Source organism: Vidua macroura, chromosome Z, assembly GCF_024509145.1.
Source record: "Vidua macroura isolate BioBank_ID:100142 chromosome Z, ASM2450914v1, whole genome shotgun sequence".
NCBI classification, from domain to species: Eukaryota; Metazoa; Chordata; class Aves; order Passeriformes; family Viduidae; genus Vidua; species Vidua macroura.
This window is the reverse complement of record NC_071611.1, coordinates 28,281,559-28,353,647: the sequence shown is the minus strand read 5'-3', so window position 1 is coordinate 28,353,647 and position 72,089 is coordinate 28,281,559. Positions and strand designations below refer to the sequence as shown.

At 41.9% G+C, this 72,089-nt stretch overlaps 2 long non-coding RNA genes across 5 annotated transcripts in view; both read right to left on the bottom strand.

The window, feature by feature from the left end:
* LOC128822609 (uncharacterized) overlaps nt 1–7,151 on the bottom strand; it is a 24,102-nt gene extending 16,951 nt beyond the window's left edge. The window contains exons 1-2 of the long non-coding RNA XR_008441514.1: nt 6,458–7,151; nt 4,483–4,733 (exon numbers count right to left, since the gene is read on the bottom strand). This is a non-coding gene — a long non-coding RNA (uncharacterized LOC128822609). The remainder of the gene's footprint in view (nt 1–4,482; nt 4,734–6,457) is intronic.
* A 48,928-nt stretch (nt 7,152–56,079) lies between these two features.
* LOC128822608 (uncharacterized) lies at nt 56,080–65,508 on the bottom strand. 4 transcript variants are annotated; one of them, XR_008441513.1, is made up of 4 exons: nt 65,400–65,508; nt 65,129–65,215; nt 64,935–65,013; nt 56,080–56,343 (listed from the first exon to the last, which is right to left on the bottom strand). It is a non-coding gene; the product is annotated as an uncharacterized LOC128822608 (long non-coding RNA). The 4 variants fall into 4 exon arrangements; XR_008441510.1 differs by having other exon boundaries at nt 64,935–65,215; XR_008441511.1 differs by having other exon boundaries at nt 64,949–65,215.
* Nucleotides 65,509–72,089: the final 6,581 nt, after the last annotated feature.

The following is a 72,089-nucleotide window of genomic DNA, read 5'->3' as shown; positions in this document are numbered from 1 at the left end:
CAGGCATCTTTTTACTTGATTCTTACTTAATAATCTGTCCAAGGTCACCAGTCCCTTTCTTAAGAAAAGCATCTTCTCCCCTTCTAGCTTTTTCCTGGTATAGCAGTTTAATCACAAGTAGTATTAAGGATTCAAGGTTTAGCTGCTTTGAGAGACCTGTGTACATCTACAAATGACTATCAGGTTTTAAAAGACATAGTTCATGCATGTCTTCCCTTAAATGTCACTACCATCTGCACTTTTACTGTACAGGTACAAGAAACTGTCTTATTTTTTCTCTTCTTCCTTATAAATGTTGCTGCCTGTTTTGATGAAGTTGTCCTTGCTTACTGCTGGTGTGGCAGCAGAGCTGGGCATGCTGCCCTGCTCCCAGTTTCAGTCCTGCCCTGCTCTGGGTAAGGCCACTGAGCCCCACACAGCCCAGCCAGGAGGGATGAGCTTCTGGAATGCAGCTACTGCTATCAACCACCAAACTCCAGGCTGCCATCATGGCCCAGCCTTCAAGCCATGCTGTGTATTTTAGAGATAAAGGCTAAGTAGTTCAATGCATTCCCCTAGTTTTAGTCTTTCTGCTTGGAGGATTTGCAGTAAAGCCACCACTTACTGCCAATATTGACTGACTGTTTTGATACTGATACTCACTTAAGATATGCTGTTGCATAAACATAAACTGTCACAAAGCACCAAGGAGTGTCAGTCACCATCAGCCTGGGCTAGCTGGTAAACAGTAAACTAAATGAAGAAAATTGTGCATCCTTACTACTCAGTCTGTGTGCTACCCAGTTCTTCAAATAGCATTTAAATGTCCTGGATATGTAAAAATAAAGTATTTCACTTGAGTGTTCAACTGGGCAAGCTGATTTGTGCCAGTTAATTTAGACACTTGTTTAAAAAATCTCATGCAACTTCTAAACAGAAATTGAGGAGGTGAAAAGGGGGAAGCCAATCAAAGACACAGGACTGGCAGCCTTATCATGCCATTCCACTGCCCTGAGGCCAGTAGACATGTCAGAGGTCTGTTCTTGCAGTCATCACAAGTTGAATGTCCTGAGAAGGCAATGAAGGAAGACAAGCACGAGTCTTGACTTTCTCTGTTTAACAGAAGGTTTTACTGGTACAGATCAGAGGTGAATTTACAGTGTCTTTCCAGGCTAACTGCCTGTCATAGATGGCCTCACGAATTCACCACTATCATTGTTCAGCTTCTGAACAATGTTCTGAACAATGTTCTGGAGTGAGGTTTCCAAAAGTATTCAGTCATGAATCCATTCAGTCACGACTCCACATCCCACTGGCTTTTAACTATTGTGAGAGTGTAGTGAGAAAAGAAAGCTAAGAGTCCACTGAGGTTCTTTAAATTCCCAAACAAAATAAACCCTATTGACCAAAAAACATTTATTGCTAAACAGACTGTACTGGGAAACTTATCACCACTTTTAAAGAGATTTCTTCCATCTCTCAGCAGAATTTGAAGGGACACTGATTTTAACTACCTTTGGCAAGGTTGCATTTTTAGCAGAGTACCTTCCTTAACGTGAATACACATTACAAAGAAAGGCTGGACCTCAAGACATCTCTTAGTCAAAATAGGAGCCACTGAGGAAATCAAGTGGATGAAACACTCAGATAAAGCTCTTTTAATACATTTTACAGTGTTTGGATTGCACTATGTTGTATGTTAGTCATAGTATTTCCCTCCACTCCAAGTAAGTGTAATCTTAAGAGGAAAATAAACACCAGCATTTTCGCATATGTCTATTGCTGTACAAAAATGAAAACAGAATATATATTGGATTAAGTTAGCTGAGTTTCAAAGCATTCCACTCTAAATCTTAGTCAGATCTTTGCTGTGTGTCTTAAATTCCTTATTAGTTCATTCTTCTGCATGCTTTTAGATTATCATTTGAAGGGATTTAGAAGCCATCCCTAATAACATACCTGTGTTCCCAAAGGAGTTTTATCCTGGTACCTTCAGTATTAATAGCCATGTACACATTTTGCATTGGGCAGGAGCAACTGTGCAACCAAATGAGTTTTTTGGAAATTTACAATAATACTAGGCAACGGTATTAAATCTACTGTTATATTTATGGTTTGTAAAAAACTTAGAAGTAGAAACTACTATACAAAAGAGCATTTTCATAAGCTTAACTGGAACAGCAAACCCAGCTTACACAGAAGTTTTGAAAGTAGTTAATATGGTCCCACATTCACATAGCTGTTGTCTGTTGAAGCCTTCCCCCAGCAAAAAGAAAAATAAAATTGCTAGCTCTGTTGTCTTTAAAGAGCATTTTGCATTATTATTATATTATAGTTTGGAATTAACAGGACTCTTAAATCCCTAGGTAAAATACAGGGTAATTGCACTTTCATGACCTTCCCTTGCAATGCCAATTATCTAAGCTCACAAATCCTACATGGGAAGATTGTAAGTTCAGACCCCTGCTGTGCTTATGAAAATGAGTATGTCCTCATTGTATGCTGCACAGAGAAAACATTTATGTTTTGTACTAGCATCAACAGAAAATCTCTGCATCCTGCTGCACACAGAGACCTTCAGGAATGGTTAATTAAATGTGCTGTTCTTGAGCTGCATTAAATTTCAGCTTAGCTCTGTCTCCTTCAAGGTACTGCACATCTCTCTTACTCCTCTGTCACCTATACAATTTCTTTCTTTATGTACAATTCTCTCTTTGCACATTCTAACCCATGTGGCCTTTGGCTGTAGCATAAGAGAACCTTCCTGGCTACCTAGAAATTTAATCTTATCAGCCTTTTTCTGAACCAAGAGAAAGTTTCTTTCTCTCAAGCCAGGTTAGATTAAATAGTGCTTTTTTGCACTTGCCAGTTCAAGTTCTCTGCTTCTGTTATTGTTGACTACACTAAGCACAACCAGGCAGGAGGCTCTGTCAAATTTAAGATGTTTTGATTTATGTTGTGAGCAGTAGACAAAAGAGCTTAACATTTTTGACTAAATCACCCAAGGCATCTTCTTGTATCTTCTTCTGACCATGCTGCACAGAATTAGAAAAAACTCTGCAAGAGGAGAAGTAACTCCTTTTGATGACACAGAAATAATATTGCTCTTCACTGGCACATATGTGGGTATAAAGATGAAAAATCTCCAGCCTGATTTCTAATAATACATGTAGGTGAGGGGAAAAATTCACAGAACTATGATGCCAGACACATTGAATTGGATGATATAAGAGAGAATATTACGACACATTACATCTGTGCCATGTGGCTGTGTTGAGAGTAGTGCTGGGTTCTACCTTTTTGACTCCTGAGCTGCAGTTACCACTACAGCTTCTTCACCTCACAGCTGTAGATGTTTGAATTTAACACAGGGGAGGGCTGTCAGGGTTGTATGATGTTTGACAGACTGCACAATTCATGTTAGGATTTTCTTTTTCCGTACAGTAGTTGCTAACAGGAACATAACAACCTCCTACTGGTTTTGTGCATGTTTAGTCTCTGAACAGCAGGAAGACATTGACGAGTGATGCGTCAGAGTGATTCTATCACTCTGAAACTCCACCACTGTATCCGGACTTTAAATTATAGGACAGCATTCTCCCTAGCTCGTACCCCATGCTTGATGGACCTGCATATGGGTACAATGTAAATGGAAGAAGTTGGACAGGAGATAGAAATAAGCATTTCCCATGCTATGAGTTCATTAGCAATGTTAAAAATGTCTGACATGACATAAAAATGTCTGACATGATTGTACCTTGATTTTCAGCACCACCACTCTCAAAGACGTCTGTCACTGAAAAATGAGGGGATGGGTATATTTGCCTACCTAGGGAGCCTCAGTAGCAGAAAATCTGTCCAATTCTGGTGCCTGTGCAGGAATCATGAGGCTGCTTCAGGACACAGTGGCAAAGCATCTCTTTAGAAAAGACAGAAGATTTCTGCCATTAGGAATGGGGCATTCAGTAACAATCAAGAGATTGTGTATAGCCACTTTTGGAAAGGAAAAAAATGCACATACAAAATTGGCCAAGGTAAATCCAACCAGTTGCAATAGCTTGGGTTTGGATTAAGTTCATTTCATTTAGGGTTTGGGGTGTGGGCTTATGGGAGAGTTTTTGCCACCCCAAGCAACTTAGTTCTGATATTCAGATTGAAGAAATTCATTATTTGCCCCATGCTCTGAATTAATCAAATTGAAGGAAAGCAAAATTCTTAATTTTTGTCGTTTTTTTCCCACTACAGAACTTAACATAAGGTACTGGTTTCAATTTTTATATAATTTTAAGGGTAGTTTGCCAATAACAATTATAGGCTCACTAAAAAAGAGCAGTGTCTGAATATTACCTGTCGAGTCTAAAAGTCTCTTTAAGAATACTCAACAATCTTTTAATTTGTGCATCAAAATTTTGCCAGAGTTTTATGAAATAAGATGATAATATGGAGTTTGGAACCTTTGGATTTCTTTGGTGACTGCAACGAGTGCTAATAACAGATCAGTACCTCTGAAGGCTGCTCTGAAGTTCCTTCAAATCCCTAGGAATATGGAGTCTATAGGTCTTGGCAGTGGTGTTAGCTGCTCGCAGTGGTGCACAACAAGAACGCAGAGTCAGAAGAGCTGGACCAAGAGAGACCCTCACACAAAACTTCTCATCTGTAGCGCTGAGGGTAAGAGGATTTCTTTCTATGTCCAGGCCAGAACTAAGCAGGAAAATGTAGCACCGTTTTATGACATGGGTATTTTTCAGCTTTCTCTACAAGAAAATAAGAGGAAAAATATTTTGCTTTACTAGTGAAACTTTAATGATTTCCAGCAGTTAGTTGAATGAAAGGAAAAATATGCAAACAGAGGTGCATCCCCTTTGTTTTACAATGGCAGTTGGAAATTTGGGGTTTAAGCATTGAAACCTAAAGGGAGATCATCAAAAGTTCCTATTCTGGAAAAGAAAGATAAAAGAAATCTCTGCATCTAATCATTTTTCTTCATCAGTCTTGTCTGTGACTGAGATGACATTTTGAGTATGACAGAAATACATTCTACTCTTGTTACAAGACTCTCTGCTGTAATAGACTTTGATATAAATCTGTGCTATCATGCTTTCTTGTGCCATTAGAACTCATGACACCCTTGTTATGACAACATTATTTACAATATTCCAAATTAAACTTCAGATATTGCTGTAAAGGGATGTTCACTCTTGTTTTCAAGTTTTCCCAGACTGCATACATTATGATTCTAGGTTTTAGATATTTAACTTTGAAAAACAGGTTTCCATTTTAAATGATTGAACATTACTTATTTTTTCAAGTCAGTTTCTTTTGCACAATTCCAAGGGTCTACAGTATGATTTATATAACTCTTGAGAGTGAGTGGCATGAACAGCCTTATCCATGTCAGAATTTATCAAGCTCAGACATTTGAATCTGGATTGCACCATATATACATGTCCTACATACAAGTAACTTAATCTGCAGCACTGCATCTACTTCCAGGATCATATGGAGGTGTCAGGGCCCTACCTCCATTTCCTTTGAATTACCATTTGAAAATCAAGCTCTTGCAGTATCTCCCACTTATATGCTTCTCCTTCAGGTACAAACCCTAAAGTCTTATTAGCCCTCTTTTGCACCTTCTTTATACTTAGCTCAAATAAGATCAAAATGCAAAAAAAAGATAAATCGGTACAAGATCTAGTAGAAAGAAGAGGAAATCAATATATTTTTGTCTATTTTAAAAACATTTCCCTAAAAAATTTGTTGGAGTGAAAAATCCTTTTTTTTATAAATGCAACCTTTTAAGAATTTAAGGATTTATTATGAGTAGGAAAGAAAACTGGTACCCCCCAAACCATTGTGCCTGAAGGGAGAAACAATAGTTTTAAAAGTTGGGAGGAAATCTGTTTTTATTACTCATGCCTTTTCTTCTTGGGGACAAAATGGGGAAATATTTCTTCTACTTCTCCATTTTCACTTCCCTTTCTTTAATTGGACACTGAAAAAAATGTGAGGAGCAGGGAGCAGAATTTCACATGAAAACAAAACCTAGTTCTTTAAGTTGAACATCTTGTGGAACGTCTCCTTGTTCCAAAGAGTTAAGGATAGGCAGGCTGCAGCACAGGTGTGTGAAACAAGCTAGGGAAGAAGCACAGTCACTCTGCATCATTTCCCAGCCCTTTGGGAGCCCAAATAAATAAAAATAAGAGTGAAAGTGGAAATAAACCACTGGCCACCTTGTTGGACATTGCCACATTGAGTTTCCTTTGCAATTAAATGCAAATTAATTTTGCATGTTGAATGCTACCACATTCCTCTTTGATTGTCCCCTCTGTTTTAGAGAGAGAGGAACATCTCTGGATTGATTTGGAGGTTTTTTTTTTTCCTTTTTGCAATGGTTTTATGAACAACTTTTCAAACACAGATGTGACAGATGAGGCATGGCCACCCTTCAGAAGTGCCTCTGCTATTTAACCCAGCTTACCTTCAACAGGGGTTTGGAGGCATCTGAAGCTCCACTCCACAGAGAAGGAGGCCACCCTTGTTTTTCCTTCTAGGAGTACCAAGCCAGCTTCTCACAGAGCAGCCCTGTTTCCCATCTTTCTCAGCTGGCTATGACTTTCAGTTAGGGGATTAATGTAGTTGTGCAGGACTTCACCCAGGTCCCAAGCAAGCTCCATGAATTTCTACTGATTTGGAGAAGGGTAGAGAAATCTATTTTAATCAAAATTTGGAGAGAGAGAATGCAGTGCTGCTCAGGGCAGATTAAGGGCAGTACCCATGCCAGTTGGTCCCATCAATTTGCAGGCATGCTGTGACCTCTATGCATCATTCACCTCAGCCAGACCTGTGTGGTAATGCTGTGCAAGGCAATACAATACGGAGGTGAATAACACCTTCTACCTGACCTCATCATTTTGCTCAGATTGAGGTGGTCTTAGAAAATGTAGGATCTCACAGATGCTTTCCATAATCTGAGTCCAGTGACTGATCAAGTCAAAAACACAGCCAAGCTGTGAACCTCCTTCAGTTTTGGAGGGAATTAATGGAGGGCAAAACTGCAAAACCCTGTCTTCAGTGCATTTCTTCAGTGTTCAGCTGCAGAAGAGAGGCTTTGGGGTAAAAAAGTGTCTCCAGCTGGCTGCAGTCTGGCAGGCACTGTGACTGGCCAGCACAACCCATACTAGCCTTCATTGCTGAAGTCTCCTGTGAAAACACAAGGTGGGCAGTGAGCACTACAGAAGAACTGACATCACTGAACTAGTTTAAAAGATGCTGCAAATGTTTGTTGAAATATCCAAAGGGAGATTTATGCTCACCATCCATTCCAAAGCATGTATAACAATTCATTCAATGTCATAGACTAGAAACTAGCACTTCTTTTTCCAAGCAAATTGGTCTGCATTCACTCAAAATACGTGCACTGCTTATAATCACACAGTATCTCATAAACAACTCATTCCAATGTGAGTCCTGTATTTTGAAAATTATGTATTAAACCTAATTCACAGGTTTTTGTGATACAGACAGAGACATTTTTTGAGTTTTCTGGCTGATTTTTCAGTTTAGTGGGAATGAGTCTGCTAAGACACATATGCATATATCATACATATGTATATACAATCTTGAAATGTTTAGGAAAAGACCCAAAAGATTGATGGTTCACTTCCAAATCTGCATAATTTTCTTTTTCATTTAAAGGTCATGTTCTAGATCATTCCCAATCATAATCTGTCAACATAAGCCCCAGATAAGGACTGTCTGACAGCTGGATATTAGAAGAAAGCTCCTCTTCATGCATGTTTTAAAATCTTTACCATTAATCTTGCCAAGAAATCTCAGTTAAATGATTGTGGAATATTACATCAAAGCTATCCAGTGATCAACAATATGACTTATTTTCTGACAAGTACAACTTTGTCATTTTTATCTGATGGTCATCACATCTTCACACAAAAATAGCTCTCCTTTTTTTTCTCTCCCCTCTTTTTCCCCCAGCTTGACTACAGTGCAGATTTGTATTCTTGACACTCTCATCCCTGTTTGATGAGTTTTAGGAAAGTCCAACTGTCATATTGTCCCCAGAAGCAAAGCAAACACTGCCTTAAACTGATAGCAACACAATTTAGCTGCCCCATAAACAGTAATTTTAACTCCATGGTATGCGGCTGCTCCTTCAACATTCAAGCAATGGAAATGACATCATTATCAGTCAACTCTAGATGATGAAAAATGGCCTACATTAGGGAACACTGTGAACACGAAAAATCTTCAGCTATCAGCCATCGCCATTGTAATGTACTTGCCTCTATCTGCAGATTTAGACCTATGATGAGGTTGAACTTGCAAGAGAAAAAAAACACACTTTGCAGAGTATGTTTGTATAATTAAGCAGAAACATCTCTGCAGTTCTGAGGGCGATAGTTGTGCAGAGGCCAACAAAAGCCTGAAGACTAAGATATTTCAGCCACACCGTAAATGTAAGGATCCTCAAGGAGTATGGTCTTGTAGACACTGTTGCTGTTAGAAATAGAAATCTAGGGTGATTCTTTCTCAGGATTAAATTTACTATTATGTATCCAAATTCTCCTGCAGGTTTTTTGCCTACTGTAAGCACACCATTACTTTGCAGAGTTCCTGCAGAAACATATTCTCTGCAGTATCTTTCACTCCAAAGGTAACACCACAGCCTTGCCTGGTATGAGCCTCTCAAAACCAGACCTGTAAAGACGAGGGCTGCCAAAGGTAGGGGCAGTGGAGGTGCCTGCATGAGTCATACTGAGAGGGCACAACAGGGACTGACCTCTCAAAGAGTTACCATGCAATGGGGAGAAGAGTTAAGCAAGGATTTCAAACTGAACCCAAGAGCTGACTCATCAGCCAACTGTTTTGGGGACAGAGGGTTGATTTCTGAGTAGCAGGAGCTGAGAGATAACAGAAAGCAACACTCTGAGATTCACAAACCTGTCCAAAGCTGCTGTGGCACTGCCTATGGTGAGAGCCTGTAGCTTCCCAGCTGTGACTAGGTGGGGCAGAGGGAGAGAAACAGTGAGAAGCAAAGGGAAGGTTGTTCTCAGAGCACCTTCCTGCCCAATGCAGGGAGCCCTGGAAAGACAGCCTTTTCCCTGGAGTATTAATGTTAGTATCCCCAGGTTGGTAAGGATGCACTGAGACCTTGAGACACTCTGGGTCACTCAAGCTTCCTTGGGCATTACAGAAATTCCTGAGTGGTTTAGGGCACAGCAGAGTAAAGGATCATGGTATCTGGTAGAGCACTAATGGAATATCAAGAGTTTCCTTCACCTTGTCTCTCACTGAGAGGCTTCATTTTACATCCATCTGTCCTGTTTCAGCTCTCCTTGCTCTATTAATTGCATGGGAATGGGATTAAGTCTCCAAAGCGTACTTTTCTATGACATACAGTGTCCTACACAGAACAAGGATATTTGAACACTCTTGTCCTGTAAGTGTAACCTTCTGTAATGGGAGGTTGTGTTAACTCTTTTCTCCTTTTCGCTACCTTTTACATTACAACAAACAAAGTTAAGATGTCCAACGCTGCAGCTCTGCAGCACCTAGAAGTTGTACTGTAAGTAAAAATTAGGAAGTCTTCTTCAACTGCTCTGCGGCTATCTGTGAAGGCACATAGTGAAAACTGGATAATATAGTTTTGGAAGACCAAAACTATAGGAACTCTGGACACAGTTTTTCAAACTGGAAGGGTTCTTAAGTCAAGTGATCACCTTCTTTCAAAATGAAAAGGGAAGAAAGATACCTTTTCCTTTTCACAAAGATTAAGTGAAATATTTTGTCAATATTCTGTGCTGTATAAATATGAAGACACTACCAGCTTTCCTAGCAACTTGTTTAGGTGCCAGAATAAAAGGTTTTCAACCTTAGAAATGTGTTAGCAACATCTTCATAAAAAAAGATGAAATTATGAAAGTTTCAAACCAAGTTTACTTTCAGGTGTTTTCTTACAGAAACAACATAGAAATTTCAAAATGTTTCTCCCTCCTGAGTTCCTAATGGCTTGAATGGGACTGCTCTGTACTTACAAAGCTCAAGCAAAACATAATTTCTTTGCCATCTTCAGCTTCCAGAATCTTAGCACATTTTCCTATGCTTTATGTTCTTGGAGTCTGTCTAACCAAAGCAGGAAATTACAAGAGAATTGCAATTGTCATTTGGATTTTGCTTTGTTTAGTCTTTTCAAGAAATTTCAAGAATGGTTTTTATCCCTGTGTTTATTACAAAAAGCTTGAGAATGTGACTCATAGAGGCTCAGAAGGTAGCACTTGAATAAAAAAAATATAAATTTACAGCTCTGTAATTTCAAAGATGGTGCTACATGTGGTGAAATGGGACAAGAAGAGGTTGATACAGGATTTTTGCATGCAGAGGCTCTAGCTGGGATATTGCTTCACAGTCCAGGTCAAGGACAAGTATGTCCTGAGATTTTTGCTTAGGGCCAGCCCCAGGGCTTGGGCTCCCAAAGCTGAGAGGGACCACAGCTGAGCAAAGCACTTCCAAAGAAACCCTTTTTTATTTCTTTCTCCATACTACATTTTTCAGTGCCATAAACAAGCAGAAAATTCTGTTCTGTGCTCAGAAAAGCAAAAACTTGTTTCTGCAGTCTTTACACACTGAGCTTTAAAACTGACTTTTTCTGCTTTTCATTACCACTGCCCTCAGCCATGCTGTAGTCTCACCACTGCAAAGTGAAGACACCTCAGGGAGGGAGCCTCAGGTGCTCAGCCACGTGTCTGGCCAGGGGTAACTCAGGGCTCCTAGGTATTACTGAGTGTTCCTTGTTTCTACCTTTTGGCTGCAAAGGAGACCTCAAGGAAAGACAGACTTTCTTCTCTACTTAAAACTCTGAGCTCCTAGTTGAGACACTGCTTGAGAGAAAGATTAAAGGGGTGACTCATTGCAAGCCCAGGAAAGTTTTTTCCAGGTACTTGTATCAATCTCAGCCACAGGGCAGAAGTACCACCTCTTTAGGCAAGGAGGTGAGAAATTCTCTGATGGTTATGGTTTTCAGCAAAGATGAGTAAGTGAAAGAAAACTAGACTCTAACAAACACCAGAGTTCAGAAGCAAGGAGATACAGAGCAGTGAGTGTAAACAAGAACTGTCTGTTTAGCAAAAATAATGAGACAATAGCAGATGGTCAGAAAATTATTCACTGGGGCTGGTAGAGATGGAGGGAAGTCTCTTGGGCTGCATGGTTGCTGCAATAGTTTTATTGATTTATTCCATGCTTTGATATTATCTTTGGAAATCTACCTCAAGGGAAACTTCTAATGGGTAAACATCTTAAAAAATATTACTTCCTGAAGGGAAGAACTCTTTCTGGTAGTGCCTTTGATATGCTTGATCTTGTCCTTCTCCTGGAGGAAGGTGACTCAGTCCCTGACCCACCAGAGATGGGTTTGGGCAGTGGGGTACACCCGGAATAACAACCTCCAGGCTGCAGCTCACTGCTCATTTCTCAGTCTGATGTTAAGGAGAATTTGAAATTTCATCAAGGAACATCTTGCTGGTTCACCAGCTCAACTTCACATCTCATTATGATGGGGGAACCAGTGGTTACTTCAGTAGCATCTCTTAACCCACACAGTGGGGATCACTGCTCCAGGCTACTCACTGCCCTCCATGTCTCTCTCAGAGTCCCAGGCATCTCACATGCCCCACACTTCTGAGTGTGTGTGTTAGAGCTGTCTGGTAATTAACAAGAAAAAATGCTCCCCTGTCACCCTCCCTCCCCACCACCATCATATCCAGTGCAGTTCATCTGAAGTTTTGCAACACTATCACCCTTTAATTTTTCCTCCTCCAATGCTAAAGTTCCTGTCTAGCTAAAAGAAAGGACCATAAGCTCTAAATGCTCTGCAGTTGACCCAAATTCTCCACTTTTAAGGGCAGTGCAAAATTGCAGGAGGGATCCACACATATCCTGAAGTTTGGGCCCAAACACTTCTAAAGCTGGTATTGCCCTATCCTCTAAGAAGTCGTATAACTAATGTGTTGGCAGTCAAACTCTCTTGCATCTCATTCATCAGAAGGAGAAGGGTTTGACTTGTTTCTTGGAGCTATAATCTATGTGGTATTAACTAGAATGAAAGATGGAATACATTTAGGTATGCAGAGAGTTAAATAGAGTTTAAGTAGATTAAATAATTTAAATAGAGTTAAACACTGGGCTTTAATAGGTTTCGGCAAGAAGATTATTGAAGACCGGATATTAATATATACTGGTATATAAGCACTCATGAAGCTGGTGGAAATTCCTGTGAACAGAAATATGAAAACCATTGACCAGACCACTGGCCACAATGGGGTTATAACAGAATCCACAAAGTAAAGAAGGACCACAACTCTGTGTTAAAAAGACCACTGTTTCCTTCTCTGATTTATTCTCAGACCATCAATTCCTAATAGCAGTGATAATTCCTGTCCACAAGAATAATACCAGCTAATAGATTCTGTGGCTGGTCTTTTCTTAGTTAGCATGACCATATCATGAATTTTCCACATCTTATCAATGTTCAGAGGGAACAAGAATCCCTTAATTGTTCAAGCTATATCATATATAAGTAAAAGAAATTAAAACAAAGTGTAGATTTCATCTACAGGCAGACAGCAAAGATTCAAACCACAAAACTCTTTGCACAATATCTAAATGAGTCACAGAAGTCCAAAATAACAAAGAAATCATATGAAAGCTTTTTTAAGTTACAAAAAAAGACAAAACCAAAAACAAAACAAAACAATCAAACAAACAAACAAACAAATTCATCTTAGGGAATAATCTCAGGGAAGTTATTCCAGGAAAAATTTGTTCACTAATATACTGCGTTGCATGTCACATGGGCTAATTATAGGAATGAAAGCAACACAGGAATTAGATGGTCTTTTCAAGCCTGTAAGGAGTGTGAACAAAGAATATAATTACACATCGAGCCCATTGATTAACCAATTACTAGTTAAAGCAGATTTAGACTTTAAATTAATTTAGTTCTGAATTCTGGGGATTTTGGGGCTAAGATAAACAGTGTTTGAAGATTAATTATCCTTGTCTAAGATGAAGGAACTCATTTCAATTTTGTTAGCGTGCTGAAAGACTGGCTGCTGCATGGGAGAGGGTAGACTGCAAATCTCAGCAGTATTGAACTGACTGATTAAAGTGTATTCTGAGACTCCTAATCACTCTAATCCTCACAGAGAGTGGCAATATTACACATGACATTGTGACAGCCCAAATTAATATTTAAATGAAAAACAGACTAACATTATTTACCTAGATGAGAAAGTGCACTCTCTCCAAAAGACCAAAGAAGTCCAGCAAAGGACTTACAAACTCAGTAGTGAGGAAGCACTGGAGCACAGCTTTTCATGCACCTTTGCCCAAAGAGAAACTAAAGATGCTGTTGTGGCACCTGCCATTTATTCTACCCACCACAGCATCCTGACTGAACTGTGTGGAAGGGCTAATACAACATTTTACTTTTCTGTAAGTAAAAAGTTTTCTTTTCAGCTATAACCCCAGGGAAGCATTTACTGGAAGAAAAATGTCACAATTCAATAGCTGTCCTGGTGTATGGATAGATTTTCTCAGCAACTTGCCTAGTGAGGTTCTCAGCTGCCTAATGTCCCCTGCCACATAGAGGAGCACAAACACCGTGGCACTGTTATGTGTCCCGGGCCAGCACAGCCTGCTGCTGCACCAGAGCTTCCTGTCCCACATTAGGCTCTCCATTAAATGTCCCTAGTCTGTCCCCATCACAAGTCACCCTTTGGCTTCTTGCTGGGAGTGTGTTGGAAGAGAAGCACACCAACTTACTCGCTATTTCCACAGCAAGAAGTAGCCTGAAAGTTAATATAAGTGCTATTTTTAAGATTAGGATGGTAAATACAGTCAACAAAGGATACCTTTTGGGAAGACGAAAGCACAAAAAGCACCACTTTGTTGCTGCTTGCTCCTCACTAAAACAAAGCATTGTTTTCACTAAACTTCAATGCAGACCAGGAAGACCTTTTCTTATGGCCTCATTCCTTAGGCAGCATATTTCCACTGAAGTCAGTATAAAGCATTTTAATTTGCAGAAACAAGCAGAAGGTACAAACTATATTTTTGGAATACAAAAGCCCACAAGGTCTGGACCTCTTTGTGGCAGGTGCTGGAATAGCACATACTGCCCATACTGCAGAGAACATGGCAAAATAGATGCAAGGTTGCAGAACATGATGAAGTAAATGAAGGACTAAAGAGTGCCCGCAGAACAAGGCAAGTCCAATGAGGTTTCCAGAGTCACAAGAGGCAAACTAGATCTAGGAAAAGCTAGGACTGCAGGGAACAGGGTAAAAAATAAGTCGTCAGCCATTACCACTGAACAATATATCCTCACATCTTTCTCTTCTCAGGTCAGGTGAGCCTGACATGTTTGTTCCTTCCTCAGGCCAGCAAGTTTTTATGGGGCATCCAGAACTGCATCAAAGAGTTGCAAGCCCCAGCCAGGATCACTGAAGATGAAATACCTGCTCTCAAAAAGACTGTGCTGCCCCTCTCCATTTTCTGAATTAATTGGGTTGTCGAAATAATTACAACTACTTCTGCTCATAAAGCACTCACTGTGGAGGGTCCAGACCTTCACCCTAAGTAAACAGTATAAGTATGTTCAGTTTCTTCCCTTCAAAACACTTTCCTTGCAGCATCTGGTGCTTGAAACATCTGGTGCTACAACTAAATCCCAGCAAGCATGGGATCCTGTCCTGTGAACCCACATTGCGTGCTGGTAAATTCAGAGCCATGGGTTTATTATTATTAGCTTGCTTTATTGGTTTTTATAATATTACTACTTCAGCCTGACTAGGAGTCCAGTCTTGGAATAAACTTCGTTTTGCTAGGTGCTGGGTAAAGACATGGCTACAAGGTTCCTAGCATATTGCACTGGTGCCCCTAATTCCCAGATAGGGGAAAATATACTGGTTTATCCCCCATTTCCAGACCCCAGAGGTATCTGTATTTTGGTGATGCAGATGTGGCACACACACAAGATGCACTAAAGGCTTCAGGTGAAATATAAATTAAGCAGCAGCAGGGCAGAGAAAAGATTTGTGTTTGGAGACTATCTTCAAAAACAGATTTCTGGCCAACTGCTCCTGCGTGCACCCCTCCAGTGTGATGTCTGACAGTTTCTTAGCACAGAAACTCTAGGGGCAGTACATATCTCCTACAGCAGACATAATTTATAATCATTCTTTTTAAAGAAAACCTGCTCCTGTAAACCCAAACACTTTAATCCTTACAATTGACCTAAACAAGTATCCTAGTGCAAGTAATTTCCAAGTAGAGGAGACAGCTTTTTTTCTCTCCATCCTCTCCTCTTTTAGTCATGCTCTCACATTCCCTCTAGTGCTCTTCTGCTTCCACACTGCTCAGCCAAAGGGAAAATTCATGTAGTGTTTTTCAAGAAACTGGTCTGCAAGCTGCAGAACCCACAAGCCCTGGTCTCCCATGGGCAGACATCTGGCAGCAAAGCCTCAGTTGTGCTTTTTTTCCTGATTTTAGCTCTCTTGCAAAATAACCTCCTCTGCTTTCAGTCCACACCAGTGCCCCATCTCCAGCTGGACTGGTAGAAACCCACTCTGTGGCTGGGTCTGGGGGAGGGATGTATGGCCAGTAGTGGTACACCAACTTCTCACAGCAAGGACAAGGAAAAGGGAAAACAAGGGCAGGAGCAGCATCAGCTGGATCAGAGGAATGGTGGGGATGGAGAGAGCATGGGGGGTGGGGTATTTCTGGGCCCTGCTCTCCACCTTTCCTGATGAGCCATGGGTTCACTGCAGCTGGAGCTGTGGGAAAGCTAGGTCCAGTTGTAGCTCCAGCAGATCCCCACTGAGACAGGGTAAAAAGGGCTTGCAGCTTGGGCAGCTTTGCACAGACAAGGTGAAATTCCCTGTGCTGATTGCCTGCAGATTTTCCACATATATATATGTATATATATCCAGTTGCATATTGATTTTATATGTATATGTATATGCAGATTTTCCACATATTTATATGTATATATATACAGTTGTGTATTGCTTTTAAAAAAGTACTTGCCATTCACTTTTAGAAACAGCAACATTGTTCTGGATTAAATTTAAAGAAGACATCAGCTTTAGGCTGATGCATTTGACAAAAAGAGAAGCAACTAGGAACAGACCCTTATAATGGGAAATATTGTGCAGGCCATTTAAAGGAGGTGCCACCAGTTTTGTCTGATGTTATGAATTACTCACTTCAGCCTTTGCATCTCACATAAGCTTCACAGGACTGATGGGGAATGGGCAGGCAGTGGATGTTTCAATGGGATGTCAGAGCACTGGTCACCAAGCAGTGCTTTTGGATGGGGAGGTCTGGCCACCCCTGTCCTGGTGGCACCACCCAAGGGCTGGCTGCTGCAGCCACTCACCCCTTGCAGCCAGAGATCTCTCCAGCACACAGCAGCACTGAGACACACAGCTTTCCCTCAGCTGAAGACATCCAGAGTATTTACTTGATTATTGACATGCTGCTGAGAATCATCATATCCTCAGAGGCTCCAGTCTGTGCCAGGAACTCAGAAACATGTGATTCTCCTTGCTGTTTTACACCAGGGTTGACACATCTTCTGCTTCACCTGCAGCTGGCTGTGCTGCAGCATACTGCGGCTTGGGTACATTCAATTCCTCCAAGCACCCAGAAATGTGAAATGACAACATTGCTTGTATGATCATTGCTGCAGGACTGGGAACAGGTTGTGCTTTGTGAAATTAAAAAGGCGCCCAAAGGCATCTTGAGCTGCTTCTGTCACTGAATCTTGCCTGCCCAGCACAGGGTGTCTCACGAGGCTGTGCTGTGCTCAGTGCTGGTGCTGCTGCCCTCGGCATCATCTGTAACTGCAGCTCTGATTTATTTTTTTCTACAGAGCTGAGGGTAGGTGAGTCACACTGCAAAACAGCAGAAGATTGAGAGGCCAGGCCCATGGTCAGCTATGCCCAGGTATTCCCAGGAGATTTCCACCGCTTTCAGGTAGCTCCACCAGCAGCCATTTCAGTGGCCTGCAAGAGTGAATAGGCAACCCTCAGCAGGCAGCCCTCTGCAGGGGCTCTATGTGCACAGAGTGTTCATGTGTGAATTACTCTTGCCTCAGCAGCAGGAAACTGCAAGCCACAGGGACAGTGATAGCAACAGAGAGACACATTGCAGCATGCTGAATTTACAGAGACGCTGCAGGCAAGGGCAGAGAACTCCCAAGCCTCTCTGTGGCAGCCTCTGATGGGCTCTGCTCTCTGGAAAAGGAAGGTGTGTGCGTTGCCCTACTGTTGCAGCAAGTTATGTTCAGGCAGTGTTCAGGAGCCAGACAGGCTCCCTGAAGTTCAAAAGTAGGAAGGATCTCCTGACAAAGCAAGACCCCAAGATCACCCCCTTGCCACAGTCCACATCATGCCATGTGTGTGGAGAGGCAGGGAACAGCCTGCTCTTCAACCCCAGCTCTCCTTCACCTTTCTAAGAGGATACCTATGCCATCTATTATTTCACAGCTGCCTTGCTCTGAAGACCACCTCAAGATTGAAGAGGTCCTGAGGGAGGGAAACCAAGCACAGTGGGGGATGGTCCAAACTTGAACCTCCATGTTCCCAGCAGCAGGGACAAAATCTGTTTGAGCCACATGGCTCAGCCAAGTCAACTGGATGCTTGGGCACAAGTAACAAAAGACAGTAGAGATTTCAGCTGCACAATCATTATACTAGAAGTAACTGGAAGCAACCCATGAGGTGCCTTCAGAATAATAGTAGAGGGTGTTCTGAGTTCCTTGGGAGCAAAGATGACAGGAATCACTTTCCTTCCTCTCTCAGTTGTGTAGAGTTGTGTGCATTTCACAACTGCTACCTCAGCCAAGAGCATGAGACCTGTCAAGATGTTTAGGTACTGACTTCCTACTAAGTTCAATGCCATACTGGGTATACAAACAAGGAAGATCTTGATACATAGATTCCCTTTTGAATCTGACTTACAGCTTTGGAACATTCCTAATCCAATATTTGTCCATTTGCTTTGGCCTTACATCTCTGGAGATATTATAAATAAACACACATAAGAAGAAAACAATTTGGCTATACATAGCCAGTGGTGCAATTCTCCCCCACAGGTGCACAGGTACCCCACAGGTAGTTAGTTGCAACAGTATAGAATGAAATTCAGCACTGGATTATTTTAGCATGACAGTAGTAGCCAGTGATGATTAAATTAGCCCTACACTTCAAAAATCCATCCACACATGCTTGACATTAAATGCCTGCATTAGTGAAGACTACAGCTTCTCTATTCAGAGTGTAAAGCAATATCCTTTGTAATTCCTTCTAAATTTATTGCCTTTAATGTCAATAAGACCTATTGTTTTCATACTGTAGGATAGGGTCAGAATCAGGGAAATGCTCTCTCTGCCCTTCAGAATTGGAAATATCTTTCTAATGCTTTTTAACTCAGCTCCTTGCTCAGCAAGGGAGAGGCTGTTCTGGTCATGGGTTTGGCAGTTTTTCATCTGGTGGGACATTTCCAAGTAGACCAGTTGTTTTTTCTAAGTAGATCTCACTGTACCTTTAAAGCAGAATTATGTGCTTACAGGTCTTACTACCCCTCAAAGTGGAGATAAGATATTGAATAATTGGCAGCCTTTGAGATGTAAAAATGAGAAGTTTTAAAGGCATGTTAACTGTTCAGGTAGAAAAGCAGGATGGTCAGATGGAGCTCCCAGTTCTCCTCCACACAGTCATGCCAGAAGAGCAAGGCCACACAGCACATCTCTGCACCACTGGCACAGAAACTCTGTGGGTAGCTCAAAGCAAGCCCTGGAACCAGAGGCACCAGGACTGCTGCTGCATTGCCTTACATTAACTTACCCAGGGCTCGGCAGTTCACTTCACTAGTGCTGTACTGCACCAAGGATACATTCTTTTCCATCATCTGCTAGCCTGATAGATTATCCTCCATCAAGGGTCACAACAGGAGGCAACCCTCCCAATTGTACCATACCAATGCCACTGAATGTTCTCAAGGATCTTTCATGAGCCCAAGGTGCTTCTCCATCAGGTGAGATGCTTCACTTAGTACTCAATTTTCACAATGTGGCTGGGTACTGGCTGCCATTGTCTTAGATCCACAGTGCCTCCTTAGCCAGTGTAATCTTGGTTGCTGAGTTCGTTCAAGTTAGCTGGAACAAGGTGAGTAGGCATTTAAGTACACATAAATGCAAACTGGAAATGCCAAAATGGGTTAAAAATGCTCCAGTCCTTACACAAAAATTAGTCTGCAAGGCACTTTGATTACTTCCTTCTGGAAGTATGAGAGCTCCCATGTCAGAAAGAAGGTTAAATTACTTGCCCCAACAGTCCCATACGGCAGAGGTGAAGTCAGGTTTAGAGAGCTGGGTCCCGATCTCGCCAGTCCACCAGTGGGCTAGCAGACCATATTAACACTATAATTATACATTTCCCATCTGCCTCTAGAGCTTTTTGTAGAGCTAGATAATTAAGCTCTCCTTCTGGCTATGTTCTTTTAATGAAATGGTGCATGTAACATAGCTTGGTATTTATTAATGCTAATGAGGTTTCAAAACAATCTGAGACAGCAACTCACCTTTCACTTGTGTGATTGCGGTACATGTCCAGCATCATTCCCAGTTTAATGATGCCGTGTGTCACGAGTCAGTCTCCTTAAGAAGGCAGTCTGTAACATAAAATACAGCAGTCTCCATCTGCACTCAGGCTGTTCTGAATGAAAAGCAGGTCCAGGCTTCAACTAAAGGGAGCAAATGCCAGCTTCCCCCTCCCTTTGAGGTGCTGATTGTGGTTTATTAATTTTTAGAACAAGGTCAGAAGTTTACTTGCCTGCTGAATCTCAGTTAGCAACTTCATAACTCATAGGCAAGTAAACATAAGCCTTCCGAATCTGACACTCCTGATGTTTCTTAACACAGAGAAGCAAAAATGTAAACCTTGAATTTACGAGAGCCAGCAGAGGTTACATATTAATAGCTCAGTTGCTTGAGATGAGACGGTTTGATAAGCACAGATCGGCTCTCTGTCACAGAGAGTATGGTAGTCAAAAAACCGTGCTGACAGCTGCCTGCCATGGTGGAAGGCTGATGTGCATAAGCTACCTCAAGGGCAATTTTTTAAAGATTATGGTTTCCAGTGCAAACACTCTTGAAGTGACTCTGATGCTCAGGATACATCCGTGGAAATATCTCTATGAGTACATGCAAGGGGCTGCAATATAGTTCTCATTTCCTGGAAGACAGGTTCTGGGCCAGTAACTGCTGTTCCAGCTGGGATAGGATTCTGAAAAGTCCCTGGTCCCATCCCAGGAACTGGATGCACAGCCCTGATCAGGGCTACTTCTGGAGAAATTGAGGTATTTTGAAGGCATGGAGGTTCAGCTCCAATGATATGATGATAGTAAGATGAAAGCACAGTAAGGGTGTACATTGCCACATTACAGCTGCAGGGGCCACACAGCTGGCCAAGGCCACATCCTGTCCCACATGAGCTGCTGTCATTCCCTCCAGTGCCTGGGACTATGGGGTCTTTCTCCTAGCTGCAGATTTAGACTCCTGGCTCTGTCCTGCCTCCAAAGAACAGAGCCAGCCTGTGGCAGCAGCTCCTGCCCTCATCCACAGAAGGGTGCACAAAGGGTGCAGAGTCATGCCCTCAAAGGCAGCTGCATGCCTGGGAATAATAATGGTCTCTTTGTCACAGACAGTGGGTGGGCCAAACCCACTCTCTCTGTCAAACAGTGAGACCCTCCAGGACATCCAACCAGTTTGTGAGGGGCTGGGTCAGGGCAGGTGTACAACCCCAGCAGGCTTGCTCAGGGATGCTCTGCTTGGTCTCAATGAGAGCACTCTGGTCTCAACGGCTCAGGCACCACAGGATCATGTTTATTAATAAAAGACAGGAAAACTAACTGTGACTGTTTATAAACTGCACGGGTCCAAAAACAGTTCACCCAGACGAGCAATGCCACCAAGGACTAAGGAGTTGCACTGGCTGAAACCAAAGCTGAGCTTTGCAGAAATACTGCTTATCTTTTATATGAGACATTACTGAGTCTAATAAATCCCTGCATAACACCTTCATTAAGCGGGATTTACTGTAATATGCTATATCCGCTTTATGCCTCACCTGCATAAACAGCCATGTTAATGCTATAAATTACCAGCACCTCAACCAAGGTGAAATGCTTAATGGCATTCAGTAAGCACCTGAATAGCAAGAAAGGGTGGAACAGAAGAGAAGCTTCTTTAGTAATTGAGACAGACTGTGTGAGTGCTGTAAGCCTTACAAAATCATTCTTAAAAATAAAAAGAGATCTAAACCCCCTAAGTTTTGCATACCGCCGTATTAGTGCTAGACTTCGAGGCTTTCTAAAGGGAATTGGCTCTGATTTGTGAGATATGCATTACATCATAGTCTTCTTTTAGGACATTATGTCATTCCTGCTGAGACGCATTATCTCAGCTTGGCCCAGCATTAGTGATTTTTGCAAGCCTACTGCAGTGTTTCCAAAGCACTGCTGGGAAACAACAGATTGAAATCTCAAACGTTTATCTTTTACAAAGCTGAAAAAAGAGGAAAGATGTTAACATCAGGCATCACTGACTTCCTTAACTCTCTCTTGGCTCTACTTCTTACTGGCACAGGGATTTGATGTTTTGGACATGCTGCACAAACAAAGCAACCTTTAAAAGCTTACTTTAGGGGGACATAATACAGTGTTTCTTCCCACTCCCTGAGAATTGCCCTTGCAGCTGCCTGAAAAACACCTCAGTGATCTTTACAAGATGTCAACATGAATCAGATTGTACCTACGTACACTGACAAGCTAGATTCCACAGACACGTCTGGAACACGCATTAAGAACAAAAGGGAAAGGCAGTGAAAAGATTTATGTGACTCAATCTCTTATTAAAATTTTATGTAGTATCAAGAAACTCTAGTATTCTGTTTTTCAGCCCCTACAGAGATCATGCATGCCCATATGGACCTTCACATCCCAATTTTGAGGACATAGCAGATTTCCAGAAGGTTTATATTAGAGAGCAATTTTTACGCAGGGAACTGAGCAGATACTATCTCTCCTGACTTCAGCCATGAAATTAGCAGCCTATTTCATCTCCATGCATCCAGAGCAAGGCTAGAGTCTGTCTCATGAAGGGACCAGACAAATGCTCTTAAGATAAAGCAAGGATAATTCCAAAACCTTGGAGAATTCCAATACCTCTTTCCACAAAAGCACAATTAAAAAATGAGTTGCAAGTGCTAAGAGGAAATGCAAAACATTCAGCCATGACTAAATTTCAACTCCCTCTCTTGTTATAAACTAATTCTATTCAGTAGAGAGCTTTAATTTCTCTGCTCCATTTTTCACTTGTATTGTGTGACCAGTGTTTGGTGCTTTAAGGGTCTCTGCTACAGCTGTAGCATATTTTCTACAGAGATTGCAACAGCAACTATTTCCATCATGAATGTGTGCTTATTGGCATAACCACAACTCGGGAGGCAGGACATCCTTTAATCCTTCCAGACATCTCTTTCCCACTTGGAGTAAAAGATTATTCTTTCCTTCTTTTCCTTTTAGATTGCAGAGCTGTGAAATTGAGCATAAGGAAGAAGAACAAGTTCTCATGTGTACTTGACACCTGCTGTTGTCATCACCCTATTTGCAAGGTGAATTTTCTGGTGCTTGTAGTCTACTTGCACAGGCACTTTATGGCTGCACTTGCACTTTATGGTTTAGGGTCCAAGGGCTTTTAATTCTTAATGTTCCCAAAGAGATGCACATGACAAGTCCCCATCCTGCTACACTTTGCTGTTGTGACAAGGTAACACCACGTTAGATGTAAAACTGCTACACACAGAAGGAAAAAAATAACTTTGTTTTGTTAAAGAGCCATTCGTAAGAGCTGGAAAAAGTGGGTTTCCAGGCATTTTAACTGAAAATATACTCATGGGATTTTGGCAATGATTCCTTGCGCCAAAAAAAGGAGATGATGATTTGTAATGCCTCACTTGAAGAAAACACAAAAGTCATGACAAGACAGTGAATTACCCACTGACTGAAGTGTCAGCAAGGCAGCCCACAAAGAGGTGGGCTGACTGGCTGCTGGATCCTTTGGAAAGTCGGGAATAGCATGGTATATAACATGGTAAGAGCTGCTGGATTCACTGAGGTGAAAAGCTGTTACAGACTGGTGCTTTATGGGTCTTGCATGGCTCAGGACACTAGGTCACAATTCACGGACAGAATAGACTATATTGATCTGAGAGACCAACACTTCTAGAAGATGCTTCATTTAAGGTACCACAGCAAAATGCACTTAAAACTCAGATCAAGTAAATACAAATACTTTTGCTCTTCCCCCCAGGAACTTGTAAAACTGAAGTCATAGCATTGTGAAACAATGGGATCCAACACTTTCAGATTAGCAGAGTATAATCCCACATTATTTGTGGGACTCTAGTAGAGTTTAAATGAGAGTATAACTTGGCAAATGGTGACAAGCAATGGAGTAATAACAAACTGAGCTCCTTAGGAAGGACTTGTGCAAATTTCATGCATTCTCCAGCCTGCACAAAGAAAGTCCCTTTGGCAGAAGCTGCTGAATGAAGGCTACTGACAGATGGCATCACCCTAGCAGGAAAATAACATCTTTGTGCTGGGGGGACACAGGAAGGGATGTTCTATCCCACAGCTTCCCTGCAAATGGAGGTTCCCCCTCCCCTTTCCAGCAGTTCCATCTGCCCTCATGCCCTGCCAGCTGTGGGATCCCTTTCTGTGGCAGGTGTTAGTCTGGTCTCACATCCTATGGATCCCCCATGCCTTTCCATCTCCAGTTCTCTGTGCCTATGTTTACAGCAGTCCACAGCACATTTCCTCCTCAAGGGCCTCTGGATACCTGGAGCACCTGAGGGGCCAGCTTGGGGCTTTCCCCTTGCCAGTAGGTTGTCAAACAGCAAGGAACATTCGGGAGACCTCTCCAGTACCCAGCTCCGGGCAATGCACAAACTCAACTGGAACTGCCTGAGGTCAGGGTACAAGGGCTCCAGACCATGCCTGCATCTTGGGAGCAGAGCCTGCATGACTAAGTCTCCCCAAAAGCAAGAAAAACAGTGAAGCCAAAGGCGAACCTTACCGTCTTCTGCCAGAGCTGGTTCAATTCCCTCATATAGAAGGCTTTAAATATTCCTTCACCTTCTGTCCTTTTGATTCCAACATCCTCAGACATAGTTTAGAGGGATTCCTTTAATTTTAATTTAAACTCCTACTTTTTTTCCCCCATTGGTGTGAATTAGCAGCCTATGCCTGATTCCCCACTGCACAGCTGTGGTTTTACAGCCGTATAGCTCAACCAATTTTGTACTTCCCTGAATTATGAGGCTCACTAGTGAATTTATGTCAAGAGAAGACACCAGCCTGCTCCAGCCTGCTCCAGACTCAGTGAGAGAACCTTATCTTATGGGGCTGCAGCTTACAACTTTAACTCTAATTTAGATGGGGAAGAAGTCTTTTTTGTCAACAAGTGAAATGCTTAACAAGTGAAATACTTAAATATGTATTTTTGAAAGAATTGGGTCAAACTTGATAAGTTTCCAAGGGAAAAAATGGCACAATATATCAAAGCTCAAAATTTTTGTGGGTTTTAACATTTGGGAATATTTTTGAGAAATGCTGCACCATTTGCAGATGACACAAAGCTGAGTGCTGCAGCTGACACATCTGAAGGATGGGATGTCATCCAGAGGGACTTGGATAAACTCCAGGACTCGTGGAATTCTCATGAGTTTTAACAAGTCCAAGTGCAGGTGCTGCACCTGGGTCAGAACAACCCTGGTACCAGCACAGGCTGGGGATGGGCAGATCACAGCAGCCCTGCCCAGAAGGACTTGGGGGCGCTGGGGGATGAGAGGCTGGACATGACCCAGCCATGGGCACTCACAGCCCAGAAAGCCACACGTGTCCTGGGCTGCATCCAGAGCAGTGTGGGCAGCAGGGCCAGGGAGGGGATTCTGCCCCTCTGCTCTGCTCTGCTGAGACCCCACCTGCAGTGCTGCATCAGCTCTGGGGTCCCAGCACAGGAAGGACATGGACCTGCTGGAGGGAGTCCAGAGGAGGCCACAGAGATGATCAGAGGGCTGGAGCACCTCCTCTATCAGGAAAGCCTGAGGATTTGCTCAGCCTGAAAAAGAGAAGGCTTAAGGGCGACCTAATTGCAGCCTTCCAGTACCTGAAGAGAACCTACAAGAAAAATGGAGAGAGACTTTTCACAAGAGCATGAAGTGGCAGGATGGAGGGAGAAAGGGGGGTGGATTCAAACTGAAAGAGAGTATATTAGGAAATCATACATTAGGAAAAAAATTCTTTACTGGCAGGGTTGTAAGGCATTGGCACAAGTTGCCCAGAGAAGTTGTGGATGCTCCAGTCCTGGAAGTGTTTAAGGCCACTTTGAAGGGAACTCAGAGCAACCTACCTAGTGAAAGGTGTCCCTGCCTTCAGCAGGAGAGTTGGAATGAGATGATATTTAAGATCCCATCGAACCAGGTTTATTATAGGTTTATATATCCCATCGAACCAGGTTTACAGTTAACTATAGTTTTATGATTTTCATTTGATGTTGAAGAACAAAACTTTTTTACTTCTTCTTTGGTAACACTGGGCTCCACTTCAAAACTGATCCAGGTCCTCCCTTCTCTATAATGAAAAAAAAAAACAAAACCCAACCAATTTTGAGACTATTAAGCAATGTTAAAACAAAACTAGGATATATTTGATGTGTCAGCCAGCATTTGGGCATTTTTTAAATTAAATTCTTTAAAATATCTTGTATTTTATCTTGTGGTTTTCCCATAATTGTTTGTTTTGATTAAACACACAATTACAAGGCATCTTTTTCACTCAGCTCTGGTCACAGCCCAGCAGTTATTGGTTCAGCATATTCAGCACACTCACTTGGGTAGAAAATGATGGGACATGTCAAAAGCCCAAGCTCTAATAGTGGACACCTGAACTTGCCATTTGTTCCAAAGTTAGCACAGAAATCCCTTTTTAAGGTACCCACAGCTTTTGGTCAGTCCTGCAGCTTCCTGAACATGCCATGCCCTGGATCCTGAGAATTCACTTCATTCATTCATCCTCTGCCTAGTGTAGGTAATCAAAATTGTCTGACTACTGAACTGTTCTACTGAACATATATGTATTTAGCTAATTCTTTAAATCTTCTGCCATGTCCCGGCACTGCAGTCTAGTTCCTATGTGCACTGACTTACGTGTTATCCTCTTAGCCCATTAATTTATTTTCAAACAATTCTTTTTATAGAAGAAACTCTGACGCCATGTAGTTAGCCCTGACTGAATAGAGAAGCTATGTAAAGTCATTGTGGTCATCCCTGGAGAAAACTGTCTTGTGTCTTACTCATGTGAGAATTAATATGGGTCTGACTTAATGCCCACTGCAGTCTTTTTGCTGGACTCAGCCAGCAGGCTCTCATCTCCCCTGCTGAGGAGACAGGAATTTTGGCAGAGGACTCCTTTTGATGAGATTTTTTCATTCTTTGTGAGGGTGATTCTTGATTTGGCTTTATGTGAGCAAAACAGAAAAAGTGTATTCTAAATTTTAAAATTTAAAATTAATGTTTTTTTAAAAATTAGAATTAATTTTAAAATAAATTTTAATAAGTGTATTTTAATTTTTACATTTTTAAGTGTACCTGTAATATACTACATCTGTCACTCTATTTTATAACCTTGTAACTTGAAAGACTTTTAAAATCCAAACTCTTGAGGAAAATTCATTCCAACTACATGCCAGTGGTATCCAGTCATCCAGACTGACCTTTCAAATCCCAGTATAAGGTTCTGAGTGGCACTGCTCTCTGTACAACATGAGTGTCCAGGCAAGGGTGTGCTAGTATTTCTGTGGCCATCCTGGAGACAAATGTTGATGCAATATCACATTCCAATGTTATAGTTACTGTTACACAGACATGTGCTCCTTGTTGCATCAGCCTGCCATTGGCACAGGGTGGGCAACCAAGGTTGCAGGGGAACGTGAATTTCAGTGATACCCACAAGGATAGCATCTGTGAGCTAAGCATGCAAGGCTTATCCATTGGGAGCCTTGCTCTCTTCACTGGAAACTCATTAACACACAACCAGAAAGAGCAGCAGCAAAGTATATCAGATACCCTCCACTCATCCCTATCGGATTACAAGGAAGTACAAGGGGATATTGGGTGATACCCAGAGCCAAGTGAGCTCTCAGCTGACACAGTTTTAAAAATTAACTCAGTGAGGTGAAAATATCATTTTTCTCTCCTGACATTTTCAACTACTTAGTTGCTTAATTATCTGTTACCAGAATATCTCCTATAAGCACCAGCAATTTTGCCAATTAGCAATTAGTGAGAACAGTTATTCCACCGAACTTTGTGCAGTTGAATAATAGATTAATGTCCATCCCTCTGTGTATGACTAGATGGGGCAGATTCCCAGCTGGAGCAGGCTGACTCAGCATTACTCAGATCAAAATTTTACTTTCATATTTAAAAAAAAAAAGAAAGCATATTTTGTTTCCTTTTCAAGAATAATGACTCTATCTCCTCTTGTTTGGGTATTCTACCAACCATGTGCACTTTTGTCTTGCAAATAATTTCAGTAGTGATGCAGTGAACAGATAAATTTCTGCCTTGCCCATGATCTAATTGTTGATATGCTCATTTTTAGAAACAGCAGCAATAGAAATCCCCCCAAAGATGCAGGGCTAGAGTGAGGTTTAATGGAACATCCTTCGCATTATGTCTTCCATAATATCCCAAATATTTTAAAGAAACAAACTTCTAATGGAGTTATATCGCAAATAATAACTGCACAAGACCATTAAAACTTGGATAGGAAAATTCATACCCCAAATGTGATATTGCAATTAGATCCATTTTGTCATCTACAGATAAAATAGCCATCTCCCTCCAGAAATAAAGCAATCAGATCCTGTCTTTCAAAGGCTTTGCAATACTGCAAACTCAGAATTTGTAGGTTAGAAGTTCCTGTATTAAGAGCAGACTAAAAATAGGGCTGAAATACACTTTGAAAGAAAAGTAGTATTCTTCAGAAACTCCTAAAGAGAAAAAGAAAATTGGATAAGTCCATTTCTCAGGGTTTTCCCTGGAAGTTTGATGAGGCATTTAAAATTACATCCCCAAGAAATGATCTATGCTCTGTTTCAACTTTTGCAAGTATGCATGGATTCTGCAACTAATTCACAAGATTTTCATTTTGAAGAACAGCTACAGGAACATTGTCCCTTTTTTTGCACTTAAAAAAAAAAAAAAAAGTATATATAAAAAACAAAAGCATCCTTAGGGCTGCAGAGAGCTACTTGTGATTTTTATTAAAGCCAGGCGCAAGAGAACTCAGCCCCATCTGTGTTTATGTCTGTCATTACAGAGCAGCTCCTCTATGCTGCTGCTAGCAATCCAGCAGCATGGGTGAGACTGAGGCTGCTGTGCATATGCCTGGTTCCAGCAGGGAAACATGAGATAATGGATCAGATATCCCACAGCCCGAGGTGTTAGCCAGCCCAACACATTTCTGCCATTAGCTGACCCTGTTCATAGTCTGAGGGCGTCTGAGGGCGGCTGCTGAGTGCCCAACGCCTGTAAGACATTGGATCCCTGTGCTGCCAGGGGTCACCTGCCACACCGCCGTGCACACCACGCACACCCAGCTGCCCCGGCACGGACCCCAATGGCTTCAGGGGGGCTGGATACCCCTCTCCACCCTGGGCCATCCCACGGGGCTGTCTGAGTTGTCCCATCTCTGCAGCAAGCAGAGGCACTGAGGGCAAATAGAGATGTCACTGCTGAATTTACGCAGATACAGAAGCTGAGCTGATATTCTCCACCACACCCTCCATGACATGCTCAAGGGGAGGTACAAACCCACCCCGTTGCCTTTGGGGCAAGATGTAGAAGAGCTGAGCTGCCAGCCAAGGATGGCTTTTTCTTCACATGTAGAGGAAACAAAGGGGAGGCCATGAGCACACAGAAAGGATAAATTCTAAGTAATTCAAAGGTAAGGGAAGTGGTGTGAGTCTACAATCCCGTCTCCTCAAGAAGCTGCCAGAGAAAGGTCAGTAGGAGAGACAGTGACATGACTGACTAGCTCCAGGGATCCTGGCATGTACCAAGGGACCCACATTATTCCAGGTCCTCTTCTCAGGTTGCCTCTAGGAAGAATGTTTACACTACTAATAGCTACTCACTGAAGGGTATTTATTTGCAAGCAGCCCATACTATTTTGTGTGTGTGCCCTACCTCTCCTACCTCTCTAGTGTGACCACGAGTGAGTGTAACACAAAAGCAAACTACTCTTTTCCATGGATAAAAGCTTTTAATACAAAGCTCCAAAGCATTTGCTCAGCAGTGAAGCATGATCCATGTGCACAATGGCCTTCTTCATTCCGAGGAAAGTGACCTTTTCCAGAGCGTTGTGCTAAGTCTACATACAGAACTGTGAAAAGCTGATCCTTGGAGAAGCAACTGACTCAGAAAGGGAGGAAGGGAGGAAAAAGAGCATCCGTTCTCCTTGAGACCAAGGAGGGATTGGAGAGTCAGGATGTTGTTACTGGGGAATTTGGCCTTCTAGGATCAGGCAGCTGGAGAATGGTGCACCATTTGCTCCTATCAGTGACTCCTCTCTCGCGTCAGAGACTCCCATGGTACACGCTCTAAAAGTAAATGCAATTCCCACCTTCCCCCTGCTGTTGTGTGCACACCCTTCTGAGGTAAGCCATGCCTCCACAGAGATACCCAGCAGAGCAGGTCACACCAGTAGCAACATATGGGGACATCTGCATGGCAGCCAGGGCTCTTATCTCACTGGCTCCCGAGAGAGTCTCAAAATTTTTCCTTATCCCATAACTGACCATGGCAGTGCAGTACACAGGATTTTGCCATAAGAGCTTTAAGTCCCTTTTCTCTGTCACCTTGTTCAATACATGCCAACAAGTGCTGGTTTGCAATACTATCTTTTTAAATAGCTTTCCAAGTTGTGACCATCCTTTCTACCATCATTAAAGTTTTTGTCTGTTCCAGGAGAAAGTGTCTATTGCGAGAAAAAGCACATAACTGTCCCGTGCTGCCTTTATGATGCTGGCCCCAGCTCTTTCACTCCTCTGGTCGCAGGCATGAACAACAGGCTACGACTTTCCTACAACTCTTTCTGCCATGTGTTCATCTGGATAAACCTTCCTTTGGTCCTTTCCCCCATTCAAACTGAAATGCCTCCCCACAGAGCTGCTGAAACAAGTTTTCTGGAAGTGTTGAGTTTCAGCAGCTCTAAATTTAATGCATGACTAAGGCATGAACCCTATGTTCAGAACATATTTAGGAAAATTTGGGGAAACCTGTCTCAGGAAGTGTTCCTTTCCTTTGTTTAACCACTGCAACATACCCAAAATTGGTTTGAATCCCTCCATGCCTTGAAGCTGAATGTGCCCTCCTGCAGCAGAGGTTGCCATGGTTTTGTCAGGGGGTGATGGTTGTGTGTAGCACATACGAAGAACTGTGCATGACTCTTGTTCCTGGTGTATCACCAGGACACAGTGACCCCAGCCACAGCTTGTCTGTGGGTCTGCCCTATTGCTGGCTGGGGGATTATGTACTAATCACAAAAAGGATGGGACTGCTGTGGAATGCGCCTCAAGCTGTTTATTTTTCAGCATCAGTCTCATTACATGGTTATGATAATGGGAAGATGCCAGCAGCTCACGTCCCTGGCAGCAGATGAAGAACTCAGTGTTACAACTCACTTAAAAGTCTTTTTTTGACCAATCGCACAAAGCAAAAGCATATTAACAGTAGTTCTATCCAACCACTAAAAGCACACGTACGTTTTGTTAAAACAATGCTTGCTTATTTCGAATACAATACCTGCTTGTAAGCATTGAAATACAATGCACAGAGCTCCATTATTAAGCTTAGAACTTCCTAATATCTTGCTAAATATACTTTTCTGTAGCTTAGGGAGTTATTCTAGCCAAGCATTAATACACAGTCCATTGTTCTATTTGTCCTTACTTTCTACTTCTTGTATGATTTTTCTGCTGACAAATCTTATGGCTACTGCTTAGCTCTAATCACAGTTCTGCTGTCCCGGAGGCCTGCCTTTTGCAGCTTTCCCAAAACCCTCTGATTTTAAGGATTCCCACACTTCCCAACCTGGGTTGGACCCCAAGACTGAGGAAGTCCCCATGCGGAGGCACAGGAAGGACCTGGTGCAGACAATCCTTTCACCATGTACAAAGGAACAGCCTCCAGCTTTGCTGAGACTGGGGTGGAAGAATTAAGGAAGAATAACCAAGATCAGGATCACTCACGGCTCCTCAGCCATATCCCTGACAAGCTCTGATAATGGCCCAAGCATTCTGAAGCAATGATTTACTGATGACCTTCAGGAGCAATCTGATGAGCTCTTGGGAGGCTGAGAGGACCCCTGTCCCTCTTGAATTCAGTGTGTGTCAATGGTCACTCCTTACCTGGGGTGGTTCATTTGGGTTTGGTGCTTTGGGTTTGGTGAAAGATCAGAGAAGTAAAATGAAAGGGCAAATGAAGCCTTATTATGAAAAGCTTAGAGTGGTGAAGAGATGGAAGTAAAGCAAGTACAGAAACAGACAAAACACTTGTGTTACTGACCATGTTTGTGTTGGCCATTCTGCATCGGAGACTGCAGAACCTGCAGCCATGCCCATAAGATAATCCTTGGATACACTGGGCATTGTAATTAGAGTTTATTGTTGCATATTGAAAAAGGGGATGCCGTTATGTCATTTGGTAGCAGGCTTTACAACATTCCTCCCATTTCATGTGCAAGAAATGTTGCCCATGATTGATCACCATATCTCTTTAGTTACTACCTATTAAAGGCCACCATGCCCTTGGAGGCACATGAGTTCCTTTTCCTTAGCTTGTGTTACTGTGCTGGTTCTGCTTCACAGAAGTGATGTTTTGGGAGAGGCTGCTGGCAGTTTCCTCTGTGTCTGACAGGAAACCAATCAGCGATTGGTTTTGGGAACTGACAATCTGTTGAACCACTGGAAAGCTATACACACCTCTGTGAAAAACACATGTTAAAGATGAAAGAAACCAAAGAACTCTCTCTTTTCCCTTCCAGCGCCTAGAAAGAGAGGTTCTCCCCCCCCGATTCCCAGCCAGGTGGCCGGGCAGGGAAAGGGAGGGGAGGCTGCGGGGCCTCCAGCCACAGTAGGGCTGGCCATGGCTGATAACATTTTGCTGACAACATTTTGCTGACATTAAGTCCCGCCCCGGGCCTGCTGCTAGGCCCAGGCCAAGCCAAAGTCTGCCAGGCCCCAGAAGCAGCCCCAGGCCAAGGTCGGCTCAGCCAAGATTCTACCACCATTGAGATTTGCCCACAACCACCAGGCAGGGGAGAGAAGAAGCCATCGGCCCTGGCGTGCTGGCTGCTGAGTTCTGGCCTGCTTCTGAGATCCTTGCCGGTCCCCCAGCCCAGCCATAGCTCTGGCCACAAGCTACCGAGCCCAGCTGGTGTCAGGTGACCATCTGCAGGGCCCAGACAACATACTAACTCTTTCAGTGCTTCAATCCTCCCTCAAGTGAGAGAAAAGGACAAATGCAAGCACACAGAGGAGTAACATGAAGACACCAAGGTCAGTGAAGAAAGCATCAAGTCCCAGATGGGAGGGATGAGGAGATGCCTTAATCTTAGAGCTGAAATCCTCTTACAAAGCTATGCAGAAGGATGTAATTGATACATCAGACTCTTTTTCCCTATAACATATGCAACTATGGGGAGATGACTTATTCAAATTGTAAGCAAAAGCCTCCATGCAAATGTTGAAGTAGCTGTGCTCCCATGGGAAGTTTGAACAGAGAAAGAGAGAAAAGTGATGAGACCCTTTGCCCCTAGGGAGAGAAGAAGACCACTGTTCTCAGACATGAAGATAGTTCTAGAGATAAATGAAGAGAACCTTTGCTCTTGAACAGCTCATCTTTAAATTAGTACCTCATAAGTTTACCTCATAGCCCATAGACAAAGTTGTGGGAAAAACTGTGAAAAAATGAGAAAGACTTCGCAATTGCAAATTTTTTCCAGGCAGCTGCTACTTGTAGAAATTAAGAGCCATGAAAAAACTCTTTTCTTGTAGAGAAGTCTCCATAACATTAACAAGAGAGACTTCTCTCCTTCAATGACCTAAAGAAGGACTATTCTAAAAGTGGTAAACAGACTAAAAATTTTAAGTTTTGTCTCTATACATTGTCAGTAAGAAAGAAAAGGTTGTAGGGGGAGGAGAAATGTTCTGAAGGTTTTGTTCTGATTCTTATTACTCTTTCTTTTAGTTACTGTTAATAAATTTTTATTTATACCCTTTTAAAGTTTTGAGCCTACTTTGCCTTTCTCCTAATCCTATCTTACAACAAAAAATAAATAAGTACATTCTGGTGAGTCCACTAATAATTAGCTAACATTAAGCCACCACAGTTACTTAGCTACTTAGGTTATTATGGAGTCTGAATTTACCTTAAAATCTTTTCCAAAATTAAAAAACTTGTTGTTCCATTAATGCAAGAGCTTTGCTCCCAGTGCAATTCTGTCTACCTTTGGCATCCTCTTTTCTGAAAATACACTGAAAACTTACATATACTGGAGATAAAAGTTATATAAATTAATTCAGGACTGGAAGAAGAGCAGCGCAGGGAAAGGTTCAGGAGTTTGATTAGCACACTTTGCAAAGTGAAGTGCTTTGCTGGAACTCCTACGGGCAGTGAAGATGCTCAGTCCTAGAGCATTTTTTATGCTCAAGATAAAGGCACAGGTAAAACTAGTAGATGGAAATTTAAGATGGAAATGTAGCTAAGGAACAGGTCACCATTTTTAAATAGTGTAGGGGACAACTTTCAGACAAGCTGTCAAGGTATTCGATAGCTTCTGATTGCTCTTGAGAGCAACAAATCTTCAGAAATTTTCAACAAAGCTAGAAGAATCTTTAGAAATTTTCAACAAGCTAGAAGGTAACATGCAATGTCTTTCAGTGTAGAAAAAATGAGAGGAGTCTGGAGCAAATAGCCTTTTCTTGCTTCAGTTCTGGTGATTAAAAAGTGACTTTTCTGCAGATATGAAAAGTAAGTTTGGACCTTCCCATGCTCACTGTGAAGCGCTGGGGAAACTCCTTTGATACACTGAAAATCATCAGGTTTTGCACTAGAAAGGAAGGTAGGTGATTTTGTAAAGATGTAATACTCATATCTGAATGCCATAGTCAGCCTTGTCTACTCATCTTACTTACTATAAGACATTAATAAAACCATTACCTCATCAAATCTACTCTAGCCAGATGGTTATCTTGCTAAATAGATGGCTTTGCACAGTAGATCAGCTTCATGCTGAGGAACAAATCCAGAATACTTTTGATCTGTCATCTAGAAGATGCTGCAACCACTCTCCCTCCCTTCTAAGAACAGCAGGGCTTTTCTGTTCAGGCAGGTAGTGATGGAAAAGATTGCCAACAGAAGAAGGCCCTTGGTTCATGAAGAACATGGGCATTAGCTACTTTTGCAGCAAAAATTAGTAGTTACCAGAACAAATCTGTGATTTAGGGCTCCCAAGAGGAGATGTTCTTTTTTTCTCTGTTTTTATAGCACTTTAATGATCATGGGCAAATAAAGTTACAATTACTTTCTGATGCTGCATCTTGGAGCTATTATTTATAGCCTATATAATTCATCTCCAAATCCTGATTTTTTGGCAATGCAAAGCAGTAGCTAGGCCAGGAGTTAATGATTATGAGCTAAGCATTTATCTCACTTGGTGCCATGTCGTCTTGTTCTACTTTCAAATATTTGCTCTTATGCAAGCTGCTCTTCTGCCAAACCTGAAGACAAATTCTTATTTTTCCAAGAAAAAAAAGCTCCATGACTTGATTCCAATTAACAGTGTAGGTTTTAAGTGTAATCTTTGTATTGCTCCTTTTTTCCCCCTTTTCTATTTATCATTATTGAGTACATGTTATCTGTTACACTCTACACTTCCAATGTTTTTCCTCGTTTCTGATGTCTGAAGATACACTTGTGGTAGAGACATACTGAGCAAAAAGTGAATTTTCAGCCTCTGATCTGAAAAGACAGGGGCCTCACAGATTCTAGCATGTTAACGCATGTTCAAGAACTATCCCACTTACAAATATTTACTAAGTAGCTTTCTCCTGCACTGTGCCCTGCATTCCCTTTACATTTGTCCTTACCTTTCATTTTTCATTCTGCATGATGGAGCCCCAGGTTGCTTTCAGGACAGACCTGTTTAATGCTCCCCAAGTGTTACTGCTTCCTGTGAAATTGAAGAGGGCAACAGTGTGCAGGACTACGAAAGTCCAAGCCAAACCAAAGCAAAACAAACTTATTCATTTTATTCTTTATCTATGGATTGTTTCTTTGTATCTTGACTTCTCAATGTCAGTGAATTGATCCAAAGATCAAAATGGAAGGTATTTTTCTTTATGGACTATGTTCCACTCTGAGAGTATATTTTTCGCTGAAGTTAGAATTTAGCCACAAAACCTCTCTCATATTGTAAGTTGTTACACAGAGAAACAACAGACAGTATATTTTATAATCTGCCTGTGTTTACGCTTTAATTTTGATTGAAAACTGGAGCTTTTTTAAAACTCAGTAGTTAAGGCGTTTGAATTACTCAGTCCTTTAACATACTGAATATGCAGTAAGAAATGCAGAATATAGGAAGGTACTACTCTCTGTGAAGGTATTTACTTGTAAACCCAGTCAGAATATCCTCATGCTCTGATTTTCCTGATCATTGCCTTCCAGAAGGGAAACCTTTGCTTGGTTTTCACAAGTAGAGGGACCTTAGCTAACACTCTTTTCATGCTTCATTAACCTATTGTTTCTATAAGATTAATTCTGGATTCTAGTCTAATTTTTGTTTTGCCATAGTTTTTTGCTGATGCAATGAAAAGATTTTTAAAATTAAAAAAAAAAAGGCTATTATTAATTTTTTATTCAAACTTCTTTATTAAAACATATTTTACAGACATCATTGTTGCAAGATAAGTCTAGATTTTCTGTTTTTCCCTTGGTATTTAGCATTTTGCACAATCTAAACAAAAAGGTAGTTTATTGGTTTCAGGTTTTCAGTAGCTTATGGTTTTTACACAGACTCACTCACTCCAGCAACCTGAAACAAATACTGTCTAAAACTTGTTTCTTATGTGACATGAAACATGAGGAAAAGTCTGCCAGTGACTTTATGCATTATGTATTCATCAAAGTGCAAAATCTACAAATATGTTTAAAAGCACCGTTAATTTAAGTATTGTGATTCATAAAAGAAAAAAAAACATTCAGAAAATTAAGTAGATATTTAAGTTCAAGCATTAATTTGTGAATCCATGAATTTTCAAAATTGGACAATAATAGGGTGTGCTTTGACTTTTTTAGTAAGAGAGATTCAGAATGAAAAATAATGGTAATATTTCTAGCTGTGAATGTCTAACAATAGAAACCATAGCAGACAAGACCATTTTACTAAGAGAGGCTATCTGCTAAGTGATAGTGCCAATTTTTTTTTCTTTTTAATTTTCTCTGAAAAACAACAATACAACCAAGGAAATAATGTAAAGTTCATTACACAATTGATAAAAAATCTGCTCTAGCCTGTTTTCTATCTTGAGGTATATAATCAAGACTAAAAACTACATCATAAAATCTTAGCAAGAATAGCAGAAATAAGCAAATCTCACTGGTATTCATATCTGCTTTTTCAGCACCTCTTGTTCATATTGGTGCAATGATTTCTAAAATAAGAAAATCAGTTGGCTAGAAATTTCAACTCATTCCTACTCTTTAGGATTAAATAAAACCTGAACAGCTAGCATCCTGCTAGTCATGCCTGGAGCCATTCATTCAAGTGTGCACTGTGTTCTTTTTATTAAACAGACTTCGTGGTGAGTCAAGGCATTGGAGGCTTCCTTACACCCCAGCAAAGGCATATCTTCAGGAGAGGTGATAGGAAAATTGCTTGTGATGAGAGAGCACGTTTCAGCCAAACCTACAGCGGTGCCTTCAGCAGTGCATGCATCTGTCTTGAGGCATTCCTCTGAGCACCCTGCAGCCACACGCAAGTGGTCCTGCCTATCAGTTGCTAGTCTGCAAAACGATGTCTGAACTAAGACAGCAGCACCCAAATTACCTAACCTACTGGCCCTTCAACTATAACGTGTCTAAGAAAGTAGAATCAAGTAGTTAAGACTCATGCTCTGTGGAGCAAACAAATCAGATCTTCTGAAGGCCTCCAGGAGTGCTCCAAGGTGCAGACTCCTGCGTCTCTGTCCACTCAGTAGGAAGGGAGCAGAGACACTTGGCAAGACTGCTTCCTACAGGGCATAAAATCTAAGTACAAGTTAGGTGGCAGACACCTGAGTTAGGCAGGCCAGCCCCAAGCCCAAGACGTTAGCAGTCTGAAATTGCCACCCTTCCAAGAGCAAAGGGCCCTGGGCACACCCTACTCGCCAGAGCCTCCACGCTGGCGGCTGCAGGCAGCACGCTGCAGGGCACAGAGCAGCACAGGCCTGGGACTGTTTCTTTAAAGGGGTTTGGGACACATAAAGGCTTCAGAGCCCATTCAAGACTGTGTCCCAAGAGCAGAGGAGCACAGAGTCACTTTGTATATGTGAATTCCAGCAATCCAAGCCTCAAGCTGAAGGTGTATTAGTGTGTCTGTGATGATATACCAATGGTATTCAGAGTGTCATATTCTGCTCCAAATTAGCCCTGACACTTCTCTGATACATGGGCTGATTAGCTTTCTAGGTAGACACTCTTGCAATTCTCTTTTTATAAGAGTGTAATGTCACATGATCCTTGCCATTTAGGGACAATAGACTGCTCCATGAGGGAGGCCGTGCTACATCTATCAGTAGCTTGAAAGCAGGCATGGACACAGCAGATAGTGACATCACCTGTCCTCTCAGCTCTAGCACAATGCCAGCTGGTGGAGTTCTGCATTTTCTCCCCAAGGGTTTCTTTCCCCCTGCACAGTGCTTCTTCTTTGTGGAAACTACGGCCCAAGGCAAGAAATGACAATTGCACTGACAGCACAGGACAGAGCTTGTATGCATCACTGCTGCATTTCAGCCAGCTCGGAATCACCGCAGAATTCAGGTCTGTGGACAAGAACCATTCCTTGTGCCTGAAGCTGCACAGGGCATGCAGGAGGACACAAGAGTGTGGCCGATACTGTTAGTGCAGCCATCTGTTAACAGATCTCCTACTTTCATGAAATGTGCTCGAACTTCCCTCTTGACCTCCTGCTAATTTAATTTAAATTGACAAACTAGTTCAACCATCATCAGAGTGACTGGCAGAGGCTGAGGCTGCATAAGAAATGAGACATGGAAATGAGGAATGAGACAAAAACAGAAAGAGAAGAAAGGTTTTTCTAGGATACTATAGATGAAATACATGTAGTATCTAGTAACCATCCAGCTAAGTGACATGGGTGAACATCAGTCATCTGGTAGTAAATGAATTCTGAGTTCTATAATGCAGAAAAAATGCTTAAGAAGTACTGAAAATTTAAAACACACCCTAAAAAATAATCACATTTGACATCAGCTCTGAGACAATAAAATGAAGAAAACAATACTGTGGTACTGTGGTGGAGAAAAAAAAAGAATGGCAAACATATTTCTCATTGCAAAATAAATTTGGGCTGCTTCTTAAATCTCTTTCTATTTCACATATCCAGAAATGAACAGAAGGAAAAATATGCACAGTCTAAGAGAACATTTATTTTTAAAAATGCCTGTCTATTTGCTGGAACATCAGATAATTGAATAGCTAAATACTGTGTACCAGTCAAAAAAAAAAAAGGAAATTACAAATAAGCCAAAGTTACTTTGGGAAGCAACTATGTCTATAAACAACAATAAAAACAAAGACCTGTAAAACCGAAAAATAGAGTTTATTGTGTTTTACCTTTTGACCCCAGTCAGGAAAGCAGTTCTCTTTCTCTAACTGCTCAGTTAGTCCCACCTGCCACATAAATAGGTGACAAATCAAGCTGCAACCATTGTACCAGTGTCTGGGAAGGATTACTGTCACTATAATCTGAAGAAAAAATCTAATAAATACTGAGACGTGGAGATGAGGTTTTCAAAAATAAGCATCATGATTTTGTATGCTCTTTGTCAGCAATCAAATATTTTCCTGTTCAACTGACCAGCTTCCCTAAGCATGTACAAACCAAACCCTGTAACACACTTGTGGACTGGCTCCCCTCTGCACTTTCTCCCCTCCACACTCTCTAGGATATGGCTTAAGTTGCAAAGAACAGCTCACAGTAAAGACAGAACATGATTAACTTTTTTTCCAAGGACTGAAGACACCAGTCTACCTGGCAAATTCACGACCCCATTCCACAACTTTTGGTTTGAAACTCTCCATGATGGTCACAGAAGAAAGATCGTACTGCTATCTCACTCCAGCACAGTGTCTGAGCTTTCTCTCTTGTGACAATAGTGTCTGTCTAATGTCCTCTCACCTTCTTCTGTTTCTCTTCCAGACAATACAAAAACCTGCAGGATGGCGTGAAGTCCCAAGAACACAGTGGTTTGTGTCAGTGTACATATCCTATTCTATGTGCAGGTAACACGCTCTGCATAAAGTGTTTCAGTATGTCCTTCAGGAAGATGTTTCATCCTTAATTTTCCATTTATTTTCTTTCTTAAAAAACAAAAACCTATAAATCATTTGTTTCAAGGATACCATCACCTGGGGTTTTCTCATCTTTACCTTTTTATGGTTGACATGGGTCATAACTCATGGTAATGAGGTTAAAAACATTTCCATTTCTGAGCCAATACTGCATCTGACTTCTCATCTCCCAGAGAATAGGCCACATGGTAAGAGCATCAGAACTGTTGTGGGAAAAGCAAAAAAGTTATCAGGTAGGAAAATCATCAGTAACTAGCCATCCTAGAATCAACCACGACCTTAATGTTATACCACCTCACATCATTGCCAATGGCAGGGAAAAGGGGCTCTTCCTGACTTCAGAGAAGAAGGGCATGGCTTCCAGTCAAAAAAACATAGTGGAAGGGGGAAAGCTATCCATCACTGTTCATTTTTCTTGGGGTCTGTGGTGAGAATTTTTGCATGTGAATCACCCTCTCTTTCATAATACTTCTGTTTAATATTGTTGCTGTTACTGTTTGTTTCCTTATCTCATTGCTGTTTCTAGTCAATTGTTTTTATCTTAACCCTTGATTTTCAGCTTTTGTGCCTGCAGTTCTCAACTCAGTCCCACTGCAGTAGGAAGTGGGAGGGAAAGGGGGAGCAAGAGATCTGGTTTGGGAGAGTCTCTGTGGAGCATTGAATTGGGCAACACATTACCTAAACCACAATGCTAATCAAGAGAGACACTAATCTAGAGGGAGGTCTACTTAGTGATGAGACTAGTAGCATGAAACAAAGCTCAGTCAGATGTGGAGACCCAGACAGCTCCACATCTCATGGTCACTGCAGCCAAGGCTGCCTCGAGCCTCCACATCCGCAATTAGTCCTTTGTTTGCTTGTACAAGGTCCAGCAGCCCACCTCTCCTCATTGTCTCCTCCACCATCAGGGCCAAAGCGTTACTATCAATGCTCTGCAGGAACCTCCTGGACTGTGTGTGCCTCACTGTGTTGTCTTGGAGTGGAGTGACTGAATTCCCTCACAATAACGAGGGCTTCTCTCTGTGAAGCTGCTTCCAGATATCTGCAGAAGGCCTCATCTACTTCTTTCTCATGATCAGATGGCCTGCAACAAACACAGCAGTGTCACCCATGTTAGCTTGCCCCTTAATTTTTACCTACAAGCTCTTAACCCATTTTTCATCCACCCCTTGGCAGAGCTGGGTAATTCTGGTTGCTTTTTCACATAAGGAACAGATCCACCAACTTGCCTTGCTGGCCTACCTTTCCTAAAAAAAACATGTAGCTGCCCCTGACAGCATTCCAGTAATGTAAGCTATCCCACCCTGTCTCTGTAACTGGAATGAGATCATAGCAGTGACAGCAATGACAGCAAATTTCCTGAAATTTTTTTGCATTCTCAAAATTGTTCTTCAGTGTGTTCTGAATCACCCTTTTTGCCCAGAGCTGATTACTACTGCCTAAAAAACCTTAACACTCATTTGGTACACTGGTGTTTATTGAATGCTTGAATTTCAATGACCTCTGTATTCTACTGTCAATATTCAGCTTTCTCAGTGCCAATCATGAAAGAAGGAATCCTTACATTTTATGCTTTAAAATGGGAACAAACTACTAATATGCTGGGATTACTGTGCTGATCATGGGATTTTTACACACTTCTGCCAAAATTTGATTTGCTTGACATTTATCTAGAACTTGGCTACCTAATATCTCTTATGAGTTTGCAGGCCCCAAGTTGGGCAACTCCCTGGGGGCTCCCCTGGCAGGGGAGACCCTCCTGGAGCAGTTCTGTGTCAGGAACAAGAGATGCATTGGACTTTTTCGGCTGTTTATCGTTATCTTATCAAAACTTCAGCACACTGTCTGCACCAGATTCTGTGTGCAGGAAAAACAGCACAAAAATGGCTAACAATCTCTTGTTACAAGGCCTTTTAAGTCTAATCAAAAACTAAGCTACCCAATTAAGAAATTACATCTAAATTATTTTCTTTTCCAACCCAATAACTGACCCCTAAAGACCCGCAATGTGGATTTTTCTACCCAATTACAAGATACCACCTAAACCCAAGAAGAAGAAGGAAGAAGAAGGAAGTAAAATGAACTCAAGACAGCACTCTATATCCTCCATCTTGAACCCATCTATAACATACTAAAAATTCTAAAGCCTAAATTTCTCACCCATGTGACGTACTACACTATTCTCTACAATCTCTACAATCTATGTCACACTTTTGTGGTTTCTAGTTTACCTTGAGGCTTTGGAAGTTTTCTCCATGAATGAGAGTCAAATTCAGTGCTCCCCTGGGGGTCAGGACACCCCAGAGCAGACAGAGAAATATTCCCGGTGCCCTGGGTTTCCACAATCTCTGTTGCTAGATAAAGATCAAGGGGAACTGCCTCATTACTTTATCTCTGTTGTTACCTCCCCTAAATCAATATCATCAGCAATTTCCCTCCAGAATAAATCATATTGCAAATGCTTCCATCATAGTGTAAAAAGAATCTTGTAAGTACTCCAGGCAAGACAAGGAGCACTATGAGGCAAGTCTGTATAAATGTATCTTCTATTGTATTTCATCACCTGTATCTGAGTTGAAACAAAATCATGCCACTCTTCAGTTGCCCAGAGCTAGGCGGAATAAAGCATGACCACAGGGTCAGGTTATTAACTCGTATAAACCACTACCATTCTGTTGTCTTCTATGTTTTCCCATCGTCCCCATCCTATGCACCCTCAGTCCAGAGGAGGAAATCTAGAAGTATCTACTACCCGTTGCAGAAGGCCCATATTCCTTTCTCATTCATGCCCCCTTACACAGGATTTCTCATTCCTTCTTACCCAAAACTTCTGTTATGACCACATACAGAAGGCTTTGTTTCAGGATGAGACAGAATTAAGGGAAAAGAGAGAGATGCCTGCATGCATGTAATTAATAAAAACCTCCAACAGAAGGTCTGGTGGTTTGCTGTGCTCCACCACATACAATTAGCATTAATAACAAAGAGAAAATTAATTCAAGCACAACATATTCAGACTAACTGATTATCCAGTGGAATGTGAATTTATTAAATATATTTAGTCTAATATGTTTTCTCTTAATCCAATATTAACATATTAGTTAGTAAACAAGATAAGATGGAACTTTCTGACAGCAAGGTTGATTGCCTATGGAACAATCAAAGACTGCTGTAGATTCTTTGTCACTTGAGATCTTTAAAACCTGATATTCTTCTTAGGGTCATGCTCTACCCAAGCATAAACTGTGTCATACAAAAAGCACTTTCCAGTAATCTGTGTTGGATGTATATGAGTGCTCTGACCTGAAGGTCAGTGATGGTTCTATCTAGATCAAGATCTAGATGGGAGAATCAGGTAGAATGCCCCAAAATGGTTTCAGTGCCAACAAAGACATATAGCAACAGACACTGTGGCCCAGAGAGTGAGTGAAATATACCCAAGTCCAAGACATAGTTAAGATGCATGGAAAGGCTCTTCTTGATGTCTATAAGTTTTGAATAACAGGCTTAGAGGGTGGATGCAGTGCAGACAGTTTCCAGTGACCAGGCAAATCACTTCCAGCAAATATAAGGGGACACTGCCCTCAGACAGTCAAGGCTGAGTAGGTAAATGCTTGCTAATTCTTAAAATAAAGTTAAACTTAACAACTGGCTAAATACATTTCAAGCAATGCACTGCAAACAAATCTCTATCACAATAAATTCTTGATAAAATGGTCATTTCTTTGTCTACAGCTATCAATAGCTTGGAGTGAGAATATTCCAGAGAACAATGTGCACTACAGAATAGACCTCCTGCTGTGAAGGGGGAACAGGAAGAAATTAAAAGGAAAAGTCCTTCTCAGCATAAAACCTTTGTACCATAGCTAAATTTGTCTAGAAGGTTAACATTTGGGAGATGAAATGGGCACTGCAAAATCCTCCATTAGCTGAAAGAATATCATATTTACAGCAGATATAGAATAAACTTACATTTCTAAGTCATATTTTATGCTTAAGGTATGAGAATGCTCTGCACAGGGTGAAACTGGAGATGCTGTAATAGGTTATACCACAACTCAACAAGAACTAGGGGTAATGGGGAGGCAGTTTAAATAGGCAGGGGTCTGGGAGGAGGTTCCAGTTCCTTCTTAAAAGTAGGTATTTACAGGTTTTCTGTATTGTCATATACCAGTAACACAGTCCTTCTTAGGTGCACCAGCTCAGGCATCTCTTCTCTTTCTGTCTTCCTGCAACCACCCTAAGGCTGGCAGCACTGGCTGCAGGAGAAAGAGGAGTTCTCAGCCACTGGCTGTACAGTCAGGACAGCAGCACCTGACCACAGGATAAGCCATGATACTCATCCTCTTCCAGCTCCTAACAGGTACACCTGCCAGTCCACGTATCCCCAGTGCCTGCTCTCACCAGAGAGGATGGCTGGAACCCCTTCCTCATCCTCAGTGGCTGAAATGATGTCCTGGGCAGTGGGGTGTGGGGACACCCTGGGTCCCCAGGGACATCAGGACTGTGAACACCCTCCAAGGACTTTTGTGGTCTGACACCAACATTTGGACAGAACAATTAAAGCTACCAGTGTGGTTCAAGTAGAGACTCAGGCTGTGACTCGTCTGAGCTAATCTATACTTGTGCTTCAAGACAGAATGAATCACATTCCTGGGAGTCCCACTCGCCTCCTTTGGTCATGCATGAGCTGCAAGCGAGCCATACAGACAGAGGCATCTGCACTGGGGTGTCCAAGTTTGGGAAACCATAGACAGATAAGAAGTTGCCAACTCTCTTGACTCAATTTAGGAAAAACTGAGCTAGAAAGATAATTCACATTTTTTAAGATAGGGAGAAGAAACTTCTTCACGCACATGAAAATTCAAACAGACTCTTCTGAAGACCCAGGGTGATTATTCTGGAGTGGGAGAGGTCAGAAACCAGCTCAGAGGGCACATTTTGCTATAGTAAGAAACTCATTTTCCCTTCCTTTTTGGTAAAGTTGCCACCTTCCTTCTTGCTCAGGCTAAGCCAAAAAGATATTTCTGTCCAATATTCTAAATTTCTATGTAAGGTTTTAATACAAACCCAAGGAGAACCAAGTTCTAAAATCCTTTTCATTTATCTTATGAGAAAACAAGTAAATGAAATCTCATCTTGTGGTTAAGCAGATTAATGGTGGAAAACATGGCTGATGGCAGGAAAAATGTGCCTCTGTCAAATGCTCTGTATAAGGTCATTCTCATAATCAAAAGAAAACTAATCCTGTTCCACTAGATAACAGGCTTAGCTAGCCAGTGATTTTACTACCTCAGACAAAAGTTCTCTGAATTCAAAGATGAAAAGCGACAGAGATTTCAAAAAGCTTGAAATGCCTATAGCAGAAAGTACTTAGGTGAAAAAAAATCAAACCAACCAACTTTCTCTGGGTTTTTGTGGGGGTTTTTGTGGAGTTTGTTTGTTTTGTTTTGTTTTGTTTTGTTTTGTTTTGTTTTGTTTTGTTTTGTTTTGTTTTGTTTTGGAGAAAGCAAGAAATTAGGGGAGAAGGACACTTTTCCACCTAGACTTCCTTCATCATCTGTCATACACTATTCTGTCCATTGGGGGTTGAACCAGGCCTTGCCAACAGCCACCAGACAAGTGTTACAAAACAGTGGTGCAAAAGGTGCCGTGCAGGATGTAAACTGGCCATTTGTCACATTTCTGCTGCAGTGGTGCCTGCAGCGTATTGAAGTAATTCTGGTTTAGGCTGCAAAAACTTCCAGATTTGCCCAAAGCTAGGCAGATGCCTACAAGTTTTCCTGCAGGGGTTTTTCTCACCTTTTAATTGACCAAGAAATATAAAGGACAAACATGCTTCTCATTAAAAGACAAAATAAAATATTTGATTAATTAAAATATTAAAATTAAATTAACCCAAAATTGATGATTTGAGTTGATTAAACTAAAGATGCAACTCTGATAAATTTCAGCTGAGTTCCTCTGCTACCTCTTAAATAAAAAGTTCAAAATTGAAACAACCCAATGCTGATTTGAGACAAAAATATATTTTCCAATGTTTGAAAATTGTAGTCTTGGTAAGTTTATTTGCGGATTTGCTTTGCTTTTCCCCAGTCCCTCTGGAGAGCCCGGCTAAGGCACTGCTTCTCGGCGAGACCGGGAGTTGCCACAAGCTCCGGGTGCTGCTTCGTTCAGCATACCAGCATGGGCTGGTCACGTTCTGCCACTGGTGCGAGGGGCGAGACAAAGAGGCGAAGGAATTGTCCACTCTGTCCATGTGGCTGGCTGGAGAGCTTTAAGGGCCGTGGGGAGTTGCAGCAGAGAGCTGCGACCCGCTCCCAATGCCACATGGACGAAAATGGCCCTGAACAAAGGAAGGCATGGGGTTTTATAGGGGGCGGGCTGAGGGAGGCGGAAGGTCCCCTCGCCCAATGGGGGCAGGCTATGGGGGAGTGACGTAGACTGGGGTAACCAAGGGGGACGCGACAGGGGTGGACACCGGGCTCCGGGGCGAATGGGGTTGCAGGAGCAGGGTAACAGACACCAAACTCTCCAGAGTGGACAGAGGAGTGGTTACAGGACTGGCAGGGTGATGCTCCAATGATAAGAGACCTGGAATGGGCCACTGCGGGGGGGGGGAACACGGGGGGTGCACGGGGGTACAAAGAACTGGCTAACTAACACATGTCAGAACCCCTAATCTGAACCCAAACCTAGGATGCAACATTTATTCTTCAGCATCTTTGTGAAATTTTGGTAAGAGTTTCTCTACCACAGAAGGATTATGGCAATGAAACAGTATAGAATCAAAGAATCACACAATCATTGAAGCTGAAAAAGACTTCCAAGGTCATTGACTCCAACCTTTGACTGATCACCACCATGTCCACAAAGTGCCATGTCCAGTTACTTCTTGAACACTTCCACGTCCCCAGGCAGCCTGTTCCAATGCTTAACCATCCTTTCAGTGAAGAACTGCTTTCAGGCAGTTGTAGAGAGCAATGAAGTGTCCTCTGAGCCTCCTATTCTCCAGGATAAACTAACCCTGCTCCCTCAGCTGCTCCTCATAGGACTTGTGTTCCAGGTCCTTCATCAGCTCCATTGTCCTTCTCTTGACACACTCCAGTACCTCAATGTTCTGCTTCTTGTAACACACATAAACAGTGTTGAGGAACATATTCAGTGCAGGTAGCTCAGGGTGCAGCTGCAGCAGAGCTGCAGGTTGAGCTCTGATTGACTCTGGCAAGAGCCCCAGGCAAGAGGCCATGAACTGTCAACTCTTTGTAGAACAGGAGGCCTGGGGATCTGTGGCCCTGCCAGGTGAGGGGACATCGAGACATGGCAGGAGCTGATGACGCTTGAACTTTCCTGTGTTTACACTGTGAGGGTATAAAAGCCTTTTGGCTTTGAAGGTATAAAATTCCTTTGTTCTGGGTCCTTCCTCAGAGGCACCCAGATGAAGCTGTTATTTTGGTACTATGCCATGATTAAATTTTTTTAAGGATTTGGACATCTGAGACTCTGCCAAGAAAAACCTGGGGTTGGGCCGGAAAGGAAATCTGATCTGGCTGTGTGGGTGTGAGGTGTGTAGCTGAGATTGGGCTTCAGTCCCAGCTCAGGTGGTGCGAGAGTGGCTGAAGAGCGGCTCCTGGATGGCTGGGCAGAGATGTTTCCTTAACAACTGGACACAGATTCAAGGTGTGGCTTCACCAGTGGTGAGTACACAGGGCCTATAACTGCCCTGGTCCTGCTGGCCACAACATTGCTGATCCAGGCCAGGATGCCATTGGCCTTCTTGGCCACCTGGGTGACTCATGTTCAGCTGCTGTCACCAGCACCCCAAGGTCCTTTCCAGCCACTCTACCCCAGCCTGTGAAGCTGCCTAGGGTTGTTGTGACCCAAGGGCAGGACCTGGTACTGGGCTTGTTGAACCTTTTATCTGTATTCTCAGCCTATCAATGTCCAGATCCCTCTGCAGAGCTCTCCTGACTGAAAGTGCGCTCAATTCCTTCAATTCCTTCATTCAGATCACTCATAAAGATATGAAAAATAATTTGGCCTCAATGCTGAGCCCTGGGGAACAGCACTGGTGACTGAACACCAGCTGGATGTAACTCCACTCACCACCACTCTGTGGACCTGGCCATCCAGTTTTTTTCCCAGTGAACAGTGCACCTACCCAAGCCATCAGCTGACAGTTTTGAATGAATGAATGCCATGGGAGACAGTATCAAAACCTTTATTAGCCTCCAGGCAGACAATATCTACAGCTTTTCCTTCATCCACCAGGCATGGCACCTGCTCATAAATGGACATCAGGTTGGTCAGGCAGGACCTGCCTTGCACACACCCGTGCTGGCTGGGCATGATTCCCTGGTTCTCCTGTACATGCCTTGTGTGTGATGACAATATGTTTTTCGTAACCTTTTCCAGCACCAAGGTCAGGTTGATAACCTGTAGTTCACCAGATCCCCCTCTGATCCTTCTTGTAGATGAGCATTACATTGACTAATGTCCAGTCACCTGGGAGTCCCTGATTAGCCAGGACTGATGATAAATGATGGAGAGCAGCTTGGCAACCTCTTCTGCTGGTTTCCTCAGTACCCTTGGATCCCATCTGGTCCCAGACACTTGTGAGCATCTAAGTGAAAAAAGAGGTCACAAACTGCTTCCTCCTGGATTTCAAATTGTCTTTTTTGCTCCCTGTCCCTGTCTAGCAGATCAAGGGGCTGGTTGCCTTGAGGATATCAGGTTTTTCTTTAAAATACTGAGGCAAAGGAGGCATTAAGTATCTCAGTCTTTTCCTCATCCTTGGTGGCAATGCTTCTCCCATATTCAATAAAGGATGGAGATTTTCCTTGGACCTCCTTTAGCTGCCTAAGTACTTGTGAAACCACTTTTTATTACGTTTCAAATCAGTGATGAGATTGAGCTCTAGCTGAGCTTTCACCTTTCTAAATTTCTATGTACATGATCTAATGGCATCCTTGTATTCTTCCAGAGTTTCCTACCCCTACTTCCAAAGGTCAAAAGTTCTCTTTATTTCCCTGAATTCACTCAAAAGCTCTCTGTTCAGCTGGGCCAGTCTTCTCCATTGGCTCATCTTTCAGTACATAGGGATGCTCCTGCACCTTTAAGATTTCCTCCTTAAAGTATGTCTAGCTTTCATGGAGCCCTTTGTTATTAAGGAGTGTTTCCCAAGAGATTTGCTGAACCAGTTTCTGAACAAGCCACTGTTCACTTCCCAGTGTAAGCACAGCTTTCTGTACTGACCATATGTTGCTTTTCATTCATTCCTCAGCTATCACTGTACTGTGACTATGAAATGTGGAGCCAGGTTGTAGATGGTGCCTGCCCAGTGACTGTGAACCAGTGACACTCACACAACATTACAAACACTAATGCCATTATACCAGATCCCTGCTATGGAGACTAATGCAGAATCTGGCCTATATAACTGCTTCTTAAAAAAATGTTTTATTCCCAAAATTGAGAATAATGTGTTACACTGACTCTAGCTTCTAGGAGAGCCTAGGATCAGTGCCTAGGACTCCTTTCTTGCAAATTCATCCAATTCTATTCAGAAAGCTATTATCCAATTTATTATTTTTTTTTTCTTATCTTTTCTTACACTGATGAGAAATTAGAATGTTTTCTCACTCTCCTAATTTTTATAAGTTAACAGCCAGCAATATGGTTTTGTATAGATAGAATACCCAATATATAGGCAGTAAATTATTCCGAAGCGAATGTTAAAATATGGTAAGCCAGTTTTGCTTGTAAATTAGTTGAAGCTCTTTTATTTAACTTGTGACAAAATGTGCACTTTGTTAGACTGTAATTGAAGCATGGCTCTACAGCCCACAGGCTGATGGACATGAAGGAGGAACCTGACTCTAAATTCTTAAAATGCAAACTGCATCAGTCCAGGGGAAGGAATTGTGTTTTCCACAATATCTATGTATTTCTATAAAATATCCTTTTACCTTGTGCTAGTGAGGCCTTTTTATTTTTTGTCTTTTCTTTTCCCACTCAACTAAGATGCAACAATGATGTGGGAAGGAAAATTTCTTGCATTTTGAAAAGGGAGCAGCTGGCAATTAAAAAAAACAGATCCTGATAGAGGTTTATTGAACAAGCTCTTTAAAACAAACCTATCAATGAAATCTTGCCACCTAGCAGAGAGACTGGTATTGAATTTATGATCAATGATAGGTAGGTGAATGGGTAGTTGAACACACATGTGAGGAAAGAATGAGGGAAGAAGATGAAATAGCAGCTTGTTTCTTGGCTTGGTTAACATCAAATTGCTGGCTATCAAAAGTGATTGAATAACAGGTTGTACCTTTCTGTTCAAGCCTTAAACAAGAAGATACCTTCACAGGAGCTCCTATAAAAAACCACCTTGATGTATCAAGGTCTTCTCGGAGCAGAGTCTCTAGACTGTAAGACACAGGTCTGTTAACCTGGGTCTGCTATAGGTAACATTCATGAGCTCCCTTGGTGACTCCAAACTGACTTTTGGATGGTTGTTTCCTGCTATAGATGCAGTTTTAAAGCAATTTCCTAAATATTTCTGCTGGATACCACAACCAACAGTGGCAGCTATAGAGAACAGCAGCTGAGGTAGCCACTTAACACCACAGGCTAACTCTGCACCAAGTTGTGTAATCCATGTATCCCTGTCCGAGAAGCCTGACTCTGGAGTAAACTTGTAAGTTTAAATCAACAGTTTTAATTTTTCATTATATGCACAATGAAGGCTGCTGTCAAATTAGCTGCTCTCCCTAAGGCTGTGTTGGAAGGTATGATCCACTGATCCTCACTGAACACAAGAAGTGCAACTGACAAAGACAGTCTGAACCTAAAACCTTTCATCTTCTACACCCAACCTCAGGTCTTTAATCAGGATTTTTAATCAGGATTAAATCTTTAATCAGGATTTTTGCTCTTGACAAATGTAGTGTCTTGGCTAGGCAAGACGTTGGAGCCGCTCACTTGAGGAGGCTGCCAAGCAATGGCTAAGTTCTTCTAGTCTTCCCTAATTAAGGAAGGTGAGAAAAGAAATCACCAAAATGAGTTGCTCAACCCCTCACCTTCCTGCATCTCCCAGAAAGATCTTGTCCACAGGAAAGTATAGCCATGAGCTTGCCCTAAAACTATTGTGGCATCCAAGGGTTCCCCTACACTCAAAGCCTAGAAAGACTTAGATGTCAGGCTATACTCAGCTGGGCTTTAAGCTAGCACCTATTGTTCTTATAATTACCTTCTGGTAGTGCCTTCCTCTAGGCACTTTAGTCAGCCTTGAAAGAAATTTGCCCAAATATCCAGACAAATGTTACATGCTACAGCTCTGGAGACATATTCATGATTTCATTGCAGCAATATGTGCTTTCTCTAACCTAAGGAGCAGATTATGGAGGTGGGGTTTTTTTTGTTTGTTTGTTTGGTTGGTTGGTTTTTTTTGTTTGTTGGTTTGGTTTTTTTTTGTTGTTTTTTTTTTTTTTAAGGGAAGGAATGGAGGCTTCCTCTGAATAGATTTCTTAGTTGAGCGACTGGCTTTCCTTCAGAATTGCAGGCACCACTGAAGTCCTAGTACACAGGCAAACGGACCAGTAATTCAGCAGACATTTTCCTAAAATGGGAATATTAGTGTTTGCAGTTTTCAAAGGGAACTTCCCAATTTCAAAGAGGTAAGGTTCAAGCACAACGAATGTTTGTAGTCCAATCTTTGCCTCCAAGCAGAACCCCACAGACTTTCACTGGTTTGCAACACTTGGCAGCACATTGATGGTCAATGTAAGATGTATGAAAATGAGGGAACAAAATATATGGAAGTCTTCAATGGTGGTGAAAAGGGCTGGGAAATACCTTCTGTAGTACATAATTTCACTGAACTTTGTGATTTTCAGAACATTGGTTCTAATATTAATACAATCATAATATTTAATATCTCCATAGTGGAATTCCAGTATTAAAAAGAAATAAAATCTACGGCTTCTAGCTAGGAACCTCACTGCTTTTGACCATGCTGACTCTTTTAGGAGTTACAGCCACCTGTCCCCAGGACAGAGCCTCCAGGCTCCAGTACCTGGATGACAAGTACCTGGTAAGAAAACCTATCATAAGCAAATGTCCTTACAAATTCACACTTAGGAAGGATGACACAGATAGCAAAAATGCTCTTGAAGGGCAGCATATATTATTTTAAATTTTTGCCTCTATCCTTTCTTCTTTTTGTATTTAGCAACTGTGAGGTTGTGATGTCTGCAGAAAGAAGACTATCTTTTTTTTTTTTTTTTTTTAGACTTCTTGGTAGCTCCATTTTGTTTTGTGCCAAGGCTGGTGCTATACATTTTTCAAATTAAATAAAAATTTGATAGGGAACACTTAGAAGAGATTCAAATGACACATTTATTCTGATTATATTATTTCCACCATTGTAAATGGCCTCTCTGGAAAACTAGGCACCATTATTCACTCTAGGGAGGACACCATTTCCCCAGCCACTCCTTAGACAGTATGGACTATTACAAGGGTTTTGTGAGCCTGATGGGACAAGGCAGTGTAAAACTGACAAGGAGAAATAACTCTTCATGAGGATTCCTGTGGATATATCTCCCCTCTCCTCATGAATGCATCAGGAGGCAGGAAGGAAATGCATGGATGGGCATTTCAGATCCACCAGTAAACAGTTGATAGTGTGAAATAAAAGGTTTTTCTCCAATTCCAGTGGTCTCATGCACTTACCTCAGACCGGTTGCTGTGTATTAGCAGTTTATAGAGCTACTGCCAGATTCTTAAAGAAGCTCACAACATTAGTGTGACAACCAGGCTAGCAGGATAGCATCTTTGAGATTTCTCACTCAGTTTTCCTCTCACTGAACTTGGGAACTGCCTTCATACAAATGAAATGATCCTGCTGAAAAGACAGAATGCAGCTTTGCTCTGCCTTGTGGTGCCAGTGAACACCTGAGGAAATGAAGCAACAAGTCCAGGACATGGTAGAGGTGTATCTAGACTACTCCTGGTTATTCCTCTCTGCTGGGGACACCATTCACTATGTGGTAAACTCTCTGGAGGAGCAAAGATGACTGTAGTCCTGCTGCCAGCACTGCCTAACAAGGCAAGGCAGTTTTGGCCTTGGAACACTGTCACACTGCTGGGCAGACCCACCCTAAAAATTCCTGCAGAGAAGACATCTGCATCCTTCCCTGCCTCTATCTGCCTGACAGCTCTTGAGCTAAAGAAACCTTTATATGCTTGCTCAAGTTTTTAAGCTACCTTCCTGGGCTGGTTTTGAAAGCTCACACGTGACTTAAGCAGTTTCTATATTTGTCACTGCCTGTAAAATCCTTTTGCATAACTTGAGCCTGACTAGGGACACCATCTCCTAAGCAAAATCCAGCAATCCCTAGAGGCTCATCCTGTTCATTCCATAAACAATGCAAAGACTTCTTCCTTCCACTTTTCAAAGTTCATAAATACAGAAAACAGTTTTACCTGTTCATAAACCTCATGAAAAATCTACACCATTTTTCCCAGCCCCGGTTGGCTCCTGAGAGCCCAGCTTGGGTGCCTCGGCTTCTCGTCAGGGTCAGTGCTTGCCGCTACTTCTGGGCACTTCTGCAGCTGTGCCCCGGGGTGGGCTGGCCGCGCGTTGCCATCGGCGCGAGGGAAGAAACAAAGAGGCAGGAAATTCGTCCAAATCCATCTGTGTGGTGGCTGGATGCTTTATTGGCCACGAGAACTGCGATGAAGAAGCCACAGCCCGCTTCCAACCTCGCTTGGACAAATCTGGCCGCAAGGCTCAGGAGCTGCAGAAGGATATAGGGGGAGGGATAGGTGATATAGGGGAGCCCTCCGTCCAATGAATACAGACGCCGTGGTGGTGATGTGTGCCACAGCGACCAACAGGAACACGGCGGGGGCAAACACAGGGCTTCAGGGCCAGTGGGGTCATGGGAATGGGGTGGCAAGCATGGAATTCTCAAGAGTTGGCAGGGAGTGGTCACAGGAGTGACAGGGGGAAACTCCAGTGGCAGGCAGCCTGGAGCTAGCAACCATGGGGCGGGGGGGAAGACACGGGGGATGCACAAGGGTACATAGAACTGGCAAACTAACAAAGATCAGAACCCCTAATCTGAGCCCAAACCCAGGATGCAACACACCACCTGAAGTAAAACCCTCCTTTATCTGGTGGACTGAAGAAAGAATATCATAAAATGGAATAAATATTAGATAACAAAATATTCTACGGAATGCCTTAGGTTATTTTTTTGCAATATGCTTTAAATCATTTAAGACAACAAAGACTTTGACACAAAATATCTCAGGTTTTTGGTTATATCAGTATTTATCAAATTCAACTCAAAATCACCTTCACATAAAGCAGAGAAGCTCAGGGAGCTACAGAAGTTAAAGTACTTAGGATCAGAGACATTTCATGCAAGTGGACATCAAGCATCAAAGTATTTTTGGTCTGAGCCTCAGAATGTCATATCAATTTCTGGAATTAAAAATCCCAACCTACCTGCTGGAGCAGGTAAAGGGAGGACTCACAGGCTTATGCTGGGAGTAATGACAGGCATTTGTGCACTTGCACAGAGCTCAGCCATGCCACATGCAGCCCCAGACCCACAGTAGAGGAAACCTCTGCAAACCACCAACCCCTCAGACACAAGAGCGAACCTGGGGCTTTCCTTTGCCAAGATCACTTGTAGTGCCTATTATCACCAGATAATGGGAGGTGTGGATCTGTGCAGGAAAGGAGCTATGCAGACTTTTAACCAATTATTTTTACAATTGATTCTCTTGTTTGCCGGCATCCTCTACCACCAGCAGAGCTCTTTGCTGTAATCCAGTGCAATGCACACACCTTTGAAAAATGATGCTTTCAAGCTTGCCCTGTGGTGCAGTAAATTGGAAAGTGCTCTTAATAATAACAAGGATCAACATTTACTTTAATGGTCTTCAAACCCTTCACATAATTTCATTAGCTACCCAACACAGATGCAAGCAAGGATGATGTCATACTTTTACTTTGCTCTGAAACCTGAGTCAGGCGCCAGAGATAGAACACAGTTTTACTGTTGTAATCAGATTAAAGTTTCTGGCAGTTGATGATAGATAGGTGATTGCCAGAAATAGAGGAGGTTCTTGGGAAGATACAGCTTGGATTGGGGTGAGGGTCTTACGGATTGCATGCAGAGCAGTGTTGTGGATGCCATCGGATAGCTGTGAGCACTCTGAATTGGCGTGGGCAATTGACCTTTAATAACACTTCTGCTAGTGCAAGCACCAGAAAACAGTGCAGTTTCACAGCATGGAGAACCTCTGCTTTTACACCAGTAGTGACTACCAGAACTCCCATCTTCATTGCAAAGCCCACTGGCATAAATACTTCATGCAGATAGCACACTACTTCATTTGTGTGCAGAGTACAAGTGCCTGTGTGTGCAAGTTCTCTCCAGAACTAAACTCCTGTTGTCTTCCTCTGCCTGACATGGTGAGCACCATGGACAATCCACATTTGTCAGCACCCTACCCCAGAACTGACATCTTTCCCAGGAACAGGAAGCAATCCCACCTTCCAGAACGCAGATCCAGTGGAACAAAAAAAAAAAAACAAAAAAAAAAAAAAAAAAAAAAAAAAATCAGAAAATCCAGAACAGAAACAAAGAGAATTGAGGAAGCTAGCTAGGTAAGTCTGTGACCATTGACTGCTTTAGAAGACTTTTTCAATAAGCTGATAAGGTGCAATTACCTCATCATCTGAATATTGCAGTAGTAAAATCAATGCTACTTGAGAAGTCTGATAATCAGTTAGGCACTCTTTCGATATTTGTGACAGTCAAGGCAATTCTGTAGAAAACATTGATAGCATTGAAGCACCACAATACTAGTTCCCTAATGGGTACTGAGAAAATTAACTTGTTCCAACTGTGGAATTATGATCAATTCAAACCTCTGAATCTTCATTTTTAGCTGGATAAAAGGTTGGGTTTTTTTCTGGGTGAGGGTTCTTCAGCATTGTCAGCAGTGTCATGTAAGAGGCATTCACACAAGACTCAGCACATACCTGTCTAACAAGAAAATAGAATACAGAACAACCCTCTGGATGGACTTGTATATTACTATCATAACACTGTTATCCAGAGTGTAATTCTAGACAATCTAATCTTAGTTTTATCTCAATTTATCTGATTAGTAAGTAAACCTGCAAACATGTAACAAATAAAAATCAAGGTCACAAATACCCAAATCATCACAATTAAGTAAGTAATATATTTTTATTGTTAGAAGAGGCAAGCATCTTGCTGCCTTTCAGCATCTCTGAATGTCCTCTGATTTATGTATGTTTCAGATGTCAAGCAGGGGAATAGACTGCTGTGAAAGGCTGTGGAATCTCCATCATTCAAGATTTCCTCAGAGTAGATTAGACAAACATCTGCCAGGAATAACCTGGGCATAGTTGCTTCTGTGTTCAACAAGAAATGGGTTGCACAACCTCTTGAGGCGATCCAGCTCTACAACCCTAAAAAGAAACTGATAATCATTATATGGTTTTCTGATTGTATGGGAAGTCTGTCTGGGCTTTCATCAGATATTTAAATAGTAAAACAACATTAATTTAGTCATAACAATCATACCAAGAATAATATGGATTAATTTTATTTCTGGCATGATGTGACTTCCCTGGAATTATATAAAGGACTAATTTAGTTCAGCATTTGGATAATTAATAATCTATCAGTGTGTTACATTAATGTGCATATTGAGTTTTTCTACCATCATTTAAAACAGTTGCATCACTAATGAGACTATTAACTATAGAGATCGTCAAGTCACATTGGATTCATGTTTTCATTATTTCTATCTAAGGCTAGTTTTTAGCTCAGCCAGTTAATAAATGCCAGGGTAGTGCTGGCACAGGAAACATGCATCTCTTAATTTTCATTAAGATGTCCTGGAGAATGCTAGTAAAGACAGATGGGACTGTTTTGTACCACAGAATCCTGCTAGACAGAGAAAACTTAAATGTGTATTCTCATTTAGAACACAATACACAGATGCTTTTTGCTTACCATTTCTGGAATTATTTGAACTGTACCAAATTCAGAAGCTAATTAGGATCTAGTTCTAAAAAACTCATCAGCTCCTGCTGGACTTCAAATACCCAAGCAGCTTCACTGAAAAGAACAGTTAAATTTAAGCTCCTGAGCTTAAAATGTATCCTGAGCAGGATATATTACCATGGCTCCTCAAGTGTGATTACAACCACAAATCTTGTCCCAGTTACCTGACAAATTATGACAGAGCCATACCACCTTTTCAAGTCAAATTGGGCAGTGTGTGAGCCTGAGGTCAGAGAGAAGAGTCCCCACTGGAAGCTCCATTTCAGATTAGTCGAACAACAGATCAAAGCATTAAAATGTTTCTTGAAATTCTACTTCATGAAACCCAAACTTAAAAACTGACAATATGAGCTGCAATGCAGAAAAAATATTGCAAGAACCTCACTAAAGTGGAACTTTCAGGGCAAGTTTTAGAAATTATATTATTTGGGGATGTTTTTGCTATTATGTCTCTAGCAAAAATGAAGTACACTTTGAAAGATGAAAATGTCACTTCAGTGCATTATCTTGTGTGCCAGATTGGCCATGTAGATTCAGATTATAACTATCTGGGCACCAGGCCCATTCTTCACTGACACTCATAAAGAATGAATATTAAGAGATCAAGAACACAGCAGCAGTCAAGATGAAGAACATTCTGATTCCAGTTGCACAGGGTGATTCTTTAAATGTTCAGAATATAGCCCAGCAGTGATATTAGCCTGGCAAAATTTTGTATTTCTTTGGGTCCACAAAGAAATAAAAAATTACTGCAGTTGGAAAATATCTCAAAATAACAGGGGCTGCAGTGGCTGCATGTGTATAGACATTGGTAACCATGCCTAAGTTCAGATTCAGACTCCACCAAGTGGTTTGCACTAGTTGGAGATATATTTTAGGCCTGGGCGTGACTCTGACTCATGCCTTCTCCTTCCACACTGTCCTTGGTTCTTTGCCTTCCCACTGCTTTACTCTGTACTAAAAAAGCCAGCCAGCCAGCACACCTGCTCCCAAGTTTCCCTGCCCCCAGACTATTGTGTGTTATCCTGTAGGATGAGAAATGCTAGGGAAGAGGTTGAACTGATCTATGTCTGTTCCAGAGTACAGAAGTTCCAATATCAGTGAATGTGTATTAATGCATGGGGAGAAAAAGAAAATAATATTTTTACTTCCATTCCTGGTTTTCTGTTCTTATTCCCTTTCCATGACCTTCACTGGTAATGAATCAGCATGAGTTCTTAGTGACTTATACCAGACACACAGGTAGGGACTCTGGAAAGAATCACATTTTCTCCTCTTCTTTGCCCTGTCTTAAGTTCTTAGAGAAAGGCACAAGTTGTTTGTCTTCCCTAAGACCCAATCCAAGAGACATTTCTCACTAATATGAAGCAGAAGCCAAAAAGTCACACCAAAAAACATGCAAATTCCTTACTACTTTTTCCTCCATGCTGCACTATAGGTCTACGTGGACTATAAGTCTACTATAAGTCTACTTCTCAGACCAGTAAAAAACAAGAGATAAACAGACTTTTTCTAATATTTCCCACACAGTTTCACAGATGCAGAAGAAGCTGTACCCAGGGGAGGTGACACAGGAAACATGCACCCTCACAGTCCTGCTCCCAAAAGCAGAACAAGGTGTGGGGTAAGGAGCCCTCATTTGGTGTTCCTGACATAGGAAGATCAGAAGTGATTCACCTTCACTGGCAGCATTGCAGGAATAGGACTTAGGCATGGAATGAATATTTCTGTTGTTGCACATGTTTAAAAGTATTTTCAGTAAGGCATTGGCAACAGCCCTCTTGCAGGGCAGAACAGCATCACGTGCTCTTACCCCAAGGATTTCCCACTCTACACTGGTCTTTATTTCAGCTTCCTCAGCAACTGGAAATTAAGCATCTTTCAGGGAAGTCTCTATGGGCTAAGTTCTTCTATTTAGCATTACATGCTGAAATAAATGAGGCCGTACATGAAATCCTGCTTTTTTCAAATGGCTTTGACAATATAATTCCATAGGTCCTGACTTTGCATGGTTTTAAATCTTAACAGTGTAATAATACAAAAGTGGGGACAAAAAGGAGAGGGAAGAGATAAATTTATATGCAACAGATCATTCTTGTCTTCTGCTTTCAAGAGACTTTGCTGTAAAATACATTTCAGATTTTCATAGGAACCTGATAAATAATTATTAGGCCTAATTTGATGGTGCAGAAAGCAACTGTGTTACTAGTTACACATCAATTGGCTCATTAACTTTAGAAAAGGTTAAATAAAAGGACCTAGGTACATACACTTTTCCCTTTTTTTGCCCCTGCAGAAAATCACTCTTGGTGATATTTGGGAGAGTTTTAAGAAAAAAAAAAAAAAAAAGAGAGAGAGATAAATGATTTTAAAAAATATCAATAAATAAAGCCAAGTAAGAAAACATGAGAAAGAGCAAGGCTTGTGTTAGGGAGGGCAAACTGATTCCCCAACTGTGCTATTGGGGATGATGACAGCACTCCAAACACCAGGCTGTGTTATTCTGAAGCAGGTGCAGGTAAGCCTTAGAAAATCCTTCCAGGGAAGTCCTCACCACAGCAATTTGTTTATCTCTCATAGTGCCTGGATCTCTCAAACCTCAGGATATTTATTGGAGCCTGTAAGAGCTCAAGATCCCTTTTCCTCCAGACAACAGTTAGTCAAGCATAAAAGCTAAGGCACAAGTGTGAAGTCACTCTTCATTCTTAGTGGCTTTAAGAATAAGGTAGTAGAGATACATCCAGACATACTTTTTATGCCAGGATCTTCTTCACATATAACACAAATATTGTTACTAAATCTGTCAGCAGGTCTGTGATCCCACTGCCTATGGAGTTATTCCCAGGTTCATCTCCTGGTCTCATCAGTAGGGTGGAAGCAATTGGCTCATACAGTTAATGTAAGCAATTTCAGTTGTGGAACAAAGACGCATTTAAAAATGAGGTATTTAAATAAGGAATCATTCTAATAAGGTCATTTGTGTATTGGTGATGCTGAGGTTTCATCCTGGTGCTTGCAAGGGCTCACAAGATGCCCTGACGGTTTTCATCACACTCTGTAACAGTGCTGATTTCTTCTGGCTATGGGCAGAAGAAACTGTCACATCTCCCACCATATGAAAGAAAAGATAAGGTAAGAATGAAAAAAGTATGTATTTTAATTCCTGGGCAAACTTGTTGCATCCCGGGTTTGGGTTTAGATTAGGGGTTCTAATCTATGTTAGCTAGCCGAGTCCTGTGTACCCCCATGCACCCCCCGTGTTTCCCCCCACCCCGCGGTGGCTCGCTCCAGGCTGCCTGCTATTGGAGTGTCCCCCCGTCACTCCTGTGATCACTCCCCCATCCAGTCCCGGGAGTTCTGTATCTGTCACCCTGATCCCGCAACCCCGTTTGCCCCAGGGCCCCGTGTCCGCCCCTGCCGTGTTCCGGTTGGTCGCCGTCTCCACGTCATCGCCACGGCACCCGCACCGATTGGGCAGAAGGGTGTCTGCCAGCCCTGTCACACCCCCATATCATCCTGCACCCCGCCAGCCCCGGTGCCATTTCCCCCATATGGGCACTGGAGGCATGGGCCGCGGCCCCCTCGCCACAGCTCTCCATGGTCAATAAAACCTTCCTGCCTCCCGCGTGGGTGATTTGGACATTCCTTCCCTCTTCACCTCAGACCCTCGTGTGGGCGACAGAACCCGGCAAGCCCTGACCAGCGCGCCGCAGCAGCGACATGTGGGAGAGCAGCAGTGAGCCTGAGCTCTGGAGGGAGGTGGTGCCGAAAGGTGCCGGAACTGCCCGGAGCCGGGAGAAACAACGCACCGTCGCTAAACTGGAACTCCAAATGCCAATAGCTGACCCTCAATAGTAACTGCAAGGTCCAACAGGGAGTTGGACCATAAACAGGCATTTTGGACAGGATTAGCAACCATGTGTTCAGATAATAAGTAAGAGGATAATTGCACACTTGCATAGACTGCTGGTTGGGTAGCAGTACAAAGAGCTGCACTGAGCATGATTACAGCAGCCCAGACAGGTTCATAGTCCTTCTCATCCATGCAAGTAAAAGACAGGCTGTGTGCCAAAGCGACTTTCCTTTCCTATCATTTCACAACATGTGCCATCAGATAGCTCAGGGCCAAGAGTGAGAAGTTTATGAGCAGCAGCTGGAAGAGTTTAGACAGCTGTTGCTTTCCAACATCTTTCTGAAAGCCTTGAGGACCCACACTTGCAGAGAATGTTATCTCCAAAGCACAGATCAAGAATGCGTCTGCAGGGAATTCAACTTCAAATACATAAAAGGTTCCAGCAATGTGGAAATAAACCAGCTGTCCCAGTGCCCGTGGTGGAACAGACCAGACTGAGTGGGCCTACTGCAGCAGGGTAGCTAGATATAAGCTGGACATCATGAGAAGCTCCCCAGGAGCGAGCATAGTGAAGCCCTGGAACAACTCACTGGCCAGCCTGCCTGCAAAACCTGTTTGCAGGGGGGGGATGGTAACAAAAGTAATCCATTTAGTCTCAATAGAAAGAGATGGGCATGGAGTGCCCTTGAGGTCTTTCCAGACTTTCAAGTTTTCACATATTTGAGAGTCAGTGAAGCCCTACAGACACTAGAATTATGCTACATTGATAGTTACACACATCTTCTTTAAGTCAAATCAGAAACAAAAATTTTGATTCAGAGAAGTTTCCCAGAATGTGCATGCTTGACCTCCACATACCTTGAAAGCTGCATACTCTATTTGTACCTGCTCACAATGTGCTGAAAGAATCCTTTTTTCCATGGAATTACCAGGTCTCTCCTACCTGCTCTTCTTTGTCTGCAAAAGCTTCAGCTAGCTTGCACTCCCAGCGCGAACAGCTTCAAAACTTTTGGCAGGTATTGAAAATAACTGGCAAATCTTTTGCCTAGACTCTCTACTCCTCTAGAGTTTAGCAGAGACACCTCAAAACCCTACTAGCATCGCTTTTTGGTGAGAGATTTTAATCTTTTGATGAAGAGTCATTATCAAAGTAGATCAAGCTGAAAGTCTTTGGAAAGTACAGTAATCTTTTTGATTGTATAAGTAACAAAAGACAAGTAAAAAGTCTGAAGAAAATGCTGTGCCCTACCATAAGCAAGAAAATGAGAATTTTAAAGCAAGAAGAACTTCCAGGGAAAGACTAGAAATATTGCTAATAGGAATTCCCAGAGTGGTCAGGACCACAATATGGCATGGCAGCCTTGATGAGTTTATCACATGCATTTAAGTTTCCTTGAAAAGTTGAAATGATCCTTGACCAGATTTTTTTTTAGTCTTTTAAATAGAGGCAGTATTTTCCAGTGCTAATGAAAACCCCTTCATGATTAATTCAATACCCTGATATTTGAAGATAACTGCGGCTGTGGTATTATACAACTATCACAGAAAATTACTACTTCAGGACAGATGGTGCAGTGGTGTTGATGAGTAACAATTAAGCCCAATCATTAAGGGCTCCTCTGATCAGCAAAGTCGTCCAATGAAGACATGTATATGAAAAGTCAGTATGACTTTTTTCTGCTAGAAAGATCTTCAAAGAGTTTCTAGAGAACCGTTTTTAGCTTTGGAAGACTTAATTAAAGGGGCTGTGTTTGAATTATGATACTTGATTCTCTTGCCAAAGTGTTAAATTATTTTAGAAAATGTTTCCTGTCCACTTAGAGTTACAAAGTACTTTTAATCATCGAAGGCTGCTCGATTATATCTCAGTGTTAAGTTTCTAACTTTGACTAACTAGATGAACCAGTTCTTTAAAACTTTGTATTCTAGGAATTCCACAAAGTCACCAGAAAACATGTCCCAACCCCATCATCAAAAGGTACAAATGTGTTGCTATTTCAATGCAAAACAAATTCCAAGAGTGATTGGGTGACAAGCCTCTTTACCTCCTTACCTTCTATCTTACCAAGAGGAAGCTAGCTGGTGATAAGTTTGACCTTAGCCTGGTTGAAATGGTTGCCTGCACAATGCAACTCTTCATTTACCTTCTGTAACCTGTAACACATTTCTCAGGTTCTACGCTAAAACTGATATAAAGCATCAATAGACTATCCCATTTTCAGTCTGTAGTCTGCAACAAGCCAGATAGTTGGGGGGTGCAGCCAAGGCAGTGATCTCAGCGTTTATATCCAGAATTTTTTTGATGCAACAGAGAGAGAGAAATCACTGAATTTGGTTGTGGTATTAGTCTTGAATACATGAGCTGAGCACTGAGGCCTTTGGAGACAGAGTCTTCAAATCAGACACAGCCAGTAGTCACCCTGCAAGCCAAAAGCTGCAGTGTACTGGCAACATGCTAAGCAGACATGATTAAACAAATCTGCATCAAAGACATGACCTGCTCACATTGTGTATCAAATGAGGAAAAACACAGCACTGCTTGTAGCTGCTTGCACAGGGATTGGAAAGAAGAGAGAGATTGGAGGTCTTGAGCAGAAATGAGGTTCAATTGCAGGCTCTCTGCAACCAGGCCCCTTGAGGAATGAGGAAAATTTAAACCCTGGGACTTCTCTGTGCCATGACACAAAAAACTGCTGGATGAAGACATGTAAGTGTAAAGCAGGATGAAACATCCATTCTGATATTTACAGAGATAGAGCAGAATCACAGTTGCTTCATAGATAATAGTAACTATTCATCCTATTTTTCTGCCGAAAGCCTATAGTCTAGAACAGGGTCATGCTAGCCCATTGCCCTCTTCTCCCCAAATAAAAGAATGTAGGATACCAAGAGAATAGAAAGCACATGTTAAATATCTGACTTGTGCCTATCTATTATCCTCCTTCTTCCTACATAATAACCTCCTCTTCTCTATTTATATTCACATCTATATTTAATGCTCACTGAAAACTATGGACTTGTGTTTGATGTTCATCTGGAGATATGATTCATCACAATCCTCATTTTTAGTAATGGGAAAAGGCTGTGGTAGAAAAAAAACAGACGAGCACTTTTCATCTCAGTAGCTATGTAACCTTTATGTGAACTTGAAAAGTCATTCACAAAATGGCAGTCTCAGCCTATTGCAGTTGATACACAAGTTTTCTGAATGCTGCATGATCCTCCCTAGCAGTATCTGATCTCTTCTTCTTTAAAGAACACTCATTAAAAAGAGACAGCAGGTCATTCTTTCTTTGACCTACCATGTCTGTTGTTTTTAACATAATATGTAAGAACATTCTATTAGTTGTAAGTTTTGGGAAAAACAGATGTTATCATTTCTATATCTGTAGTCTGGAGAATAAAAAACAAGGACAATAGGTCAATTATTAACTTGTTTTTCACACTCTACCCTGCAGCCAGAGCCACCAGTGCTGACTCCCTAACAAGTGGTCAGAGAAGAGCATGGCACTCCCTTCCCTACTATCAACACAAACCCTCTAAGAGCAACCTACAGCAGGGTAACTAAATGCAGACAGCTGAGGAGCCTCTGACATCAACTCACCACAAAAATAGTCTACTGATCTTCCTTACCAGAATGAAAGGAGCGCCAGACTATTTTGTGTCATGGAACATACATGCTCAGAGTCTCCTATATATCCTCACATGGAGAATGCCAATCTACGTGGCGTAAAAATATTTCTACACACAGAACTGGTTGCTATCTACTGGTTATCACAACTTTATAAATCTCTTTGCACAAAAAACAGGTTTACCTCCCTCTTTTCCAAACTAGCTAGTTCCCCTTAACTAACATTATCCTATTTGAAATCAGACATAGCCAGGTTAGATGACAGGCTTAGATGACACTATAATTTAAGACTGTAATTTAATGTGAACTTCTAATTCCAATGTGAAAGATTGAAATTCCACTGGATATGTGAATTCATTAAACAGAAGATATTTTCATCCATCAGAATACATTCTTTACAGAAATAAGAAACCAACCTCCAAATTTACAGTTGCTATTACGGATATTAGGGTTTTGTCTGAAATAAAACCCTTAATTTCTGGAAAATGAAAAGCATGAACCATCACCTCTCTCATCCCACCTTCCCCAAAGGAGCATCAGTCAGAGGAGTAAGCGAGGAACCAAAATATCTGGTGGAAACTGCATCTGCATGGTGGTGAAGCCAAATCAGGAGGTGTGGTCAGGATGCCTGAAGCACTAGCTCTGAAAGGGCAGGTGGCTGAGACGGTTCATCTGATAACTGCAAACCACACTGCAGCACCTTTTGTTTGCTCAAAATAGTTCCTCAGTTCCAAAACATCCTGGATCTTCTCTCATGCCACGGAACTGATATAACATTCAAATGCAGCTCCTCCTGGGAGAGAAACAGAGCAGAACCTCAGCTTCAAGTGCCTGATGCAGTGATGGGCAGGGCAGGAAGCAGGAATCACACACAGGCACATCATCCTGCCACAGGGAAGGTTTTCACACAAACCCATCAGCTGCACCAGGCCACCTGGTTGGGATGGGTACAACCAGATTGTGCGACCAACCTGAGCCAAGCTGGATCATCCTCCTGGGCTGGGTTTTGGGAAACCGGTTTTGTGACACCTTGCTGGCCAAGGGAGCCAGAGCAGGAGGTCAGTGCTGCTGTCTATGGCTCTATTGGCAGACAAAAGCCTCGTCTAAGTCTAGCCTCAGTGACATCATGAACTCACATGTCTGGAACCAGGAGCCTCATGCAATGTTTTAATCTTTGTCACTTACACAGATGCTTATGCAACATGACAGAGGGAGGCAGGCATGGTGTCCGATGCTGTACCTCTGGACTTCTCTACAAAGAGCATGCCATTCCGAACATATTTTCTTCTCATTCCAGCAGACTTGCCTCTTCCTTTTCTCTTGCCATTACTGCCTGCATGCCTGACTTGGAGACCCGGTACGAAAGTGCTGCAGAAAGGCTCAGGTGACACAGCATGACACTGGAATGGCTGTGCTAGAAATCAAGGAGGGCACAGACTCTTCTTTCCATCAGCACGGGTATAACAGAACCACATAAGGGAAAATCTGACCCATGCAACCTAGAAAATATTCCCACAGATGCATGAAGAGACTGAAACCGAAGGGCAGATCAGGTGCTGCTCCATTTTTCTGCTATAGTCAGTCCTTGCCACATCCCTATTTAAAAGCATTGATTGAAACACAGTTCCATCCTTGCTATTCCCGCATTATAATTGCTTGTAAATGCTATTTTTTCTTTAATTACCCTTTCTGATATATGCATGAGAATGATAGTATAAAGAACAATACAACATTGCAATTGAATTACAAAACCATAGCAAAAGCATAGTCCTATTAACTTCATAGCATTGATGTATTAGAAAAACAAAGTAAAGAAAAACGGGGAGTAATTTGTTTATAAATATGTTAGTTAGGTGGAGCAAATGCCATATTGCCTGATTGCAACTGATTGCAAAGCATGCCTTCTAGCATGGATTTCATGGAGCAATATGTAATTAGTAAAACTACCTTTATGATTCTTATTACAACCTTTTAGCATAAATAGCTAATAACCTATTTACATTAATGGTATTGGCACAAACGTAAATTAGCGTCTTTTTGTTTGTATTACTGAAGTGCAGTTCCATTGCCAGACAATTGTATTTGGCCATTCCATTAACTGGAGAGATCTAGGAAACAGATTAATATTCCTGCTCAAGGAATATTAATTCAGAAAAGAAATTGCACTGCCTATCTCCTTACTAGCTGGGGCCTCACAAAGAGCACATCTGCTTTTTGCACTCAAGCCTGTTCCTCCATCACATGTTGGCATAGAGACAACACCCAAGCAGGTTGGTGCTGCTTCAAATCAGACTTAGAAACCAGGTTTCCAGCCCCACACAGCATTTCAAGATTTCATCTGCTTTCCTGTTCTAAGTCACAAGCACCAAGATCTTAGGAAACTGGTTGCCACTCACCCTAAGAAAGAGACCCCACTAGTAGGGGGTACTAGTTCTTGCAGAGGCACAGCAGCTCCACTAGGGATGACACCAGGCAACACTCAAAGAAGGGGCTGTTGCCTCCCTATGCTCTCCTGGTCAAGATCTTCTCTGCTAGCAAACACTCTCCCACTCCTGGCTACTTAGGACACCTTCCTCCTCCCCATGGTGAAATGGTTTTCCTGCATCCAAGAGGCACACCTCATGTTTTCTTCAGTGTAGCAAGTGATGTGGAACCTTGCACGAGGTTTACACCACCGCTTTTCCCCTTTTTCCAGGAGGTGGCTTTCCTGCTTGACACCTAGAAAAAGGGATGGTTATAACATAATTTTTATTGGTGCAAATGGTAGGTGGGGAAAGGGGCCTTTACAGCCTACTAAATCAATGCTTCTGAAAGCCAAAGATCAAATGTAAACATTGGCAAATTACTGGCAAAGCATGTGAAAGTCACGCAGTCTTGCCCGCTGTAGAAATAGAGGTTTTCCATTTTCAGGCCTCATTCATCTGGGACCTTTCATATTCACATGGTCTTTCTTTAGTCATGCTATATAAGCAGCTACTGTATATAATGAAAGCCAATTTTCCCATATACTTAAGAGTGCTGCTGGAAGAACAATACATCATTCATCTATTTCCAATTTCATTACCCTTTATGTGATATTGATACAAAAGCATCCTTTCCATTCATCTGCTTGTTTCTTAGTTAAAGACTAGAAGAAAGGCTTCTTCTTTTCATACAAATTGGCAGTAAGCTGTTTTCCTTTCATCAATACAGAAGGTACTGATTCCAAGCATGCAGTAAATACATTGGACTAAATTTTGCTGTTAATGCCATTCTAATATCTCCAGAAAATCCCCAGTGAACAGAGAATGTTTTTTTTTCCTTTTGAACATGAACAGCCATTTTGAAGCATCATTATAGATATATAAATCATTATATATATACATATGAACTACACTCCCTCTCACCTTCAGCATGAGCAATGCTATTCTAGCAGATTAACAGAATAACAGCAGACCTCAGACTCATGCTCATGCTGCACTACTATATATCAAGAATAGTTTCATTGAAGTTCATCAAATTCTGTTGATGCATCTCCAGTGTAAATGAGATCAGAAACAGGCTTTGTGACTTCTGGGTCCTCTTGTCCACCACATGCACAGAACATAATGAACTAATCAAATATAGTAGACAAGATAATGCTATCCCTGTAGCATATTAAATACTAATGCAATGAATGACACCAACATTATGAGATGAGTGTTATGAATGGCCAAGACTCATGAGAAGTAAAAGAGGAGAATCACTTCACTGGAGACCTGGCACCAGAAGACAGAACCCATGATATGAGGTCAGGGCTCTTATTTGGTATTTACTTAGGTACCATCTGATTTAAATTAGGTGGACTAAGGGAAACACTTCATGGTTTCACTTCCATTCCTAAGTAACAAGATCAATGCTCCAGCTGGCTCATGTGCCTCTCTTGCATTTATGAGCCATAAAAATACCAAATTGAGCTAATTATGATTCATGTTAAACTTATACTGTCCAATCCAAATCCCATTATTTGAATGTAAAGATTCCCAAGAGGTTCCTCAGAGTTTGGATTAGATCTACAATGACAAATGCCAAGTATATAAGGCCAAAATGAGCTGACTACACCAGCGTAATTTTGGCATGACTCTATTAAAGTCTGTGAGGCTACTCTGATTTATGTGGGTCTGAAAGAAGAATTTAACCATTAGTGATTTGCACTGGAATACAGTGTGCTTGCCATTTTATACCAGCCCTGAAGTCTTCTTTTTGTTTTCTTTTTGTTTTCTTTTTGTTTTCTTTTTGTTTTCTTTTTAAACCCTAATTAATTTTTCTTTCAACAGTATCTGTTATGTGTTCTCCTGATAATTTTTCAGATGAAAGATTCTGTGTAGTTCATGATTTCTTCCACTAAATATATTGGATACAATCTATAATAGGACAGGAAAGCTTTTAGCATAGCATAGTCTTAGAGCCAAATTCAGGTCTTACACTTCAGGAGTATTCTGTTTTCACTTTACATCAATAATATAGCCTAAGAGGAAATGAGAGAGGGATTTGGTCAATTATACGAACATAATTTTTTACAGAACCAGCTTGAAAATGACAGAAATAATCATTAATGAAGATTAATGGGAAGATTCTGGGGTAAAGAAATAATTATTTACTATTTCACTTTAGAGGCATGAATGGGACAACAAAAAATGAATGATCACAAGGGTTACAAGCTGATCTGGTGCAGTGAGTTTGGGAGTATATGGCTATTAATAAAATCTTTTGCCAGTATTTCAGTTTGAATAATAGTATCTCAAGGCTTCCAGCAGCTGCCACAGGCTTGTCTCAGATTCACTGAGAAAGCACCACCTGCTGCTCGGCAGCACTGATTGGGGTAAAAAGCTGGTAAAACAGTATTTGTTTTTCCTGAGGCTGCCTAGATGGGGCAGATCCCATAACTGGGCAGCTGTCCTGTGCTCCCTGCTGTTGGTGTCAACATCCCCACTGCCCACCAGTGCAGAGGAACCAGCGGCACCTGCATGACTCACATACACACAGGAGGCCCAGTATTTTACAGGTAAATAAAGATATTCACAAGGAAAGAGAGTTGTTCTTCATTTCCAGAAGTTATCTCCTGCAAGGAAAAAGCCCTTTTCTTTATCACTGGGAATAGAACTTTCTACAATAAAAGGACACCGAATCAGGACAGTCTTCCCTACAAACAGACAAAGCTCAGCAGAGTTTGGCTGCTGATTTGATGCTTCATACAAACCCCCTGAATATTCAAATGCTTTGGCATTGCAATTAGGGGATAAAACTGTGTATTCCACTAACCTACCTTTATCTAGCAACACTTACAAGTGCTAAAACATCCTTTTTAAAATATGTTTTAAAGACATACTGAGGAACAGATTTAATAGCTTGGATTTAGTCAGTTAAGATCAAGGGCAGGTATGGAACAGCTCTCTGAAGAATCAAACAGCGTGCACGTAACATCCAGTAGAGATGGGTGCCATGATACACGGTGCAGTTCAGACTCCCCTGTTTGCCCAGAGTTACTGCACTATCAGCACTACATCCTACCTTAACTGATCTGTAAAAGTGCTTTAGAATATGGAAGAACAAAAGAATCCATATAAAACCAATTTATCTTCTGTTCTATTTAAAAGTTAAAGGCACTAGTAAAAAGATAATAAATACCACTCCTTGCTTTATGCAGTTGAGAATATCCATCATGAAATGATTGATAAGCCTTAGTCAAAAGGCAGAGAGCCCTCAGAGTTGTCCCATGAAGAGATGCAGTGCTGTATCCATGGACCACTGCTGTAAAGCTGATGGGACACTCCCTGCCAGCCTCTCAGTGCCCTGGGCAGGAGCAGGCACTTCTTTGGTGGTCTGCAGAGGTGGCAAATCTCATGTCATGCTTTGGCTAGGGGCCTGGGCAGGACCTCTTGCATGAGCCCCATGGATGGTCCTGCACTATAGAGGTACACTGTACCTCTTGTCACAGCAGTACTGTTTCATTTCAGAGAAAGAAGCAGGAATGCTCCAGGCTATCCATTGCATCAGAAAGAATATGCTAATAACTGCCCTGTGTCTATCATTCATTGGACAGCTTCTCTAGGAAAGAAAAACATCTCCAGAGGGTGTATAGGAACAAATAAATTGTCTACAGCAATTTCAGATGCCTGGAAACCTCTTCAGTATCCATTTGAAATACCTGTTGGGAGGGGTGAGAGGAACATTCAGCAGAGAGCCATCAGTCACTGACAAAGCCAAATTCACCTCAGAGAGAGGGCAGGACAAGATTTGCACAGAAAGGTGAGTAAGACAGTGAAGTTGTCACACCGACACAAATTTAAATACCATCTGTGATCCAGAACCACTGCCTGCACTAGATGTCATTAAAGCCTCGGGCGAAGGGACAGCTAAATTAAACTTCTCACCAGTGAAAAAATTACCTCCTTGAGGAAGATGCTTCAGGAGTACAGGAACGTACTCCTGGCACTCAGCTGGTGACTCTTCCAGTCTGCTGACAGGGTAGAGGGGCAGGGTGCTTTGCCCATCCCCACCAGTGCTCCCCACAGCCATCACAGCTGTGAGCCCTGCACCCTGAAAGCCCATGGCAGCTCCTGCCCGCCTACTTGGACAGCTCTGCTTTTACTTGCCAGCACGTCTGGCCTGCAATCAAAACACAAAAATTCAGATGTCTGATGGTCCCCCTGAGGAATGTAACATCATCAGCCTCACACATGGCCCCACATGACCAACAGCATAAGGCGTAAGTGCAAAAAGTAAATTACTTATGTAAATACAGGCTAAACTTGTGTTGAATTGTGTGCCTCTATACCTCCTGTCAAATGCCTCAACAGCCAGTGTTGCCACATGCTGGCAACCTTCCTCCTCATAGAGGACATCGAGCCTATCAGACCTGTACATCAAGCCACCTCACAACTGCACACAGCCATCTTCCCTCACCAGAGATTCCATTCACATATCCAGTTGTTCCCTTTAAGAAGAAGTTTCTAGAAGGTCTCACTGATCACCCGCTGATGGACTGTCCCTGCTACATGCTTAGAAATCTCCTTTAATTGCTAGGAAGTGGAACATTTAAAACAATTCCTTTTATGACTATTTCTTTGCTGCAGTGTAAGGTTTTTTTGCATTGTTTATATAGGGTTATTTATTTCTAAATTGTATTGTTTTCTACCCATCCATGTATAAGGGCAGGTGTTAAAGAAATCTCCTATTTGGTGTTACTTATGGATCTGTTTCTTAGAAATAATAACAAGCAAAGAAAGTAACCTCGTGCATTTCAGTGTCAAAATAGGTTTCATTAACTCACGAATGTAATTGGTAAAGATACAAATTTCTTTCTAGATAAAAACCATAAAGAAGGCCCCCTTCAAAATTGGAAGTGGTACAGCAGCCCTAGCAGACCAGCACAATGGTTCCCTTACTGAACACAGGGACTGGGAAGCAGGTCTCTGCAGGGCACCCAGCTGTCTGGCTACCACATCAGGAGGAGGGGGTGTTTGAGCAGTTACTGAGGTGCAAATGGAGCTGTGATCCTTCAGAGGATGTCTTTGAGTAGCATCAGGGACAATTCAGTTTATCAATTCCGTTTATAAAAAACATTGCACCAACATAACTGGGACCATCTTTTCTATAGAGGATGCCGGGCAGGATTATATCCATTACCTAATGAGTGACTG